Source organism: Cherax quadricarinatus, chromosome 7 (assembly GCF_038502225.1).
Source record: "Cherax quadricarinatus isolate ZL_2023a chromosome 7, ASM3850222v1, whole genome shotgun sequence".
NCBI lineage: Eukaryota > Metazoa > Arthropoda > Malacostraca > Decapoda > Parastacidae > Cherax > Cherax quadricarinatus.
In genome coordinates this window covers 38,551,065-38,623,153 of record NC_091298.1, presented here as the reverse complement: position 1 = coordinate 38,623,153, position 72,089 = coordinate 38,551,065, and positions in this window count along the sequence as shown.

Here is a 72,089-nt window from a genome sequence, read left to right as displayed (position 1 = left end):
TCTCCAGGAGCTTTGTCAAGCCGTTACAAACAGTACATGGACACAGAGGGTATATATAGGCTCAGAGTTAGGTGCAATACTAGTGGTAGTAGTAGTAGTAGTGATGTAAGTTGTAGTAGTAGCAGCAGTAGTAGTAGTAGTAGTAGTGATGTAAGTAGTAGTAGTAGTAGTAGTAGTAGTAGTAGTAGTAGTAGTAGTAGTAGTAGTAGCAGTAGTAGTAGTAGTAGTAGTAGTAGTAGTAGTAGTGATGTAAGTAGTAGTAGTAGTAATACAATATGTTAAAACAAATAACTCGCACATGAGTAAAAGGATATAAAAGCTATTACTTGGGTAACTTCTCCATTCGTAACAAGAAACTAAGCAGTTTGGACGTGACTTCCCTCTTCACAAAAGTGCCTACCACTAAAGCCATCGAAGTTCTACGACGTAAAGTCAATCATGACCTTAATCTTCCTCTACCTCCCGGAGATTTTGTTGACTTGATTGAACTCTGTGTTAATGTCAACTGTTTTTCTTTCAATAACAGACTCTTCAAACAAACCTACGGCATGGGAATGGGGTCCCCCATCAGTGCCGTCCTAGCCAACTTATACATGGAACACCTAGAGTCCGAACACTTTGCCAACATCATCCCTTCAAGCGTCACTTGGTTACGTTACGTGGACGAAGTCCTCGTAATAACTCCCAAACGTTTTGATGTACGGAATCTTCAGGCAAGGCTCAACGAAGTTAAACCGGCGATCCAGTTTACACTAGAAGAAGAGTTCAATGACAAGCTACCTTTCCTAGACGTCCTCATTCACAAAGTAGACAACAACCTAAGATTTCAAGTTTATCGGAAACCTGCAAATAAAAATGATCTCACACACTTCTATTCCAGTCAAGATACTAAGCCCAAAAGAGGCACCATCATCGGATTTTTCCTGAGAGTATATCGAATTTGTAGTCCTGAGTTTGAAGAATTGAGACACTTATGCAACATATGGGAACTTTTATTGAGGAAACGTTTCGCCACACAGTGGCTTCATCAGTCCGATACAAATGAGAAGGGTGTAAGGAGAGGAGTTCGAGGTAATCAGTCCCTCAGCCTGGAGTCGATGTATTCAGTCCATTAATCTTGTAGAAAGTACAGCATAGGGCCGTAGACGTGGCTTATATACTGTAGTGAGGTGAGGTGAAGCAGGAGGAGGCGGGGTTATAGTGGTACCATCCACTAGCCGAACTACGTCTTCGTCCAAAGGTTGGACAAGTTTTGAAGAATTCTTTGTATCAGGATTCCGTGATGATGCAGTGTCTGACAGATGTGATGAATGGTTTTGACAACCGCTACACAGTGCCTTCATCAGTCCAGTACAAATCAGAAGGGTGTAAGGACAGGAGGAGTTCGAGGTAATCAGTCCCTCAGCCTGGAGTCGATGAGGGACTGATTACATTTTCCTTCATTTTTCATCAAAGATTGCAAGAAAAGAGCTCTTCAGATCATTAATTCTCCACGCACCAACACCACTCCCAACAAAGTTATAATTCTTCCCAACAGCCAGGTTGCACTGAATGTTTGCTAAAGTACTTTCACAAGCTAACATCAATACAGGATCTAACAAGAACAAAATCCAAGCACCACTAACCAATCAACGCAGGGGTTTACACTATACCCTGTGGAGGCTGCGATAAGATTTATGTGGGTGAAACAGCAAGAAACCTCGACACCCGCCTCAATGAACACATTTACGCATGTAGGAACGATAACTTGAACAACGCCTGTGTACAACACCGAAATTCCGCCAATCATCTCATGAAATTTAGGGACGCCCAATTAGTGATCAAAGAAACCAATTTCCGCAGACGCAAGTGCCTTGAATCTTCACTAATAGCTGTTTCTAATACAATTAAACAAAACAAAGGCAGCTTCACCATCTCTGAAGTCTTAGCAAGAATCCTCCTGAAAACAGTAAACCCTGCCGTCACATAGTCTCTCCTGTTCATACCACACAAACCACATTACAGAGAATGAACATTGAAACAGGCCTTCTCTATCCAGCCTCCAATAGAAATATTTGTCTAACCTATTTTTATGTTACCCAAGTAATAGCTTTTATATCCTTTTACTCATGTGCGAGTTATTTGTTCTAGCATATTGTATTACTACTACTACTACTACTACTACTACTTATATCACTACTACTACTAGCACTAGTATTGCACCTCACTCTGAGCCTGGAGAGCGAAACGTTGCCACAATAAAAATGTCACATTAGTTGCACTTGTGTCCTTCTACTTTACATATTGTCGGTAATTCTACCAACATTATTGTTTCAAGTAGTGGCTTTCCAACAAGGCGTCCCCTGAACAAATAGCCATAGAAACAGTTTGAAAAACCGACAAGTTGAAGATTGAGACACTTATGCAATATATGGGAATCTTGATTCAGGAAAAGTTTCGCCACACAGTGACTTCATCAGTCCAATACAAAGCAGAAAGCTGTAAGGAGAGGAGGAGTTTGAGGTAATCAGTCCTTCAGCCTGGAGTCGATGTCTCGGTGCAAGAGATTGTCTGAGCTTCCTATAACATCTAAGGCGAGTGCACACTATCCTGAGTGCACGGAGTTGTGGGACTTGGTTTCCAGACAGAGAGACAGTGGTACCAGTGCCTGACCGCTTGGTTACTTTATTGGTGAAGGCACACGTCTGTAAAGACTTGACTTAATTAATCCGAACTTCCTACTCTGACGCAGTAAGACAGGTCTCGTATCCAAGCTGGTAGCCGCAGAATGATATGACCAAGTCGTCGAGTCAGACATGCCAATGGTATGGGTCAAGCACAATATAGAGGTCTGGCATCAATGCAAATCACCAGGGAAGTTGATTTGATCTACAGCGAGGAGAGAAGCTGAAAAACTCTCATCCTTGGATAAAGTGAGGGAGGTCTGGCCTTGGACAAGCAGACTAGAACCAGCCACTCACCAAGGGTGGTTACACGAGTTCCTTCTTCTGGAAGGACATGACGGAGTCGTTTATCTTTAAATATGCTAGATCTAATGATGGTAACTTGCACACCAGAGTCCAGGAACACATGAAAGGGCACATTGTACATAGAGGCTTCGACTAAAAGACCTATTGTTGCACTGGAATGGACATACAAACAAGGAGGTGATTCGTCATCGAAGACATTTTCAACTTCTTGCCCAAAAGCGCCTTCGTCAGAGACGTGTGATTCAACGTCATTGATGAGGGATTTTTCCTTTAGACTGCATAAAGCATCAAAGAAATTCTGGATAAGCATGGAGTAGTGAATATCAGCTACTGTAACAACTGGGCGTTTTGACTGTGGCGTACAGATTTCCCCGAGGGTTCTGGTTGTTCTGGGAACCATACCTACTACGACTGGGACGACCAAAAACTAAAAAATAAAAATCCACGGTTCATGCCTGCCTGACGAACAAAGCAGTGAGACATATGATGACTGTCTATCATACGGAAAGTACAGTACCATAAATTATTCTGAGTACTTCCTTGAGCTCGGCGCTTCTTATTCCTTACGCCTCAACATTCTCTGGCAATATTTCCCTTTTTTTTTACAATTGTAACAAGTCCTGGCACTGTAAATGCTATTTGTACTTTTTGTACGAACCCTAGTTGACGTACTTGATTGTACATAGGATTGATCTTGTGTGGTCACACAGATAAGTTGCACAGTAGGAGTAGCAGAACTACGGAGTATTGTATTCATTCATGGAAGGAATTGAACCTGGTGTACGAAGTGACCGCCAAGGGCAAAATATGATAACAATTGCTTAATGGCACCATAGGCAGCGAATTTTCCATTGTCAAGAGCAGGTTCTGTACAGCCAGAACACACAAAAGTTGAAGCTTCAAATAACACTTTTAACACATTCAACAGTTTAGATATACGGGTAAAAAACTGACCCAGTAATTCACTTACAGTATATGCTGCAAGTACTGATTCACACAGTAAGTGATTGAAATCACTGTTAGTGGTGAGACTGCTAGCTTCTCCAGGCGAAGGAGATCTGGTAAGACTGTCTTTGGCAACCCGAATCATAGCTTCTAGGAAAGGCAGTGAATCAAGCTTCAGGATTACTTGGAGGGCCGCAAAATGTAGGAACAGTGTTAAGTGGTTCAGCAGAATAAAGATACAGCCTGTAAACTGTCGGATGTCTGTCAGAAGGCATGGAACCACTAGGGTTCTGACACGGTTCATGAGTTGCGTTATTTACATTAGCGTTAGCATAGAGAAGCACAAAGAAAGGATAATTAACAACACAGGTAAGTACGTTTTGCTGTCACAAGCAGATAACTTGCAATACATGCAATACAGCAATAACTTGCAATAAAAGCTGATAAAAAAAATCAGTCAAAACACAGCATATATACGTACATATATACGTAATGTTTGGCACAAGTGAAAATTACACACAAAAAAATATGGAATATAACACACACAGAGATATAGGAAAAAACTATAAAAATATCTCGACTCACAAGGAAATTTAAACTCAAGAAAAACTGAGACACTCACCAAATGACACTATAAGATGGAAAGAATTGAATGCAAAGTAAATGCAAAGAGTGCAACAGAAAGGTAATCGAACAACAATTAATAACACTGTACTCAATGAAAGAAAAATTATGCTGCACTCATTGTAAGTAAATAAAAAAAATTACAGAATTTACTTCATTCTGATAGGAAAATATATTAGAAAAACACAATTTTAGGAGAACACTAAACAAACAACACAAATGTATAACACAGTAACAGTTCAGAGTTATACTGAAGAAATGTCAGGACACTGTAAGATAATAAATGTGAAAGTTACTTGGAGGTGATAGTTACTACACTAATGTTTATCACTGAGACGTCTAGGCACAAGATGTTTGCAGGAAGTTACTCTTCACACTGGAATATGTCTTAAGACAAGAAAATATGCAATGAAAGGCACACACACAGATATCATATAAACGAAAATAAACACTGAATCACTAATATTCGCTGAGCATTCAAAATGTTTTAATATAGGCTTAAAAATGTCTTGCTACACACAGCAGCTAATAACTGTCTATACGCGAACACAATGTTGACTGAAGAGCGACGACAGGAAGTATAGAAGGCTGAGGAGGCTGGTGTATATATACATTATCTCAGTCCACAGCTGAATTCGAATCTGCCACTTCTCCGACCACCGCATCTAATGTCCTCGTCAGAATGAATTCGACGGCCTATTTTGGTGTCATCGGCAAACTTGCTTATGTCGCTTTTTATTCCCTCATCTATGTCGCCTTGTAGTAAATAGGTTCCCGGGGTTTTAGTCTTTTTACATTTGTTGGCAGTTTTCCCTTAAATAAGTTAGATGTCTGACTGTTAATTTCTTAACACCTTTTATCAGTAAATAAGTTCCTAGGCGCTAGTTTCTTTACACCTGCTGCCCACATTCATCTTTCAGTAAATTGTTTCTTAGGTGTTAAACTCTTATCTAATGCCCACGTTCGCCTAGCAGTCAATACAGTATGTTCTTTGGTGTTGGTCTGTTGTTGTGGGTCGTATCCTAAGCAATTGTGCCTTGCCTAAATCAAAGCAAAACTTTGAAATTAACTGAGGTAGAATAACAGTTCTTAACCTGCAAATTAAAGGACATAGATAATAGCCTGTTACCTGCAAATTCAACTGTGTATAGATTTTTTTGTTTAATTTATAAAAAGTAGAACAAAATTAAAATTGGTATTAAATAATATAACCGGACAAACTGATCATAGATCTGCTTCCATCCACAGAAGCTAAAAAAAATCATTTTGAAATTCCGGTAACGTTATCAGCTGCAGGATTAACTCCAAGTATTCTACGCCTCGCCGAACTTCTGAGCTTCCCAAAAGGATCAGAAGAGAGTTACATGCTTCTCCTTGAATCAAGTTTAATCAATGTCTGGAAACTTATCAGCACAACTTCGGTTCACCTAAGAACCTGATAAAAACTTTTTTTGATGAATTGTCTTACGTGCGAGTGAAGGTATTTGGTTATTAATTCATATCCTATCTCAATTACTTTTGACTGGCAACCAAATGGTTCCGACAAGTACGGTAACGAGACACAAGATAAAAAGCAATTCTTTATTCTGACAACTTTTCGTTCACCATAGAATTCTATCAAGATAAAATGTCTGTCGCTCAGACGTATGTCTTGATAAACATAAACACTGAAACACTCTTCGTCAGAACTAAGATTGGTTCAATACACTGTGTCTTTTTTACAAAAATTTAGTTTACGTCAAAGTCCTGGCTAATTCAAGTTATACTGACACCCCATGCGATGCCACTCTTAAAAGGCGATAAATTCTCTTGTATATATGTGCAACAAAGGAAAGCAGAGGCAATAGCAATAAAGCAACATATCAACAAATCTCGTCAGCCAATAATTAGAAACGGATCAGTTAGGTTGTTAGGAATTCCGTGAATTAGGTATTAAAAGTATTTGATGGTCTGAAAATTAGCAAATGTGGTATGGTGTACTGCGTGCATTGTTTCATTAAAGGAAAAGGGATGTGATTATATATTAAAGAGGCACCTTTCTCAGATTATGTAGAGACCACAACAAATCAAGTTATTGTTATGTTCAAGTTGACTTTTTCAACTTGTTTGGGTTATGTACTGTTTGACAAATGCAAGATAATTCAGTTTGATCCAAGCAAAAATAGGGCATTTATCACCTCGAATCACATGTATCTCTGCATCCTTGGATCAAGAGCCAGTCAGCAAGAAACTTCCCCATGAAGAAGTCAGCACTGCCAGTCTGGCCTAAAAAGAACCAAAACGATGCGCTGGGTAAATCACGACACAGCGATACGTTGCTTGAAGAAAACACGCCATAGAAGAAAAAAATTTCCAGTACATAAATGATAGCTTGATAGTCCGTCTGAGACACACTGGAGAACAACGGCAGAGCTGGGAAAACAAGAAGACGCTGGGAGAGGCTAGACGAGAAGGTTAAAGATAGGAAGGGATTACAGCTATGGAAAGGATAGGAAATGTTGCTAAGGAACAGGAAGACCAATAGATATGAAGTTTCAGAAATATAGATTAAAATAATAGATTATTTTTTACATACCCAGGTCAATTTCCAGACAAACCTATGTAGAAAAACCTTCGTCTAATTTATTTATCTCAAATTCATTGACGACAGAGGAATATATGCCTGACATAGGCAATGATTGTGCCTGTCAAACTACACACACACACACACATACACACACGCACACACACACACACACACACACACACACACACACACACACCCACACACACACATATATATATATATATATATATATATATATATATATATATATATATATAGATATATATATATATATATATATATATATATATATATATCTATAAATATATATATATATATATATATATATATATATATATATATATATGCAAAGAATTCGCAAGAGCAGGCGAAATATACACAAACACAGCCAGAGATTAGTCTTGATATATATTTATATATATATATATACATATATATAAATATATATATATATATATATATATATATATATATATATATATATATATATATATATTTAAAAAGTATATATAGGGAAGTACCACCTCTATAGCTGGAATGGGGACCCTCATCCTCAGAGAAGACAATAAACGTACCTCAGAGAAAACTCAAGGTTCTCCCCGGAGCTGTTTGAATATTTTCTTCTCCTACCACCCCCTATATATGTTTTATTCTATGTGAACATTTATTAATAAACAAAATACATTTACAGAAAAAAACATAAACATGAATACAATGGCACAATGTATCAAAGATGATGAATTTCCTCCAGCTCCTCCGAGGCTGGACGTGAGCCAAGTATGCAGCAAACATTTCCCCTCTGGATGGCGACGCTGAGGCGCTGGAACATGAAAGTGGCTGCCCTTGGGTCCCTGGTGGTGTCGATGAGTCTGGAACCCAATTCTTTAAGGAAACGTGTGGCATTTTTTCCCCATGATCCCAAGGTCTCTGATCCCACTGGGACAAATTGATACTGTTGGCTAATGTCCCTGTACTTGCTGATCTTGTACTCCTCCTTGTGGTCAGCAGCTCCTCCCTGTCGCCCCACACTGTGATGGATATAGGTGTCAGCCAGTGTGGACACACAGGTATAGTCCCATGCTAAGAGCTTGCCATTCTTCCAAGGATAGATGGTGATCCCGTCGGGGCGGTTTGCTGGGTTGTGGGTATTGTTTGCTGCAAGTGATCGTGGCTCCCTCTCGGCAGGGCATCCAGCTGTAGCAAGGGTTCTCTTAATGATGTCGTTGACCTCATTGTGTCTTGCATGCCAGCCCTTGGTTTTGGAACAGTTAAGACCATGTAGACCGTATTGGTCTGCTTGCACTTCGCCGCAAATACACATATATTCTGTGTGAATTGGGGCAGCAAGGCGCAGAGCCACTGCAATACGGAGGGTCTTAGGGTCGAGTCGCGTTCCCATTGCCGATATGGGAACTGTTTGGAGGAAGTCCCCGGAGTGAGGTGCACTCACAGCCTGGAGACGGGCAATCTCCCTATCTGATGTTGCAGCCCTGAGCATGTTGGCAAGCACCTTTTCAGCAATTGGGCTATCCCAGCTTGACTGTTTGTGAGCCAGTGCTGCACTAGGGTTTGGTGCTGGAGCAGCAAGAGTCTCCCATTCGGTGATGGCACTGACATAGCTAGGGTCTTCTATTCCTGCTGAGTCACTGAGGGTGTCAGGAAGAATTTGTCTTATCAACTCGTTTGATGCAATGGAAGAGGATAGGAAAGCTGGTAGAGCAATCTGGGAGGATCTGCGTACTCCTAGCCCTCCAAGCCTGACCGGAAGTGAGGCTTGCAACCACTGTCCATCGTCAAGGGAAAGATTCAATACACTCTCTAGCATGGCCTTCAGGAGAGAGTCATATTCCTTGAGTTTTGGACTGCTGAAGGCTGGGGAGCATCTCAGAAAATAGGTAAGTTTTGGGGTTGACAGGCACCTGGTGAGTAGGTAGAAGGCATCGTGTGTGTCAATGTCTTTCATCCTGCTTTCCATCGTCCGGAGGTCTGAGACTTTTTTTCCTAGGACCAGATCGATGGCATTGGACCCAAGAGGAGCACCGAGGAGAGTGCTATTGGCTGGATCAATGGCTCGTGCTCCTGGTAAAACGGTACTAATATTCTGGATCAACTGTTGATTGGTAGAAACTATTTCACATTTGGTGGGGTTTAAAGAAAGGCCCAGGCTTTCTCCCATGTCTTTAATTTTACTGATGTCCTCCAGGAGAGATTCTGTTGTGCCAGCCAGGGTACCGTCGTCCAGGAACCAGATATTGAGCTCGCTGGAGAGTGCCTCCGTGACTTCCTTGATGACCAAACAAAATAGAAAGGGGGCGAGAGGGTCCCCCTGTTGCACGCCCTCACACGAGTCAATTTCATGGTCCCCAAACAATAGTTTGGAAGTCACACTATAACACGATTCTATGAAGGGATAAAGGGAAGGGAAGTTTCTATAAACTGCTTGGAGATCAGCATCCCTTCTGACTGAGTTGAAAGCATTGGCAAAGTCCAATTTGACCAAGGCTTTTTCATAGGACATGTTTTTGATATATACTCGTGTATATATATATATATATATATATATATATATATATATATATATATATATATATATATATATATATATATATATATATATATATATATATATATATATATATATATATATATATGTCGTGCCGAATATGTAAAACTGGTCAATTAGCAAGAACTCATTTAAAATTAAGTCCTTTCTAAAATTTTATCTTATACGTTTAAAGATATATTTTTGTAAAAATTTTTAATTTTGCTTCAAAAGAAACTTCGAAAATTTACCTAACTTTATTATAACAAGAACAATTTGTTTTAGCCTAACCCAACTAAATACATTTTAGATTTGTTGACAATAATTTAATGCTAAACAAACACACTGAAATATATTTTTTTCGTTAGGTTCATAATGATTTTCGCTAAATTATTGCATACACAAATTTTCACTTGTCCTATATGGCAAGATGAGAGTTGCTATTTAAGCCAAGATCGCAAGTTCTGCCTATTCGGCACGACATATGTATAAATATATATATATATATATATATATATATATATATATATATATATATATATATATATATATATATATATATATATATATATATATATATATGTGTATATATATATATATATATATATATATATATATATATATATATATATATATATATATATATATATATATATATATGTATATGTATATATATATATATATATATATATATATATATATATATATATATATATATATATATATATATATATATATATATATGCAATAAGATCACAGTAAACAGGTGATTTTAGAATATGCAAAACAACCACTCTGAAAGAATAGAGAAATTCCAAGCGCTTTCGTGACTAATCACATTATCAAGGAACTATGAAAGTAAAGCATCCAAGGAAGCTATATAAGGGGTCTGGCCAACACCTCACTATCAGATCCCACAACGGTTAAACACCTGACTCGCGCCGGCCTAACTGAACAGGTTCTTTGCACAACTCACCAACAAACTATTCTACCCAAGAAAATTTAAAAATTATTATTTGTCCAGTGTATTATTAAATTCTTCCCAAATTCTATAAATTATAAATGGATCTCATTTATATAAACCAAAGGAAATATTCATATTATTGTCAAAACTGCTTTTTATGAAACAAGATTCAATTATATTCCTGTCGACCATGGACTTGCTTGATACTACTTTCTCAACTTTTTGAAAATCAATTGGATGGTTAAAATCTCTTACATGAATAAATAGAGCATTGGAATCTTGTCCAGTTCTAATGCTATATTTATATTGTTTTAATCTTAGTTCGAGATTTTTACCAGTTTGACCGTAATAAACTTTATCGCAAATTTTACAAGGAATCTTATAGACACATCCATCAGCATTTTGGGGGGAATTCTTTATCAAAAGTTTTTTTTACTGCATCAAGATTTTTGAATACAACTTTAATATTAAAAGTCTTACGAAGAGAAGGCATATCAACCAAGTTTTCATGGTAAGGGAGAACCAACATATTTTTAGTTGAATAAGGCTGGTTGTCCCTTTTTGGATTGTAAAAAGTATTTCTAGCAACTTTAAAAGATTTATCAATTACATTTCTTGGGTATTTTAAATCATTACCTATTTCATAAATTTTGGATATTTCCTCATCTATGAACTCAGGACTACAAATTCGTAAAGCTCTCAAAAACATTGATGAGAAAACAGACAGTTTGACTCTATCTTGATGCGAGGAATAATAGTGGACATAGAAACAGTTATTTGTAGCTTTTCTGTAAATTTTAAATTTGAATTCATTATTACCCTTAATAATTAAAACATCTAGAAAAGGCAATGAGTTATTTTCTTCAAACTCAACAGTAAAGTTTATAGAATGGGCTAAGTTATTTAATTTGCCAAGGAAATGGTGTATATCTACATTTTTGGGCATAAGACACAAAATATCATCAACATATCTGAACCATTTAGCTCTATTAGGGAGGATTGTGTTAAGCAACCTTGTTTCAAAAAATTACATGTATAGGTTACTAAGAACAGGTGAAAGAGGATTTCCCATTGCCATACCAAACTTCTGAGTGTAAAACTTATCATTAAATACAAATTTTGCATCAACTATGCAATGTTTAATAAGTTTAATGATAGTAGGAACTGGCAATGGTAAATCATAGTTAACGAGTTCTTCAGATAAGAAACTTAATAAATCATCAACAGGAACTTTCGTAAACAAGGAAGTAACATCAAAACTAACCATGTTAAAATCATTTAAGTCAGTCAAGGAGCTTAATTTATCAACCAAGTCTATGTTGTTTTTAACATTAAAGTTAGAAATTTTGCCAACAATAGGGCTCAAAATATCAACAAGCCATTTGGATAATTTATATGAAACTGACCCTATGGAGCTAATAATTGGTCTGACTGGATTCCCTGGTTTGTGTGTTTTTATTAGTCCATACATGTAAGGTAAAGATGGATTAGTGGAAGTAAATTGTTTGACTAATTCATCTTTGCCTTTCAGTAGAAGTTTTATTGTTTTATTGAAATTGCTGTTAACGGTTTCTAGGGGATTTTTTCTAAGTTTAGAATAGGTTTCAGTATCATCTAAGAGATCATTCATTTTTTCTTGGTAATCATTTTCTTTCATAATTACTATTGCATTTATTTTGTCTGCTTTAGTAAGGCGAAAATTTTTATTGTTATTAAGTGTATCACAAGACTTAAAGAATCTTTGAGGGCAATTGGGAATGTTTGGTTTTAACATAGAGCTATATACCATTCCTTTACTAATATTAATTTCATCAGAGGATAAATCAGAAAATTTTTCAAAGTTACAAAAGGCTTTTGCAATTTCAACATTATTAAGGTTTTTTGAAGTTGCAAAACTTAGGCCAAAACCTAGAGCAGCAGTTGTATGTTTGTCTAAAATTTCATCTGGTAAGTTAAGTACAAAATTGTTATTAGCATGCTTTGTCCAATCACTATTTACAATTAAAATGTCTAATTTTCTTTGTAGTTTGCTCTTGAGTTCATTACAAACTCTTCTGAGTTTATTATAGCAATGATCCAACATACTGTGTTTCCATTCTGATGGAATGGCCTGATTAAAAGAGTATTTTTTGTTTCTCAATATTTTGAATGCTTCCTTCTCCTGTATTTTAGTTATTTCAATATGTTTCTGAAGAATAATTCTCATAAAATCATCAAAAGGACGATCTCTCATGTCAAGGAGTCTATTGGGTAAAAGAGACTTGGGCAGAACTTGTTCATTTAAACAATTTTTTAAAAAATTAAGTCGAATTTTTAACTTGTGGGACTTGATCAGTGCAGAAGAAAACTGTGGAACAAAAGATATATGATTAGGAAAGCTTATCGAGAACATTCTGAAGAGTCGTGTGGTATCCATTAATGCAATAAGATCACAGTAAACAGGTGATTTCAGAATATGCAAAACAACCACTGTGAAAGAATGGAAACACAGATAAAGTTTATTACGGTCAAACTGGTAAAAATCTCGAACTAAGATTAAAACATGGAAATAAATGGTATCAAATACCGACACAGTGGAAATATAAACACATATGCAGTATAATGTGATCCTTTATTGACAACGTTTCACCCACACAGTGGGCTTTTTCAAGTCACACACAGATCTACCTGGGGTGGAAGGTACGGGAATATTTATAGTCATGTTCAGAATGTTGAGGTCAGGTGGAGAATGCTGCCTCTGATGATCTACCGGGTGGAGTTATAGAGTCTTGGGTAGCTTGGCAGGGGTATTGGACAAGTTGTGAGTAGACCTTCTGCAGTGTTCTATGTTCTTATGTGGGATAGCGATGAAGAAGTTTCTTGGCGAGTGGTTCAGCTATGTTATAGAAGCCGTTGTTCTGGTTGAAATTGATAAATTAGACAGTCCATCAATTGATGGACTGACCACATCGACTCAAGGTTAAGGGACTGATTACCTCATTCTCCTCCTGTTCTTCAAGATTCTCCTTTGTATGGACTGATGAAGCCACTGTGTGGCGAAACGTTTCCTCAATAAAGATACCCAAGAGTTGCATATGTGTCTAATTTATCAACATGTCGGTTCTCTGAACCATTCATCTGGTTGAAATTGTTGGTTATAAAGATAAGCGATGATTCCAGGATTCTTCGGTATTGAGTGTTGTCTTCTGTGGCGATAAGTCTTGAGTTTCTGTAGTTAATTAAATGGTTGTGTGAATTGCGATGTTGTACACAGGCATTCCTTGCATCGTCAGTCCTGCTTGCATATTGGTGTTCTGAAATACGTGTTTGGAGGTCTCTTGATGTTTCGCACACATATAATTTGTTGCAGTCATTACAAGGGATTATGTATACCCCTGCAGAGGATGGAGGCTTGTCCTGTCTACTACTGGTGGTGTCCTTGATGGTCGTGGTTGTGGAGGTAGATACTTGGAATGATGTATTGGAAAAGATGTTTGAAACATGTTTGGCAATGGAGTTGGTGGGGAGGACTATGTATCTCTTCTCGGCAGTGTCTTCTCTGGGTGTGTTGAAGATGTTTAATGCCCGCCGTCAGCAGTCTCTGATGAAGTGACGAGGATAGTGGAGTTTAGAAAATACTTGTTCAATTATTGTGCATTCTTCCTCAAGGAACTCATTGCTGCAGATTCTGAGTGCACGCAGGAAGAAGCCTATAATTACACCACGTTTAGTTTTGGTGTCGTGGTGAGAGTAGAAGTGGAGAAGATCGTTTTGGTTGGTGGGTTTTCGATAGACTTTAAAACGAAGTTCATGGTCAGCTTTGCAGAGCAGAACATCAAGGAAAGGAAGAGTGTTGTCGACTTCTTCTTCAAGTGTGAACTGGATTGAAGGCTCGACCTGGTTGAGCTTGTCTTGGAGAGCTTGAACGTTAAAGCGTTTAGGAGTTATGAGGAGAATGTCGTCAACATAACGGAGCCAGGTGACAGACGAAGGAATAATGTTGGAGAAACGTTCGGCTTCTAGATGTTCCATGTATAGGTTCGCCAGGACCGCACTGAGTGGCGAACCCATGGGTAGTCCAAAAGTCTGCTGAAAGAGGTGATTTTCGAAAGAGAAACACGTAAAGCCAACACATAGTTCAACAACGTCGATGAAATCGCTGGCTGGAATGGGAAGATCAAGATTAAAACAACATAAATATAGCATTAGAACTGGACAAGATTCCAATGCTCTATTTATTCATGTAAGAGATTTTAACCATCCAATTGATTTTCAAAAAGTTGAGAAAGTAGTATCAAGCAATTCCATGGTCGACAGGAATATAATTGAATCTTGTTTCATAAAAAGCAGTTTTGACAATAATATGAATATTTCCTTTGGTTTATATAAATTAGATCCATTTATAATTAATAGAATTTGGAAAGAATTTAATAATACACTGGACAAATAATAATTTTTAAATTTTCTTGGGTAGAATAGTTTGTTGGTGAGTTGTGCAAAGGACCTGCTCAGTTGGGCCGGCGCGCGTCAGGTGTTTAACCGTTGTGGGATCTGATAGTGAGGTGTTGGCCAGACCCCTTAAATAGCTTCCTTGGATGCTTTACTTTCATAGTTCCTTGATAATGTGAGTAGTCACGAAAGCGCTTGGAATTTCTCTATTCTTTCAGAGTGGTTGTTTTGCATATATATATATATATATATATATATATATATATATATATATATATATATATATATATATATATATATATATATATATATATGTAGTGTAAAGCACCCTTCTGGCAAGACAGTGATGGAGTGAATGATGGTGAAAGTTTTCCTTTTTCGGGCCACCCTGCCTTGGTGGGAATCGGCCGGTGTGATAAAATATATATATATATATATATATATATATATATATATATATATATATATATATATATATATATATATATATATATATATATATATATATATATATATATATATATATATATATATATATATATATATATATATATATATATTTACTTATTTACTTATTTGTTTTTTAAGTCACTGGCAGTCTTATGTCACGCCAGGGATGACCTAATGGAGAAAACACATTAGCCATCACTCAATTGTTGTTTTTTTTCAAGAAGTGTACTGTCTTCACAGTTAGATGATACACCGAGTCTAACAGCCCGACACCTTCAAATTTCAGGCATGCCCCATGTTACTATAGGACTCAAGTCCGGCTCGTGCAGCTAGTGTCACCTTACCCTAACTCCGACAGACTTTGAAAAAGCCTTTGACAACATGCCCATGCACTCAGCCCCGGGCCCAGACTCTTGGAACTCTGTATTCATTAAGAACTGCAAGAAACCCCTCTCACGTGCCCTAAGTACACTATGGAGGAGGAGCGTGGACATGGGTGAAATTCCAGTCACTTAAAACAGCGGATATAGCCCCACTCCATAAAGGTGACAGCAAAGCTTTAGCTAAGAACTATAGACCAATTGCTCTAACGTCCCACATCATAAAAATCTTTGAAAGAGTGCTAAGAAGCAGGACTGCAAACCACCTGGATTCCCAAAAACTGCACAATCCAGTGCAACATGGGTTCAGGGCAGGTCGCTCCTGCCTCTCGCAACTACTGAATCACTACGATATGGCCTTGGAAGCACTGGAAGAAAATCGGAATGCAGATGTAATATACACAGACTTTGCAAAAGCGTTTGACAAGTGCGATCATGGCGTAATAGCGCACAAAATACGTGTTAAAGGAATAACCGGCAAAGTGGGGAGATGGATCTTCAACTTCCTAACCAATCGAACACAAAGAGTAGTGGTCAACAGAGTAAATCGTAGGCTGGCATAGTGAAGAGCTCTGTTCCACTAGGCACAGTACTCGCCCCCATCCTATTCATCCTCATAGCAAATGTAGACAGAAATGTAACCCACAGCACCGTATCATCCTTTGCAAACGATACTAGGATCTGCATGAGGCTGTCATCTATGGAGGACACGGTTAACCTCCAAGAAGATATAAACAAAGTTTTCCAGTGGGCAACGGTAAACAATATGATGTTCAATGAAGACAAATTCCAACTACTCCGTTATGGAAAACTGGAGGGGATAATAACTAGAAAAGAGTATGCTACAAATTCTGGCCATACAATAGAGCGGAAAAATAATGTAAGGGACCTGGGAGTAGTAATGTCTGAGGATCTCACTTTCAAGGATCACAACAGTGCCACGATCACAAGTGCAAAGAAAATGATAGGATGGATAATGAGAACGTTCAAAACGAGAGATGCCAAGCCAGTGATGATCCTTTTCAAACCACTTGTTCTCTCTAGGCTGGAATACTGTTGAACATTAATTAACATCTCCATTCAAAGCAGCAGGTGAAATCGCAGATCTAGAGAGTGTACAGAGAACCTTTACTGCACGTATAAGTTCTGTCAAGCACCTTAACTACTGTGGATCGCTTGAAAGCACTTAACTTGTACTCGTTGGAACGCAGGAGGGAGAGATATATCATAATCTACACTTTGAAAATCCTAGAAGGAATGATCCTGAATCTGAACACAGAAATCACTCCCTACGAAAGTAGAAGACTTGGCAGGCGATGCAAAATACTCCCAATTAAAAGTAGGGGCGCCATTGGTACACTAAGAGAAAACACCATAAGTGCCCGGGGCCCAAGACTGTTGAACAGCCTCCCACCAGGCATAAGGGGAATTACCAATAAACCCCTGGCTGCCTTCAAGAGAAAGCTGGACATTATTATTATTATAATCAAAAAGAAGCGCTAAGCCACAAGGGCTATGCAGCAGAGAGCTGGACAGATACCTAAAGTCAGTGCCGGATCAGCCGGGCTGTGGTTCGAACGTTGGACTGCGTGCTGCCAGCAGTAACAGCCTGGTTGATCAGGCCCTGATCCACAGGGAGGCCTGGTCGTGGACCTGTCCGCGGGGGTGTTGATCACCGGAATAACCTCCAGGTAGACTCCAGGTACACTAGGCTGAGCATGGAGTCACCTACACCAGGTTGAGCATGGGTTACCTACACTAGACAGAGCGTCGCGTCACCTTCCCGTTAGGTCGGTTGCGAGAAGCTCTTGCATTTAACACAGAAGTTTATACACTAATAACTTCAAAGTATTGGAGAGAATTTAGGCAGCAGAGGACGTTTATGAGGAAGATACAAGTGAGACCACAATGCTCATATATAAGTTTTATTTATGTTCGTTATATCCATAATAATAATGGCACAAAGGAGACGAGACATAACGTTATTATGAGGGTTCCAGGTGAGGCCACCCTCACAACACATTAAGTTAGATTGAGTACTGCCAAGTGAGGCCACCCTCACAACACATTAAGAGTACTGCCAGGTGAGGCCACTCTCACAACACATAAAATTACCTTGACTCCTGCCAGGTGAGGCAACCCTCACAACACATTAAGCTACCTTGAGTACTGCCGGATGAGACAACCCTCACAACACATTAAGGTACCTTGAGTATAGCCAGGTGAGGCCACCCTCAACACGCCACGCTACCTTGAGTAAAGCCAGGTGAGGCTACCCTCAACACGTAACGCTACCTTGAGTGTAGCCAGGTGAGGCCACCCTCAACACGCCACACTACCTTGAGTATAGCCAGGTGAGGCCACCCTCAACACGCCACGCTACCTTGAGTATAGCCAGGTGAGGCCACCCTCAACACGCCACGCTGCCTTGAGAATAGCCCGGAGAGGCTACCTTTAAAACACGCTAAGCTACCTTAAGTATAGCCAAGTGAGGCCACCCTCACAACACACTAAGGTACCTTGAGTATAGCCAGGTGAGGCCACCCTCACAACACACTAAGCTACTTTGAGTATAGCCAGGTGAGGCCACCCTCACAACACACTAAGCTACCTTGAGTATAGCCAGGTGAGGCCACCCTCACAACACACTAAGCTACCTTGAGTATAGCCAGGTGAGGCCACCCTCACAACACACTAAGCTACTTTGAGTATAGCCAGGTGAGGCCACCCTCACAACACACTAAGCTACTTTGAGTATAGCCAGGTGAGGGGCCATCCTCACAACACACTAAGCTACCTTGAGTATAGCCAGGTGAGGTCACCCTCACAACACACTAAGCTACCTTGAGTATAGCCAGGTGAGGGCCACCCTCACGACACACAAAGCTACCCTGAGTATAGCCAGGTGAGGGCCACCCTCACAACACACAAAGCTACCCTGAGTATAGCCAGGTGAGGCCACCCTCACAACACACTAAGCTACCTTGATTATAGCCCGGTCAGGAACTTGATCTTCAGATAGTTCCTGACTATGGAACTGAACTTCTCCAGGCTGAGGGACTGACAACTTCAAATTCTACGACTTCAAGGGTGATGGACTGATTACATCGTCTTCATATCTCTACTGTTCCTGCCTACTTTCTGTATTCGACTGAAGAAGCCTACTGTGTAGGCGAAACGTTTCGGAATAAAGTTGCCTAACTGTTGCCTATGTGTCTTACCTACCAACCTGTCGGTATTGTATACCATTTTGATGTTTACCTTGAGTATAGCCAGGTGAGGGGCCATCCTCACAACACACTAAGCTACCTTGAGTATAGCCAGGTGAGGCCACCCTCACAACACACTAAGCTACCTTGAGTATAGCCAGGTGAGGCCACCCTCACAACACACTAAGCTACTTTGAGTATAGCCAGGTGATGGGCCATCCTCACAACACACTAAGCTACCTTGAGTATAGCCAGGTGAGGGGCCATCCTCACAACACACTAAGCTACCTTGAGTATAGCCAGGTGAGGCCACCCTCACAACACACTAAGCTACCTTGAGTATAGCCAGGTGAGGTCACCCTCACAACACACTAAGCTACCTTGAGTATAGCCAGGTCAGGAACTTGATCTTCAGATAGTTCCTGACTATGGAACTGAACTTCTCCAGGCTGAGGGACTGACAACTTCAAATTCTACGACTTCAAGGGTGATGGACTGATTACATCGTCTTCATATCTCTACTGTTCCTGCCTACTTTCTGTATTCGACTGAAGAAGCCTACTGTGTAGGCGAAACGTTTCGGAATAAAGTTGCCTAACTGTTGCCTATGTGTCTTACCTACCAACCTGTCGGTATTGTATACCATTTTGATGTTTACCTTGAGTATAGCCAGGTGAGGCCACCCTCACAACAAACTAAGCTACCCTGAGTATAGCCAGGTGAGGGCCACCCTCACAACACACTAAGCTACCCTGAGTATAGCCAGGTGAGGGCCACCCTCACAACACACTAAGCTACCCTGAGTATAGCCAGGTGAGGGCCACCCTCACAACACACTAAGCTACCCTGAGTATAGCCAGGTGAGGGCCACCCTCACAACACACTAAGCTACCCTGAGTATAGCCAGGTGAGGTCACCCTCACAACACACTATGCTACCTTGAGTATAGCCAGGTGAAGCCATCTCTGTAATGCACAGGTAATCGTCACAACATACCGTCACAACAATCGTTTTGATAAGTATGACAACATGACGCCATTTTGGTAATGCAAAGGGAGACAAGAGCGTTAACATTAGTACGGCAACACGACGCCACCTTCGCATGACAGTGGCAACCCTTACAACACAGACTAAAACACTGACATTAGTATGGCAATTGTGACCACCTCTGTAAGAGAAGACTAAAACGCAGATTAGTATGGCAATTGTGACCACTTCTTTAACACAAGACTAAAAACACTGACATTATTATAGCAAATGCGACCACCTCTGTAACACAAAGGCCACCCTCACAACACACATATAAATTTTACTTCTAAAGACTCCACCTTTAATCAGGGTCCCTTAAGTGGGACGAGGTAGTGGAGGAGGAGGGGGAGGCAGAGGGGGAAGGGGAGTGGGATGGGAAGGGGGACGGTTGGGAGAGGAAGAGTAGAAGGGGAGGGGATGAAGGGGAGGAGTAAGAGTAGGAGGGGGAGGGACAGGAGAATGGGGAGGGGGAGGGAAGCCCGAGGGAATATGAATGGGGAGACAGAGAAGGAAGAAAGCAAGAGATAAAACAGGAGGGAATGAGAGGTGAGAGGAACAATTTAGTGGGATAATGGTAACTTTGATAAATGAATGGAGAAGAGAGAAGAGAACAGTGGAGAAGAGTACCAGATTGGTCTGATCGCAAGAGAAGGAAAGAAAGAGGAGGGGAAATAGAGAAAATGAATTAGTAATGAACGAGCAGAGCGAAGAGAGAGAAAAGAGGAAAAAGTGAGGAGAGAGGAAAGAGGAAAAAGTGAGGAGAGTGGTAAGAGGAAAAAGTGAGGAGAGACGATTGTGAGAGGGGGAATGTGGAAGAGAGATGAAAATGAAGAGAGAATAAAGAGACGAGAAGATATGGAGAGGAGAGGGCGGGAAAGGAAGAATTAGAGAGTAGAGAATAGGGAGAGGACATGGTAAGGAATGAAGAAGGTGGGGAGAAAGAAAGGTAGTGAGAGGAGAGAGAGGGAAGAGGAAAGAGGGAAGAGGGAAGAGGGAAGAGGGAAGAGGGAGGGTTGGAAGTAGAAGGACTGGTGAGACATAATGGTAAGGTAAGGAGGGACCAGAGAGAGAGGGGGTTTGGGAGAGAAGATGGGAAGGAGAAGATAAGGAGACAAAAGTGGATAGAGTGAAGAGAGAGCAGAATTAATGTTTCTTTGAAACACACAACAGTAATGTGACAGATAACACTGGTCAAGAATTTTTGAAAAGTTGTAATCTTCTTAAATGAAATTAGTTAATTCTTATATATTTTCATGTCCTGAATCCAAATATCACCTTAAAAATGCTTATTGGTTATGAGTGTAAAGATACGAGTCATGTAATATTTGATTATTTTATTATAACGTACAATATGTGTCAGTATGTTTTAAACTCTAATCCGTACCTAGTCTCTGCCTTTTTGCTTGACGCTTATAGTGGGCTGAAGAATCATCTCTTGCCAATGTCCAGCAATAGTCTGCAAGCATTCTTGTGCCCTATTTACCTTGGTACCATTTATTCATGGTTGAAATATCTTAGTGAAACCTTTCACCATGTTCGTCACTAGTAACTGTCCCACAGTTTGCTGGAAAAAACAAGTCTAAATGTGAGTCCAAAAAGTCGATTTTAAGTAACATGTTACATCCCAAGTTCTTGTAAGTCTTGATGAGGTTTTCCCCCATTTTTTTTCATAGTTGCCTTCCCTTCATTTTCCGAGAAATCCCTTCGCCACTAACTTGAAAGCTTCCCAAGCAGCTTTCTCCTCGCCATGAAGGTCTGATTCAAAGTCACCATCTTAAAGAAGCTCTCGAACCTGAGGACCATTGAAGGGGAATTTTGGTGCTAAATACTTGAATCCCTGACCGGATTTGTCCATAGATTTTACAAAGTTTTTCATGAGCCCCAGTTTTATGTGTAGTGGTGATAGCAAAATTTTGTTTGGTTAAATGGGAGGTGGATGTTCAACATTTTTCATCCCAGGCTCCAACGATTGACTAGGCGGCCAGTCTATCCTGATGTAGTGGGAACCTCTTGCACGGCTGTCCCATTCACATAGAAAGCAGCAGTACTTGGTGTATCCGCCCTGTTGGCTAAGAAAACCATCTACCTTTCACCTCAAAATGTAAATTTGCACAGTACAACCACCTTCTATGACTGCTGGTAAGAAACACTGCCGCAAGCCTGTTGGAGCCTGTTGTGACACGTAGGTATATACTGAAAAGTAGAGATAACAAACAATGTTAACCATGATATTCATTATCAGTGACCTAAAATTAATTGGAAATTGCTATTCTGCTCTCGGAAACATTTAGGTTGTTCACCAGTGTAATTGATTTAATAAGAGACATGACTACCCTTTACTTTTATAAGCACTGCTACATGCTTTGGCTTAGAATCGACCAATGTTGATCACATTTTGACAAGTTCTATGTTGTGGTACAATGTCCTAATAACAACAGTAACTGAACAGTTGAACAGTCCTGTTTTGCGATCCTGCCTTTGGTTATTGGCCATAGATTCTCAACTGGTCAGGAGAATTTCGAGGCTAATTTAAAAAGCTTAGCCCTCTCTCCTCGAAATCTGTTAGCATGTTTCTGGAAGTGTGGCTTGGAGCAAGGCCCTGCTGGAAAATACCTTCTCCATCAGGATAGTCTCTATACACAATGAAAAGCATATGAGTTCCAAGGATTTCCTTGTATTTGTCACTGTTCATCGATCTCTCAGCGACAATAAATCGTCCAGGTCATTTAGCAATAAAACTACAAGAAAATGTCGTAGGTAGGTGTTTTGGAGCTTGTTGAATGTGTCCATTCCAAAGAGGTTTTTTGCTCCGTCTCACTACCACTAATCTGTATCCAAATACTTCAAAATGTGCCACATCTGATCGAGTGCCCACCTCAGCCGTTTGTTCTTAATAGCAGCAGTGAATAATTGTTTCTTTTTCGGCTTTCTGGCAGTTCTGCCAACTTCAATGGGCTTTCGTTGGTCAGTTGAACCATCAACATTTATGTCAGCTGAAGCCAAATCTCTCCGTAGATCTTTGTTGGTTTTCTTGGGATCCTTCACATTATTTTTTTATAACTTTGTTATCTTGAGGTGTTGTCCGTTTTCTTTCACGTCTTCCTCGACGCAGCGCTCCACAATCACCGGTGTCGTCAGTTCTCTTCGGAATCCGATCAACTTTGCTAGATTCCAATTTTCGGCGATCTGGCTGATACTTAAATCGGTATGTTTTTCTGAGATACTTGCAGGCTTCCTAGGTGTAATATCCATCCGAATTTCAACAGCATTCATGAATTGAAGAGAGAATTTGGCAAAAACCACATTCACTCACGGAGCACACGTGCATGAATAGCCTTACAGAACAACAGCTGTTGTATCACTGATGAAAGTCACAGGATAACACCACGGCTGGATGGTTACCAGAAAGAAAAGAAAAGAACCTAAACTACATTAATTAAGTAGGAGACTAAGGCATATTATGAGATAATCACAAAATTTACTCTTGTTACAATTAATTTGCACGTTTCTGTTAATGGAGGTGTTAGAGTGAAGCAGCGTTTCAGTCCAGAGAGCAACAGCTCCTTTATGAAAACCATCATCAACTTGGATACTCTTATTTTGAAGGTTCTTAACTCTCTCATTTTAAGTTTATCTTGACAGTGTTATAAGATACTGACAAGTTGATGAGTAAAAAACATTTGACTGAAGGATCCTACCACGTAGGCGAAATGTTTCAACAGTAAAGATACTTAACTACTGCACATGTGTCTTACTCACCATATTAAATGTAGGTGAGATAGACACCACTGTTGTCATCCTAGAAGCTGAGATCTCTGTAACACGTCTCTTACTTTCCTTTTACACTCTATCCAGTGGTTTCAGTTTATTATATACTCTTATATTATTTAATTTATCCACAGAGGGGGTCATTGATCTAGGCCTCATTGAAATTTTGTTGTTGTCCACCGGACAATTTAATTTACGGGTACTTGTTGTTTAGCTGTGTCCAGGATGAATGCATAGCTTACTGTACAGTTTTGAGTATCGTAAAGAAGAGAATCCTTTTGTACAATAATTTGTTTCTATGAGAGATATGAGAACTGGAAAGATAACTGGAGCAAGTCCTGGATCTTGAGAATCAACACCTTCGCTGAGGAGAACTTTTATTTTAATGTTAAAACCCACTCTTCCAGGAAATATATTTTCGCTTCCGTTTTTTCCTGCTTGTATACCGTGATCACTCATATCAAAGTTTTTTGAAAATTCTGTTTAAATTACATTGGCATTAATTTTACCTTGCAGTGCATTCAAATTCATAATTGTGATAGGTAGGAGGTGTCTTCTCCCAGCCTAAGCTTCCCTGGGTTGTGCCTTCGTCAATATGCATGTTGAGTTATCTTCTAAATATATTTTCAAAGATCTTAAAAATGTGTGGCGGCAGTGACGACAGACAACTAATAACATCTTTTACAAACAAATCTGCTTGAATTTTGGGTTTAATTAATGAACCCAAGATTCATAGAGGCGTAGACTGCTTCTACATAGCTGAGTGAGGTTACTGTGTATCAGAAATGCTGGAAATATTGACACGGTTTGGAATCTTATAGAAGAAAAACCATTTGTCGTTCTAGATTCTTTACTGTCCATAGTGAAAAGTAGGGTTTACCCTTGAAATCTATCAAAGAGAGAACGCTTTTCGTTCGTTGTATAAAGTTTTTGTAAACATCCTCTATGTTTTATATTTCTAAAACCAGTGTTTCTCTTCGTTAATTGGATACTCTCGATCTTTAGAAAAATTCTTTAATTTCTTTTATGCACCTGTAAAGGGAGTGTTTTTGTCTCAGAAAGAAGAGGAGGGTGTCTTTGTTTGAGAAAGAAGAGGGAGAGTATTTGTCTAAGAAAGATGAAGCAATGTCTTTCTCTCGCACAACTAATTTTTCTCACTTTTCTTAACTGAAAAACTGAGAAAAAAATTGTATTGTCATTGTTTGGAGGACCATTATAGTGCCATTGTCTGGAGCACCATTACAGTGTCAATGTCTGGAGCTTCATTATTGCGTCATTGTCTGGAGCATCATTATTGTATTATTGTCTTGAGCCCATTATTGTGTCATTGTTTGGAGCACCATTATAGTGTCATTGTCTGGAGGACCATTATAGTACCATTTTCTTGAACACAATTATTGTGTCATTGCCTAGAGGACCATTATAGTACCATTGTCTTGAACACCATTATTGTGTCATTATCTGGATCACAATTATAGTGTCATTGTCTGGAGCACCATTATAGTGTCATTCAATGTATTGAGCACCATTATAGCGTCATTGTCTGGAGCACCATTATAGTATCATTGCCTGTAGCACCATTATTGTGTCATAGTCTTGAGCACCATTATTGCGTCATTGTCTGGAGCTCCATTATTGTGTCATTGTCTGGAGCACCATTATTGTGTCATTGCAGGGAGCGCCACTATTTTATTATTGTCTGGAGAACCATTATAGTATCATTGTCGGGAGCACCATTATAGTATCATTGTCTGGTGCACCATTATTGTGTCATTGACTGCAGCACCATTATTGTGTCATTGTCTGGAGCACCACTATTGTGTCATTGTCTGGAGCACAATTATAGTGTCATTGCCTGGAGCACCATTATTGTGTCATAGTCTTGAGCACCATTATTGCGTCATTGTCTGGAGCTCCATTATTGTGTCATTGTCTGGAGCACCATTATTGTGTCATTGCAGGGAGCGCCACTATTTTATTATTGTCTGGAGAACCATTATAGTATCATTGTCGGGAGCACCATTATAGTATCATTGTCTGGAGCACCATTATTGTGTCATTGACTGCAGCACCATTATTGTGTCATTGTCTGGAGCACCACTATTGTGTCATTGTCTGGAGCACAATTATAGTGTCATTGCCTGGAGCACCATTATTGTATTATCGTCTGGAGCACCATTATAGTATCATTGTCTGGAGCACCATTATAGTATCATTATCTGGAGCTCCATTATTGTGTCATTGTCTGGACCACCATTATTGTGTCATTGTCTGGAGCACCATTATTGTGTCATTGTCTGGAGCACCATTATAGTATCATTGTCTGGAGCACAATTATAGCGTCATTGTCTGGAGCACCATTGTAGTATCATTGTCTAGAGCACCATTATTGTGTCATTGTCTGGAGCACCATTATAGTGTCATTGTCTGGAGCACCATTATTGTGTCATTGTCTGGACCACCATTATTGTGTCATTGTCAGGAGCACAATTATAGTGTCATTGACTGAAGCACAATTATAGCGTCATTGTCTGGAGCACCATTGTAGTATCATTGTCTAGAGCACCATTATTGTGTCATTGTCTGGAGCACCATTATAGTGTCATTGTCTGGAGCACCATTATTGTGTCATTGTCTGGAGCACCATTATAGTATCATTGTCTGGAGCACAATTATAGCGTCATTGTCTGGAGCACCATTTTGTGTCATTGTCTGGAGCACCATTATAGTATTATTGTCTGGAGCACCATTATAGTATCATTGTCTGGAGCACCATTATTGTGTCATTGTCTGGAGCACCTTTATTGTGTCATTGTCTGGAGCATCATTAAAGTGTCATTGTCTGGAGCACCATTATTGTGTCATTGTCGAGAACACCATTATTGTATTATTGTCTGGAGAACCATTATAGCGTCCTTGTTTGGAGCACCATTATAGTATCATTGTCTGGAGCACCATTACTGTGTCATTGTCTAGAGCACCATTATTGTGTCATTGTCGGGAGCACCATTATTGTATTATTGTCTGGAGCACCATTATAGCGTCATTGTCTGGAGCACCATTACAGTATCATTGTCTGGAGCACCATTATTGTGTCATTGACTGGAGCTCCATTATAGTACCATTGTCTTGAACACCATTATTGTGTCATTATCTGGATCACAATTACAGTGTCATTGTCTGGAGCACCATTATAGTGTCATTCAATGTATTGAGCACCATTATAGCGTCATTGTCTGGAGCACCATTATAGTATCATTGCCTGTAGCACCATTATTGTGTCATAGTCTTGAGCACCATTATTGCGTCATTGTCTGGAGCTCCATTATTGTGTCATTGTCTGGAGCACCATTATTGTGTCATTGCAGGGAGCGCCACTATTTTATTATTGTCTGGAGAACCATTATAGTATCATTGTCGGGAGCACCATTATAGTATCATTGTCTGGTGCACCATTATTGTGTCATTGACTGCAGCACCATTATTGTGTCATTGTCTGGAGCACCACTATTGTGTCATTGTCTGGAGCACAATTATAGTGTCATTGCCTGGAGCACCATTATTGTGTCATAGTCTTGAGCACCATTATTGCGTCATTGTCTGGAGCTCCATTATTGTGTCATTGTCTGGAACACCATTATTGTGTCATTGCAGGGAGCGCCACTATTTTATTATTGTCTGGAGAACCATTATAGTATCATTGTCGGGAGCACCATTATAGTATCATTGTCTGGAGCACCATTATTGTGTCATTGACTGCAGCACCATTATTGTGTCATTGTCTGGAGCACCACTATTGTGTCATTGTCTGGAGCACAATTATAGTGTCATTGCCTGGAGCACCATTATTGTATTATCGTCTGGAGCACCATTATAGTATCATTATCTGGAGCTCCATTATTGTGTCATTGTCTGGACCAGCATTATTGTGTCATTGTCTGGAGCACCATTATTGTATCATTGTCTGGAGCACAATTATAGTGTCATTGCCTGAAGCACAATTATAGCGTCATTGTCTGGAGCACCATTGTAGTATCATTGTCTAGAGCACCATTATTGTGTCATTGTCTGGAGCACCATTATAGTGTCATTGTCTGGAGCACCATTATTGTGTCATTGTCTGGAGCAACATTATAGTATCATTGTCTGGAGCACAATTATAGCGTCATTGTCTGGAGCACCATTTTGTGTCATTGTCTGGAGCACCATTATAGTATTATTGTCTGGAGCACCATTATAGTATCATTGTCTGGAGCACCATTATTGTGTCATTGTCTGGAGCACCTTTATTGTGTCATTGTCTGGAGCATCATTAAAGTGTCATTGTCTGGAGCACCATTATTGTGTCATTGTCGGGAACACCATTATTGTATTATTGTCTGGAGGACCATTATAGCGTCCTTGTTTGGAGCACCATTATAGTATCATTGTCTGGAGCACCATTACTGTGTCATTGTCTAGAGCACCATTATTGTGTAATTGTCGGGAGCACCATTATTGTATTATTGTCTGGAGCACCATTATAGCGTCATTGTCTGGAGCACCATTACAGTATCATTGTCTGGAGCACCATTATTGTGTCATTGACTGGAGCTCCATTGTTGTGTCATTGTCTGGAGCACCATTATAATGACATTGCCTGGAGCACCATTATTGTGTCATTGTCTAGAGCACCATCAGAGTGTCATTGTCTGGACCACCATTATTGTGTCATTGTCTGGAGCACCATTACAGTATCATTGTCTGGAGCACCATTATAGTATCATTGTCTGGAGCACCATTATTGTGTCATTGTCGGGAGCACCATTATTGTATCATTGTCTGTAGCACCACTATTGTGTCATTGATAGAAGCACCATTATTATGTCATTGTCTGGAGCACCATTATTGCCTCATTGTCTGGAGCACCATTATTGTGTCATTGACAGGAGCACCATTATTTTATTATTGTCTGGAGAACCATTATAGTATCATTGTCTGGAGCACCATTATAGTATCATTGTCTTAAGCACCATTATTGTGTCATTGACTGCAGCACCATTATTGTGTCATTGTCTGGAGCACCATTATTGTGTCATTGTCTGGAGCACAATTATAATGTCATTGCCTGGAGCACCATTATAGTATCATTGTCTGGAGCACCATTATTGTGTCATTGTCTTGAGCACCATTATTGTGTCATTCTCTGGAGCACGATTATAGCATCAATGTCTGGAGCACCATTATAGTATCATTGTCTGGAGCACCATTATTGTCTCATTGTCTAGAGCACCATTATTGCGTCATTGTCTGGAGCACCATTATTGTGTCATTGTCTGGAGCACCATTATTGTGTCATTGTCTGGAGCACAATTATAATGTCATTGCCTGGAGCACCATTATAGTATCATTGTCTGGAGCACCATTATTGTGTCATTGTCTTGAGCACCATTATTGTGTCATTCTCTGGAGCACCATTATAGCATCAATGTCTGGAGCACCATTATAGTATCATTGTCTGGAGCACCATTATTGTCTCATTGTCTAGAGCACCATTATTGCGTCATTGTCTGGAGCACAATTATAGTGTCATTGCCTGGAGCACAATTAGAGTGTCATTGTCTTGAGCACCATTATTGTGTCATTGTCTGGAACACCATTATAGTGTCATTGTCTGGAGCACCATTATAGTGTCATTGTCTGGAGCACAATTAGAGTGTCATTGTCTTGAGCACCATTATTGTGTCATTGTCTGGAGCACCATTATAGTGTCATTGTCTGGAGCACAATTATAGCGTCATTGTCTGGAGCACCATTATTGTGTCATTGTCTGAAGCACCATTATAGTGTCATTGTCTGGAGCACCATTATTGCGTCATTGTCTGGAGCACCATTATAGTATCATTGTCTGGAGCACAATTATAGCGTCATTGTCTGGAGCACCATTATTGTGCCAATGTTTAGAGCACCATTATAGTTTTGTTGTCTGGAGCACCATTATAGTATCATTGTCTGGAGCACCATTATTGTGTCATTGTCTGGAGCATCATTAAAGTGTCATTGTCTGGAGCACCATTATTGTGTCATTGTCGGGAACACCATTATTGTATTATTGTCTGGAGGACCATTATAGCGTCCTTGTTTGGAGCACCATCATAGTATCATTGTCTGGAGCACCATTATTGTGTCATTGTCTAGAGCACCATTATTGTGTCATTGTCGGGAGCACCATTATTGTATTATTGTCTGGAGCACCATTATAGCGTCATTGTCTGGAGCACCATTATAGTATCATTGTCTGGAGCACCATTGTTGTGTCATTGGCTGGAGCTCCATTATTGTGTCATTATGTGGAGCACTACTATAATGCCATTGCCTGGAGCACCATTATTGTGTCATTGTCTAGAACACCATCATAGTGTCATTGTCTGGAGCACCATTATTGTGTCATTGTCTGGAGCACCATTACAGTATCATTGTCTGGAGCACCATTATTGTGTCATTGTCTGGAGCACCAATATAGTGTCATTGTCTGAAGCACAATTATTGTGTCATTGTCGGGAGCACCATTATTGTATTATTGTCAGTAGCACCACCATTGTGTCATTGATATGAGCACCATTATTATGTCAGTGTCTGGAGCACCATTATTGTGTCATTGTCTGGAGCACCATTATTGTGTCATTGCCGGGAGCACCATTATTTTATTATTGTCTGAAGAACCATTATAGTATCATTGTCTGGACCACCATTATAGTATTATTGTCTGGAGCACCATTATTGTGTCATTGACTGCAGCACCATTATTGTGTCATTTTCTGGAGCACCATTATTGTGTCATTCTCTGGAGCACAATTATAGTGTCATTGCCTGGAGCACCATTATTATATTATTGCCTCAAGCTCCATTATATTATCATTGTCTGGAGCACCATTACAGTATCATTGTCTGGAGCACCATTATTGTGTCATTGTGTGGAGCACCATTATTGTGTCATTGTCTGGAGCACAATTATAGTGCCATTGCCTGGAGCACCATTATTATATTATTGCCTCAAGCTCCATTATAGTATCATTGTCTGGAGCACCATTACAGTATCATTGTCTGGAGCACCATTATTGTGTCATTGTCTGGAGCACAATTATAGTGTCATTGTCTGGAGCACCATTATTGTGTTATTGTCTGGAGCACCATTATTGTGTCATTGTCTGGAGCACCATTATTGTGTCATTGTCTGGAGCACAATTATAGCGTCATTGTCTGGAGCACAATTGTAGTATCATTGTCTGGAACACCATTATTGTGTCATTGTCTGGAGCACCATTATAGTGTCATTGACTGGAGCACCATTATAGTGTCATTGTCTGGAGAATCATTATAGTGTCATTGTCTGGAGCACAATTATAGCGTCATTGTCTGGAGCACCATTATTGTGTCATTGTCTGGAGCACCATTATAGTATCATTGTCTGGAGCACAATTATAGTATCATTTTCTGGAGCACAATTATAGTGTCATTCTCTCGAGCACCATTATAGTGTCATTCATTGTCTGGAGCACCATTATAGCGTCATTGTCTGGAGCACCATTATAGTATCATTGCCTATAGCACCATTATTGTGTCATAGTCTTGAGCACCATTATTGCGTCATTGTCTGGAGCACCATTATTGTGTCATTGTCTGGAGCACCATTATTGTGTCATTGCCGGGAGCGCCATCATTTTATTATTGTCTGGAGAACCATTATAGTATCATTGTCAGGAGCACCATTATAGTATCATTGTCTGGAGCACCATTATTGTGTCATTGACTGCAGCACCATTATTGTGTCATTGCTTGGAGCACCATTATTGTGTCATTGTCTGGAGCACAATTATAGTGTCATTGCCTGGAGCACCATTATTGTATTATTGTCTGGAGCACCATTATAGTATCATTGTCTGGAGCACCATTATAGTATCATTGTCTGGAGCTCCATTATTGTGTCATTGTCTGGAGCACCATTATTGTGTCATTGTCTGGAGCACCGTTATTGTGTCTTTGTCTGGAGCACAATTATAGTGTCATTGCCTGGAGCACAATTATAGCGTCATTGTCTGGAGCACCATTGTAGTATCATTGTCTAGACCACCATTATTGTGTCAATGTCTGGAGCACCATTATAGTATCATTGTCTGGAGCACAATTATAGCGTCATTGTGTGGAGCACCATTATTGTGTCATTGTCTGGAGCACTATTATAGTATTATTGTCTGGAGCACCATTATAGTATCATTGTCTGGAGCACCATTATTGTGTCATTGTCTGGAGCGCCTTTATTGTGTCATTGTCGGGAGCACCATTATTGTATTATTATCTGGAGGACCATTAGAGCGTCCTTGTTTGGAGCATCATTATAGTATTGTCTGGAGCACCATTATTGTGTCATTGTCTAGAGCACCATTATTGTATTATAGTCTGGAGCACCATTATAGTATAATTGTCTGGAGCACCATTATAGTATCATTGTCTGGAGCACCATTATAGTATCATTGTCTGGAGCACAATTATTGTGTCTTTGTCTAGAGTGCCATTATTGTGTCATTGTCTGGTGCACCATTATTGTGTCACTGTCTGGAGCACAATTATAGCGTCATTGTCTTGAGCACCATTATTGTGTCATTGTCTGGAGCACCATTATAGTGTCATTGACTGGAGCACAATTGTAGTATCATTGTCTGGAGCACCATTATTGTGTCATTATCTGGAGCACCATTACAGTGTCATTGTCTTGAGCACCATTATTGTGTCAATGTCTGGAGCACCATTATAATGTCATTGTCTGGAGCACAATTGTAGTATCATTGTGTGGAGCACCATTATTGTGTCATTGTCTGGAGCACCATTACAGTGTCATTGTCTTGAGCACCATTATTGTGTCATTGTCTGGAGCACCATTATAGTGTCATTGTCTGGAGCACAATTGTAGTATCATTGTCTGGAGCACCATTATTGTGTCATTGTCTGGAGCACCATTACAGTGTCATTGTCTTGAGCAGAATTATTGTGTCATTGTCTGGAGCACCATTATAGTGTCATTGTCTGGAGTACCATTATTGTGTCATTGTCTGGAGCACCATTATAGTATCATTGTCCGGAGCACAATTAAAACGTCATTGTCTGGAGCACCATTATTGTGTCATTGTCTGGAGCACCATTACAGTATCATAGTCTGGAGCACCATTATAGTATCATTGTCTGGAGCACCATTATTGTGTCATTGTCGGGAGCACCATTATTGTATTATTGTCTGTAGCACCACTATTGTGTCATTGATAGGAGCACCATTATTATGTCATTGTCTGGAACACCATTATTGCGTCATTGTCTGGAGCACCATTATTGTGTCATTGCCGGGAGCACCATTATTTAATTATTGTCTGAAGAACCATTATAGTATCATTGTCTGGAGCACCATTATAGTATCATTGTCTTGAGCACCATTATTGTGTCATTGACTGCAGCACCATTATTGTGTCATTGTCTGGAGCACCATTATTGTGTCGTTGTCTGGAGCACAATTATAGTGTCATTGCCTGGAGCACCATTATTGTATTATTGTGTGGAGCACCATTATAGTATCATTGTCTGGAGCACCATTATAGTATCATTGTCTGGAGCACCATTATTGTGTCTTTGTCTAGAGCACCAATATTGTGTCATTGTCTGGAGCACCATTATTGTGTCATTGTCTGGAGCACAATTATAGTGTCATTGCCTGGAGCACAATTATTGCGTCATTGTCTGGAGCACCATTATTGTCATTGTCTGGAGCACCATTATAGTGTCATTGTCTGGAGCACCATTATTGTGTCATTGTCTGGGGCACCATTATAGTATCATTGTCTGGAGCACAATTATAGCGTCATTGTCTGGAGCACCATTATTGTGTCATTGTTTGGAGCACCATTAGAGTGTCATTGTCTTAAGCACCATTATTATGTCATTGTCTTGAGCACCATTATAGTGTCATTGTCTGGAGCACAATTATAGCGTCATTGTCTGGAGCACCATTATTGTGTCATTGTCTGGAGCACAATTGTAGTATCATTGTCTTGAGCACCATTATTGTGTCATTGTATGGAGCACCATTAGAGTGTCATTGTCTTGAGCACCATTATTGTGTCATTGTCTGGAGCACTATTATAGTGTCATTGTCTGGAGCACAATTATAGCGTCATTGTCTGGAGCACCATTATTGTGTCATTCTCTGGAGCACCATTATAGTGTCATTGTCTGGAGCACCATTATTGTGTCATTGTCTGGAGCACCATTATAGTATTATTGTCTGGAGCACAATTATAGCGTCATTGTCTGGAGCACCATTATTGTGTCATTCTCTGGAGCACCATTATAGTGTCATTGTCTGGAGCACCATTATTGTGTCATTGTCTAGAGCACCATTATAGTATCATTGTCTGGAGCACAATTATAGCGTCATTGTCTGGAGCACCATTATTGTGTCATTGTCTGGAGCACCATTATAGTATTATTGTCTGGAGCACCATTATAGCATCATTGTCTGGAGCACCATTACTGTGTCATTGTCTGGAGCACCAATATAGTGTCATTGTCTGAAGCACCATTATTGTGTCATTGTCGGGAGCACCATTATTGTATTATTGTCTGTAGCACCACCATTGTGTCATTGATATGAGCACCATTATTATGTCATTGTCTGGAGCACCATTATTGTGTCATTGTCTGGAGCACCATTATTGTGTCTTTACCGGGAGCACCATTATTTTATTATTGTCTGAAGAACCATTATAGTATCATTGTCTGGACCACCATTATAGTATTATTGTCTGGAGCACCATTATTGTGTCATTGACTGCAGCACCATTATTGTGTCATTTTCTGGAGCACCATTATTGTGTCATTCTCTGGAGCACAATTATAGTGTCATTGCCTGGAGCACCATTATTATATTATTGCCTCAAGCTCCATTATAGTATCATTGTCTGGAGCACCATTACAGTATCATTGTCTGGAGCACCATTATTGTGTCATTGTGTGGAGCACCATTATTGTGTCATTGTCTGGAGCACAATTATAGTGTCATTGCATGGAGCACCATTATTATATTATTGCCTCAAGCTCCATTATCGTATCATTGTCTGGAGCACCATTACAGTATCATTGTCTGGAGCACAATTATAGTGTCATTGCCTGGAGCACCATTATTGTGTCATTGTCTGGAGCACAATTATAGTGTCATTGTCTGGAGCACCATTATTGTGTTATTGTCTGGAGCACCATTATTGTGTCATTGTCTGGAGCACCATTATTGTGTCATTGTCTGGAGCACCATTATAGTGTCATTGTCTGGAGCACAATTATAGCGTCATTGTCTGGAGCACAATTGTAGTATCATTGTCTGGAGCACCATTATTGTGTCATTGTCTGGAGCACCATTATAGTGTCATTGACTGGAGCACCATTATAGTGTCATTGTCTGGAGGATCATTATAGTGTCATTGTCAGGAGCACAATTATAGCGTCATTGTCTGGAGCAAAATTATTGTGTCATTGTCTGGAGCACCATTATAGTATCATTGTCTGGAGCACAATTATAGTATCATTTTCTGGAGCACAATTATAGTGTCATTCTCTCGAGCACCATTATAGTGTCATTCATTGTCTAGAGCACCGTTATAGCGTCATTGTCTGGAGCACCATTATAGAATCATTGCCTATAGCACCATTATTGTGTCATAGTCTTGAGCACCATTATTGCGTCATTGTCTGGAGCACCATTATTGTGTCATTGTCTGGAGCACCATTATTGTGTCATTGCCGGGAGCGCCATTATTTTATTATTGTCTGGAGAACCATTATAGTATCACTGTCAGGAGCACCATTATAGTATCATTGTCTGGAGCACCATTATTGTGTCATTGACTGCAGCACCATTATTGTGTCATTGCTTGGAGCACCATTATTGTGTCATTGTCTGGAGCACAATTATAGTGTCATTGCCTGGAGCACCATTATTGTATTATTGTCTGGAGTACCATTATAGTATCATTGTCTGGAGCACCATTATAGTATCATTGTCTGGAGCTCCATTATTGTGTCATTGTCTGGAGCACCATTATTGTGTCATTGTCTGGAGCACCATTATTGTGTCATTGTCTGGAGCACAATTATAGTGTCATTGCCTGGAGCACCATTATTGTATTATTGTCTGGAGTACCATTATAGTATCATTGTCTGGAGCACCATTATAGTATCATTGTCTGGAGCTCCATTATTGTGTCATTGTCTGGAGCACCATTATTGTGTCATTGTCTGGAGCACCATTATTGTGTCATTGTCTGGAGCACCATTATTGTGTCATTGTCTGGAGCACCATTATAGTATCATTGTCTGGAGCACCATTATAGTATCATTGTCTGGAGCTCCATTATTGTGTCATTGTCTGGAGCTCCATTATTGTGTCATTGTCTGGAGCACCATTATTGTGTCATTGTCTGGAGCACAATTATAGTGTCATTGCCTGGAGCACAATTATAGCGTCATTGTCTGGAGCACCATTGTAGTATCATTGTCTAGACCACCATTATTGTGTCAATGTCTGGAGCACCATTATAGTATCATTGTCTGGAGCACAATTATAGCGTCATTGTGTGGAGCACCATTATTGTGTCATTGTCTGGAGCACTATTATAGTATTATTGTCTGGAGCACCATTATAGTATCATTGTCTGGAGCACCATTATTGTGTCATTGTCTGGAGCACCTTTATTGTGTCATTGTCGGGAGCACCATTATTGTATTATTATCTGGAGGACCATTAGAGCGTCCTTGTTTGGAGCATCATTATAGTATTGTCTGGAGCACCATTATTGTGTCATTGTCTAGAGCACCATTATTGTATTATAGTCTGGAGCACCATTATAGTATAATTGTCTGGAGCACCATTATAGTATCATTGTCTGGAGCACCATTATAGTATCATTGTCTGGAGCACAATTATTGTGTCTTTGTCTAGTGTACCATTATTGTGTCATTGTCTGGTGCACCATTATTGTGTCACTGTCTGGAGCACAATTATAGCGTCATTGTCTTGAGCACCATTATTGTGTCATTGTCTGGAGCACCATTATAGTGTCATTGACTGGAGCACAATTGTAGTATCATTGTCTGGAGCACCATTATTGTGTCATTATCTGGAGCACCATTACAGTGTCATTGTCTTGAGCACCATTATTGTGTCAATGTCTGGAGCACCATTATAATGTCATTGTCTGGAGCACAATTGTAGTATCATTGTGTGGAGCACCATTATTGTGTCATTGTCTGGAGCACCATTACAGTGTCATTGTCTTGAGCACCATTATTGTGTCATTGTCTGGAGCACCATTATAGTGTCATTGTCTGGAGCACAATTGTAGTATCATTGTCTGGAGCACCATTATTGTGTCATTGTCTGGAGCACTATTACAGTGTCATTGTCTTAAGCACCATTATTGTGTCATTGTCTGGAGCACCATTATAGTGTCATTGTCTGGAGCACAATTATAGCGTCATTGTCTGGAGCACCATTATTGTGTCATTGTCTGGAGCACCATTATAGTGTCATTGTCTGGAGCACCATTATTGTGTCATTGTCTGGAGCACCATTATAGTATCATTGTCTGGAGCACAATTAAAACGTCATTGTCTGGAGCACCATTATTGTGTCATTGTCTGGAGCACCATTACAGTATCATAGTCTGGAGCACCATTATAGTATCATTGTCTGGAGCACCATTATTGTGTCATTGTCGGGAGCACCATTATTGTATTATTGTCTGTAGCACCACTATTGTGTCATTGATAGGAGCACCATTATTATGTCATTGTCTGGAACACCATTATTGCGTCATTGTCTGGAGCACCATTATTGTGTCATTGCCGGGAGCACCATTATTTAATTATTGTCTGAAGAACCATTATAGTATCATTGTCTGGAGCACCATTATAGTATCATTGTCTGGAGCACCATTATTGTGTCATTGACTGCAGCACCATTATTGTGTCATTGTCTGGAGCACCATTATTGTGTCGTTGTCTGGAGCACAATTATAGTGTCATTGCCTGGAGCACCATTATTGTATTATTGTGTGGAGCACCATTATAGTATCATTGTCTGGAGCACCATTATAGTATCGTTGTCTGGAGGACCATTATTGTGTCTTTGTCTAGAGCACCAATATTGTGTCATTGTCTGGAGCACCATTATTGTGTCATTGTCTGGAGCACAATTATAGTGTCATTGCCTGGAGCACAATTATTGCGTCATTGTCTGGAGCACCATTATTGTCATTGTCTGGAGCACCATTATAGTGTCATTGTCTGGAGCACCATTATTGTGTCATTGTCTGGAGCACCATTATAGTATCATTGTCTGGAGCACAATTATAGCGTCATTGTCTGGAGCACCATTATTGTGTCATTGTCTGGAGCACCATTAGAGTGTCATTGTCTTAAGCACCATTATTATGTCATTGTCTTGAGCACCATTATAGTGTCATTGTCTGGAGCACAATTATAGCGTCATTGTCTGGAGCACCATTATTGTGTCATTGTCTGGAGCACAATTGTAGTATCATTGTCTTGAGCACCATTATTGTGTCATTGTATGGAGCACCATTAGAGTGTCATTGTCTTGAGCACCATTATTGTGTCATTGTCTGGAGCACTATTATAGTGTCATTGTCTGGAGCACAATTATAGCGTCATTGTCTGGAGCACCATTATTGTGTCATTCTCTGGAGCACCATTATAGTGTCATTGTCTGGAGCACCATTATTGTGTCAATGTCTAGAGCACCATTATAGTATCATTGTCTGGAGCACAATTATAGCGTCATTGTCTGGAGCACCATTATTGTGTCATTGTCTGGAGCACCATTATAGTATTATTGTCTGGAGCACCATTATAGCATCATTGTCTGGAGCACCACTACTGTGTCATTGTCTGGAGCACCATTATTGTGTCATTGTCTGGAGCATCATTAAAGTGTAATTGTCTGGAGCACCATTATTGTGTCATTGTCTAGAGCACCATTATTGTGTCATTGTCGGGAGCACCATTATTGTATTATTATCTGGAGCACCATTATAGCGTCATTGTCTGGAGCACCATTATAGCATCATTGTCTGGAGCACCATTATTGTGTCATTGACTGGAGCTCCATTATTGTGTCATTGTCTGGAGCACCATTATAATGCCATTGCTTGGAGCACCATTATTGTGTCATTGTGTAGAGCACCATCATAGTGTCATTGTCTGGAGCACCATTATTGTGTCATTGTCGGGAGCACCATTATTGTATTATTGTCTAGAGCACCATTATAGCGTCCTTGTTTGGAGCACCATTATAGTATCATTGTCTGGAGCACCATTGTAGTATCATTGTCTAGAGCACCATTATTGTGTCATTGTCGGGAGCACCATTATTGTATTATTGTCTGGAGCACCATTATAGCGTCATTGTCTGGAGCACCATTATAGTATCATTGTCAGGAACACCATTATAGTGTCATTGTCTGGAGCACCATTATTGTGTCATTGTCTGGAGCACAATTATAGCGTCATTGTCTGGAGCACCATTGCCTGTAGCACCATTATTGTGTCATTGTCTAGAGCACCATTATAGTGTCATTGTCTGTAGCACCATTATTGTGTCATTGTCATTGTCATTGGAGCACCATTGTCTGGAGTTATTGTGTCATTGTCTGGAGCACCATTATAGTGTGATTGTCAGCATTATTGTCTTGTCTGGAGCACCATTATAGTATCTCTTGATTATAACGTCTTGTCTGGAGCACCATTATTGTGTCATTGTCTGGAGTTACAGTCATTGTCTGGAGCACCATTATTGGGAGCACCATTATTGGGTCATTGTCGGGAGCACCATTATTGTATTATTGTCTGTAGCACCACTATTGTGTCATTGATAGGATCACCATTATTATGTCATTGTCTGGAGCACCATTATTGTGTCATTTCCGGGAGAACCATTATTTTATTATTGTCCGGAGAACCATTATAGTATCATTGTCTAGAGCACCATTATAGTATTATTGTCTGGAGCACCATTATTGTGTCATTGACTGCAGCACCATTATTGTGTCATTGTCTGGAGCACAATTATAGTGTCATTGCCTGGAGCACCATTATTGTATTATTGTCTGGAGCACCATTATAGTATCATTGTCTGGAGCACCATTATAGTATCATTGTCTGGAGCACCATTATTGTGTCTTTGTCTAGAGCACCATTATTGTGTCATTGTCTGGAGCACCATTATTGTGTCATTTTCTGGAGCACAATTATAGTGTCATTGCTTGGAGCACAATTATAGCGTCATTGTCTGGAGCACCATTATTGTGTCATTGTCTGGAGCACCAATATAGAGTCATTGTCTGGAGAAAAATTATTGTGTCATTGTCTGGAGCACCATTATAGTATCATTGTCTGGAGCACAATTATAGCGTCATTGTCTGGAGCACCATTATTGTGTCATTGCCTGGAGCACCATTAGAGTGTCATTGTCTTGAGCACCATTATTGTGTCATTGTCTGGAGCACCATTATAGTGTCATTGTCTGGAGCACAATTATAACGTCATTGTCTGGAGCACCATTATTGTGTCATTGTCTGGAGCACCATTAGAGTGTCATTGTCTTGAGCACCATTATTGTGTCATTGTCTGGAGCACCATTATAGTGTCATTGTCTGGAGCACAATTATAACGTCATTGTCTGGAGCACCATTATTGTGTCATTGTCTGGAGCACCATTATAGTATCATTATCTGGAGCTCCATTATTGTGTCATTGTCTGGACCACCATTATTGTGTCATTGTCTGGAGCACCATTATTGTGTCATTGTCTGGAGCACCATTATAGTGTCATTGTCTGGAGCACCATTATTGTGTCATTGTCTGGAGCACCATTATAGTATCATTGTCTGGAGCACCATTATTGTGTCATTGTCTGGAGCACCATTATTGTGTCATTGTCTGGAGCACCATTATTGTGTTATTGTCGGGAACACCATTATTGTATTATTGTCTGGAGGACCATTATAGCGTCCTTGTTTGAAGCACCATTATAGTATCATTGTCTGGAGCACCATTATTGTGTCATTGTCTAGAGCACCATTATTGTGTCATTGTCGGGAGCACCATTACTGTATTATTGTCTGGAGCACCATTATAGCGTCATTGTCTGGAGCATCACTATAGTTTCATTGTCTGGAGCACCATTATTGTGTCATTGACTGGAGCTCCATTATTGTGTCATTGTCTGGAGCACCATTATTGTGCCATTGTCTGGAGCACCATTATTGTGTCATTGCCGGGAGCACCATTATTTTATTATTGTCTAAAGAACCATTATAGTATCATTGTCTGGAGCACCATTATAGTATTATTGTCTGGCGCACCATTATTGTGTCATTGACTGCAGCACTATTATTGTGTCATTGTCTGGAGCACCATTATTGTGTCATTGTCTGGAGCACAATTATAGTGTCATTGCCTGGAGCGCCATTATTGTATTATTGTCTGGAGCACTATTATAGTATCATTGTCTTGAGCACCATTATAGTATCATTGTCTGGAGCACCATTATTGTGTCATTGTCTGGAGGACCTTTATTGTGTCATTGTCTGGAGCACCATTGTAGTATCATTGTCTAGAGCACCATTATTGTGTCATTGCCTGGAGCACAATTATAGCGTCATTGTCTGGAGCACCATTGTAGTATCATTTTCTAGAGCACCATTATTGTGTCATTGTCTGGAGCACCATTATAGTGTCATTGACTGGGGCACCATTGTTGTGTCATTGTCTGGAGCACCATTATAGTATCATTGTCTGGAGCACAATTATATCGTCATTGTCTGGAGCACCATTATTGTGTCATTGCCTGGAGCACCATTATAGTATTATTGTCTGGAGCACCATTATAGTATCATTGTCTGGAGCACCATTATTGTGTCATTGTCTGGAGCACCTTTATTGTGTCATTGTCTGGAGCATCATTAAAGTGTCATTGTCTGGAGCACCATTATTGTGTCATTGTCTGGAGCACCATTATAGTATCATTGTCTGGAGCACCATTATTGTGTCATTGTCTAGAGCACCATTATTGTATTATAGTCTGGAGCACCATTATAGTATCATTGTCTGGAGCACCATTATAGTATCATTGTCTGGAGCACCATTATTGTATTATAGTCTGGAGCACCATTATTGTGTCATTGTCTGGAGCACCATTATTGTGTCATTGTCTGGAGCACCATTATTGTGTCATTGTCTGGAGCACCATTATTGTGTCATTGTCTGGAGCACCATTATTGTGTCATTGTCTGGAGCACAATTATAGTGTCATTGCCTGGAGCACTATTATAGCGTCATTGTCTGGAGCACCATTAGAGTGTCATTGTCTTGAGCACCATTACTGTGTCATTGTCTGGAGCACCATTATAGTGTCATTGTCTGGAGCACAATTATAGCGTCATTGTCTGGAGCACCATTATTGTGTCATTGTCTGGAGCACCATTATAGTGTCATTGTCTGGAGCACCATTATTGTGTCATTTTCTGGAGCACCATTATAGTATCATTGTCTGGAGCACAATTATAGCGTCATTGTCTGGAGCACCATTATTGTGTCATTGTCTGGAGCACCATTATGGTATTATTGTCTGGAGCACCATTATAGTATCATTGTCTGGAGCACCATTATTGTGTTATTGTTTGGAGCACCATTATTGTGTCATTGTCTGGAGCATCATTAAAGTGTCATTGTCTGGAGCACCATTATTGTGTCATTCTCGGGAACACCATTATTGTATTATTGTCTGGAGGACCATTATAGCGTCCTTGTTTGGAGCACCATTATAGTATCACTGTCTGGAGCACCATTATTGTGTCATTGTCTGGAGCACTAATATAGTGTCATTGCCTGGAGCACCATTATAGTGTCATTGTCTGGAGCACCATTATATTGTCATTGTCTTGAGCACCATTATAGTGTCATTGTCTGGAGCACAATTATAGCGTCATTGTCTGGAGCACCATTATTGTGTCATTGTCTGGAGCACCATTATAGTATCATTGTCTGTTATAGTATCATTGTTATTTTGTCATTGTCGAGCACCATTATTGTATTATTGTCTGGAGGACCATTATAGCGTCCTTGTTTGAGCACCATTATAGTATCATTGTCTGGAGCACCATTATTGTGTCATTGACTAGAGCTCCATTATTGTGTCAGCAACACCATTATTGTATTATTGTCTGGAGGACCATTATAGCGTCATTGTCTGGAGCAACACCATTATTGTGTCATTGTCTGGAGCACCATTAATGAGTATCATTGTCTTGTCTGAGCACCATTATAGTATCATTGTCTGGAGCACCATTATTGTGTCATTGTCTAGAGCACCATTATTGTGTCATTGTCTGGAGCACCACTATTGTATTAATGTCTGGAGGACCATTATAGTAGCAACGCTATATTATCATTGTCTGGAGCACCATTATTGTGTCATTGTCTAGAGCACCATTATTAGTATCATTGTCTGGAGCACCATTATTGTGTCATTGTCTGGAGCACCATTATTGTGTCATTGTCTGGAGCACTATTATTGTGTATGTCTGAGAACCATTATAGTATCATTGTCTGGAGCACCAATATAGTATCATTGTCTGGAGCACCATTATTGTGTCATTGACTGCAGCACCATTATTGTGTCATTGTCTGGAGCACCATTATTGTGTCATTGTCTGGAGCACAATTATATGTCATTGTCTGGAGCACCATTATTGTATCATTGTCTGGAGCACCCTTATAGTATCATTGTCTGGCGCACCATTACTGTGTCAGTGTCTGTAGCACCAATATAGTGTCATTGTCTGGAGCACCATTATAGTGTCATTGTCTATATCGCCATTATTGTGTCATTGCCTGGAGCACCATTATAGTATTATTGTCACTAGCACCATTACTGTGTCATTGTCTGGAGCACCATTATAGTGTCATTGTCTGGAGCACCATTATAGTGTCATTGTCTGGAGCACCATTATAGTGTCATTGTCTGGAGCACCATTATAGTACCATTGTCTGGAGCACCATTATAGTGTCAATGTCTTGAATACCATTATAGTTTCATTGTCTGGAGCACCATTATAGTCTCATTGTCTGGAGCACCATTATAGTGTCATTGTCTGGAGCACCATTATTGTGTCATTGTCTGGAGCACCATTATAGTATTATTGTCTGGAGCACCATTATAGTATCATTGTCTGGAGCACCATTATTGTGTCATTGTCTGGAGCACCATTATTGTGTCATTGTCTGGAGCACCATTATTGTGTCATTGTCTGGAGCACCATTATTGTGTCATTGTCTGGAGCACAATTATAGTGTCATTGTCTGGAGCACCATTATTGTGTCATTGTCTGGAGCACCATTATAGTGTCATTGTCTTGAGCACCATTATTGTGTCATTGTCTGGAGCACCATTATAGTGTCATTGTCTGGAGCACAATTATAGCGTCATTGTCTGGAGCACCATTATTGTGTCATTGTCTGGAGCACCATTATAGTGTCATTGTCTGGAGCACCATTATTGTGTCATTGTCTGGAGCACCATTATAGTATCATTGTCTGGAGCACAATTATAGCGTCATTGTCTGGAGCACCATTATTGTGTCATTGTCTGGAGCACCATTATGGTATTATTGTCTGGAGGACCATTATAGTATCATTGTCTGGAGCACCATCATTGTGTTATTGTTTGGAGCACCATTATTGTGTCATTGTCTGGAGCATCATTAAAGTGTCATTGTCTGGAGGACCATTATTGTGTCATTGTCTGGAACACCATTATTGTATTATTGTCTGGAGGACCATTATAGCGTCCTTGTTTGGAGCACCATTATAGTATCATTGTCTGGAGCACCATTATTGTGTCATTGTCTGGAGCACTAATATATTGTCATTGCCTGGAGCACAATTGTAGTATCATTGTCTGGAGCACCATTATAGTGTCATTGTCTGGAGCACCATTATAGTGTCATTGTCTGGAGCACCATTGTAGTGTCATTGTCTGGAGCACCATTATAGTGTCATTGTCTGGAGCACAATTATAGCGGCATTGTCTGGAGAACCATTATTGTTTCATTGTCTGGAGCACCATTATAGTATCATTGTCTGGAGCACCATTATAGTATCATTTTCTGGAGCACCATTATTTTGTCATTGTCGAGAACACCATTATTGTATTATTGTCTGGAGGACCATTATAGCGTCCTTGTTTGAAGCACCATTATAGTATCATTGTCTGGAGCACCATTATTGTGTCATTGACAAGAGCTCCATTATTGTGTCATTGTCGGGAACACCATTATTGTATTATTGTCTGGAGGACCATTATAGCGTCCTTGATTGGAGCAACACTATATTATCATTGTCTGGAGCATCATTATTGTGTCATTGTCGGGAGCACCATTATTGAATTATTGTCTGAGGCACCATTATAGCGTCATTGTCTGGAGCACCATTATAGTATCATTGTCTGGAGCACCATTATTGTGTCATTGACTAGAGCTCCATTATTGTGTCATTGTCGGGAACACCATTATTGTATTATTGTCTGGAGCACCATTATAGCGTCCTTGATTGGAGCAACACTATTTATCATTGTGGAGCACCATTATTGTGTCATTGTCTAGAGCACCATCATAGTATCATTGTCTGGAGCACCATTATTGTGTCATTGTCTGGAGCACCATTAGTGTCATTGTAGCACTATTATTGTCTCTGTCTGGAGCACCATTATAGTATCAATGTCTTGAGCACCATTATTCTCATTGTCTGGAACACCAATATAGTGTCATTGTCTGGAGCACCATTATTGGGTCATTGTCGGGAGCACCATTATTGTATTATTGTCTGTAGCACCACTATTGTGTCATTGATAGGATCACCATTATTATGTCATTGTCTGGAGCACCATTATTGCGTCATTGTCTGGAACACCCTTAGAGTATCATTGTCTGGCGCACCATTACTGTGTCAGTGTCTGTAGCACCAATATAGTGTCATTGTCTGGAGCACCATTATAGTGTCATTGTCTGGATCGCCATTATTGTGTCATTGTCTGGAGCACCATTATAGTATTATTGTCACTAGCACCATTACTGTGTCATTGTCTGGAGCACCATTATAGTGTCATTGTCTGGAGCACCCTTATAGTGTCATTGTCTGGAGCACCATTATAGTGTCATTGTCTGGAGCACCATTATAGTACCATTGTCTGGAGAACCATTATAGTGTCAATGTCTGGAATACCATTATAGTTTCATTGTCTGGAGCACCATTTTAGTGTCATTGTTTGGAGCACCATTATAGTGTCATTGTCTGGAGCACCATTATAGTGTCATTGTCTGGAGCACCATTATTGTGTCTTTGTCTGGTGCACCATTATAGTATTATTGTCTGGAGCACCATTATAGTATCATTGTCTGGAGCACCATTATTGTGTCATTGTCTGGAGCACCATTATAGTATCATTGCCTGGAGCACCATTATTGTGTCATTGTCTGGAGCATCATTAAAGTGTCATTGTCTGGAGCACCATTATTGTGTCATTGTCTGGAGCACCATTGCAGTATCATTGTCTGGAGCACCATTATAGTATCAATGTCTTGAGCACCATTATTCTCATTGTCTGGAACACCAATATAGTGTCATTGTCTGGAGCACCATTATTGTGTCATTGTCGGGAGCACCATTACTGTATTATTGTCTGGAGCACCATTATAGCGTCATTGTCTGGAGCACCATTATAGTTTCATTGTCTGGAGCACCATTATTGTGTCATTGACTGGAGCTCCATTATTGTGTCGTTGTCTGGAGCACCATTATTGTGCCATTGTCTGGAGCACCATTATTGTGTCATTGCCGGGAGCACCATTATTTTATTATTGTCTGGAGAACCATTATAGTATCATTGTCTGGAGCACCATTATAGTATTTTTGTCTGGAGCACCATTATTGTGTCATTGACTGCAGCACCATTATTGTGTCATTGTCTGGAGCACAACTATAGTGTCATTGCGTGGAGCACAACTATAGTGTCATTGCGTGGAGCACAGTTATTGTATTATTGTCTGGAGCACCATTATAGTATCATTGTCTGGAACAAAATTATAGTATCATTTTCCGGAGCACCATTATTGTGTCATTGTCTGGAGCACCATTATTGTGTCAATGTTTGGAGCACCATTATTGTGTCATTGACTGGAGCACAATTATAGCGTCATTGTCTGGAGCACCATTGTAGTATCTTTGTCTAGAGCACCATTATTGTGTCATTGTCCGGAGCACCATTATAGTGTCATTGTCTGGAGCACCATTATTGTGTCATTGTCTGGAGCACCATTGTAGTATCTTTGTCTAGAGCACCATTATTGTGTCATTGTCCGGAGCACCATTATAGTATCATTGTCTGGAGCACAATTATAGCGTCATTGTCTGGAGAACCATTATTGTGTCATTGTCTGGAACAACATTATAGTATTATTGTCTGGAGCACCATTATAGTATCATTGCCTGGAGCACCTTTATTGTGTCATTGTCTGGAGCATCATTAAAGTGTCATTGTCTGTGGCACCATTATTGTGTCATTGTCGGGAACACCATTATTGTATTATTGTCTGGAGGACCATTATAGCGTCCTTGTTTGGAGCACAATTATAGTATCATTGTCTGGAGTACCATTATTGTGTCATTGTCTAGAGCACCATTATTGTATTATAGTCTGGAGCACCATTATAGTATCATTGTCTGTAGCACCATTATAGTATCATTGTCTGGAGCACCATTATTGTGTCATTGTCTAGAGCACCGTTATTGTGTCATTGTCTGGAGCACCATTATTGTGTCATTGTTCTGGAGCACCATTATTGTGTCATTGTCTGGAGCACAATTACTGTGTCATTGTCTGGAGCACCATTATAGTGTCATTGTCCGGAGCACAATTATAGCGTCATTGTCTGGAGCACCATTATTGTGTCATTGTCTGGAGCACCATTATAGTGTCATTGTATGGAGCACCATTATTGTGTCATTTTCTGGAGCACCATTATAGTATCATTGTCTGGAGCACAATTATAGCGTCATTGTCTGGAGCACCATTATTGTGTCATTGTCTGGAGCACCATTATGGTATTATTGTCTGGAGCACCATTATAGTATCATTGTCTGGAGCACCATTATTGTGTTATTGTTTGGAGCACCATTATTGTGTCATTGTCTGGAGCATCATTAAAGTGTCATTGTCTGGAGCACCATTATTGTGTCATTGTCGAGAACACCATTATTGTATTATTGTCTGGAGGACCATTATAGCGTCCTTGATTGGAGCAACATTATATTATCATTGTCTGGAGCATCATTATTGTGTCATTGTCGGGAGCACCATTATTGAATTATTGTCTGAAGCACCATTATAGCGTCATTGTTTGGAGCACCATTATAGTATCATTGTCTGGAGCACCATTATTGTGTCATTGACTAGAGCTCCATTATTGTGTCATTGTCGGGAACACCATTATTGTATTATTGTCTGGAGGACCATTATAGCGTCCTTGATTGGAGCAACACTATATTATCATTGTCTGGAGCACCATTATTGTGTCATTGTCTAGAGCACCATTTTAGTATCATTGTCTGGAGCACCATTATTGTGTCATTGTCTGGAGCACCAATATAGTGTCATTGTCTGGAGCACTATTATTGTGTCTCTGTCTGGAGCACCATTTTAGTATCATTGTCTGGAGCACCATTATTGTGTCATTGTCTGGAGCACCAATATAGTGTCATTGTCTGGAGCACCATTATTGTGTCATTGTCGGGAGCACCATTATCGTATTATTGTCTGTAGCACCATTATTGTGTCATTGATAGAAGCACCATTATTATGTCATTGTCTGGAGCACCATTATTGCGTCATTGTCTGGAACACCCTTATAGTATCATTGTCTGGCGCACCATTACTGTGTCAGTGTCTGTAGCACCAATATAGTGTCATTGTCTGGAGCACCATTATAGTGTCATTGTCTGGATCGCCGTTATTGTGTCATTGTCTGGAGCACCATTATAGTATCATTGTCACTAGCACCATTACTGTGTCATTGTCTGGAGCACCATTATAGTGTCATTGTCTGGAGCACCATTATAGTGTCATTGTCTGGAGCACCATTATAGTGTCATTGCCTGGAGCACCATTATAGTACCATTGTCTGTAGCACCATTATAGTGTCAATGTCTGGAATACCATTATAGTTTCATTGTCTGGAGCACCATTTTAGTGTCATTGTTTGGAGCACCATTATAGTGTCATTGTCTGGAGCACCATTATAGTGTCATTGTCTGGAGCACCATTATAGTGTCATTGTCTGGAGCACCATTATAGTACCATTGTCTGGAGCTCCATTATAGTGTCAATGTCTGGAGCACCATTATAGTTTCATTGTCTGGAGCACCATTTTAGTGTCATTGTCTGGAGCACCATTATAGCGTCATTGTCTGGAGCACCATTATAGTGTCATTGTCGGGCGCACCATTATCGTGTCATTGTCTGGAGCACCATTATAGTGTCATTGTCTGGAGCACCATTATAGTGTCATTGTCTGAAGCACCTTTATAGCGTCATTGTCTGGAGCACCATTATAGTGTCGTTGTCTGGAGCACCATTATAGTGTCATTGTCTAGAGCACCATTATAGTGTCATTGTCTGGAGCACCATTATTGTGTCATTGTCTGGAGCACCATTATAGTGTCGTTGTCTGGAGCACCATTATAGTGTCATTGTCTAGAGCACCATTATAGTGTCATTGTCTGGAGCACCATTATTGTGTCATTGTCTGGAGCACCATTATTGTGTCATTGTCTGGAGCACCATTATAGTGTCATTGTCTGGAGCACCATTATAGTGTCATTGTCTGGAGCACCATTATAGTGTCATTGTCTGGAGCACCATTATTGTGTCATTGTCTGGAGCACCATTATAGTGTCATTGTCTGGAGCACCATTATTGTGTCATTGTCTGGAGCACCATTATTGTGTCATTGTCTGGAGCACCATTATTGTGTCATTGTCTGGAGCACAGACAATGAAAATGGAGACTGACAGGTCTAATGAGGTGATTGTCCCAAGGCGAAGGTTAAAATAGAATTTCCCAGTACTGTATATGTATTTTACTCTTAATTTCTTTTAACTATTTTTCTTTTAACTATAAGGTTTTTCGAGTAAATTTGTGTTACTCACTCTCTCTTCCAGGTATATTTATCTTACTGAAATATTATCCGAGTTTACGTATGATACTCATACAGTTTTGACAGAATCCTTCCGTCAGGGCAAGTGTTCTTGATCCAATTCGATAATCATTTATTTCTAATTTGAATTTGATGCACTTACGTGAGGGTACAGTTATTAGAATTGTTTCCTTTTACTTTCTCTGTTGAAACTGTATTAGTTAAATTATTTCACTTTAGATAACTTATAAGCAGCAAGAAAGACGATAGATGTGGGACGGTATGGAAGGTTGAGGCTGATAGACAATAACTTGGTTGCTCCTCTGTCCTCTGTCCGTGTTATTGTAACTATCTCGTCTGCTGTGATAACATCTTCCCTTCACTTGTGAGGAGACCTTCCCTCCACTTGTGACGAGACCTTCCCTCCACTTGTGATGAGACCTTTTCTCCACTTGTGACGACACCTTCCCTCCACTTGTGACGAGACCTTCCTTCCACTTGTGACGAGACCTTCACTCCACTTATGATGAGACCTTCCCTCCACTTGTGATGAGACCTTTTCTCCACTTGTGACCAGACCTTCCCTCCACTTGTGACGAGACCTTCCCTCCACTTGTGATGAGACCTTTTCTCCACTTGTGACGACACCTTCCCTCCACTTGTGACGAGACCTTCCTTCCACTTGTGGCGAGACCTTCCCTCCACTTATGATGAGACCTTCCCTCCACTTGTGATGAGACCTTTTCTCCACCTGTGACCAGACCTTCCCTCCACTTGGGACGAGATCTTCCCTCCACTTGCGATAAGACCTTCCCTCCACTTGTGACGAGACTTTCCCTCCACTTATGACGAGACCTTGTCTCCACTTGTGACGAGACCTTTCCTCCACTTGCGATAAGACCTTCCCTCCACTTGTGATGAGATTTTCCCTCCACTTGTGATGAGACCTTCTCTCCACTTGTGACGAGACCTTGTCTCCACTTGTGACGAGATCTTCCCTCCACTTATGATGAGATCTTCCCTCCACTTGCGATAAGACCTTCCCTCCACTTGTGACGAGACCTTCCCTCCACTTGTGGCGAGACCTTTCCTCCACTTGTGACGAGACCTTCCCTCCACTTGTGATGAGACTTTTTCTCCACTTGTTACGAGACCTTCCCTCCACTTGTGACGAGAGCTTCCCTCCACTTGTGACGAGACCTTCCCTCCACTTGTGACGAGACCTTTCCATCCACTTGTGATGAGACCTTCCCTTCACATGTGATGAGACCTTCCCTTCACATGTGATGAGACCTTCCCTTCACATGTGATGAGACCTTCCCTTCACATGTGATGAGACCTTCCCTTCACTTGTGATGAGATTTTCCCTCCACTTGTGATGAGATCTTCCCTCCACTTGCGATAAGACCTTCCATCCACTTGTGACGAGACCTTCCCTTCTCTTGTGGCGAGACCTTCTCTTCATTTGTGATGAGACCTTCCCTTCATTTGTGATGAGACCTTCCCTTCACTTGTGATGATACCTTAAATCCACTTGTTAGAGACCTTCCTTCACTTGTGACGAGTCCTTCCCTTCACTTGTGATGAGACCTTCCCTTCACATGTGATGAGACCTTCCCTCCACTTGTTACGAAACTTTCCCTTCACTTGTGACGAGACCTTCCATCCACTTGTTACGAAACTTTCCCTTCACTTGTGACGAGACCTTCCATCCACTTGTTACGAAACTTTCCCTTCACTTGTGACGAGACCTTCCCTCCACTTGTGATGAGACCTTCCCTCTACTTGTGACGAGACCTTCCCTCCACTTGTGATGAGACCTTCCCTCCACTTGTGATGAGACCTTCTCTCCACTTGTGACGAGAACTTCCCGCCACTTCTGACGAGACCCTCCCTTCACTTGTGACGAGACCTTCCCCCACTTGTGAAAAGGGAAGACCTTCACATTTGACTGGACGTTCCCTTCGCTTGCTACAAATCTTTCTTTCTACTTGAGATCGGATCTTCCTTTCATGTTATCAGACCTTCCTTTCATGTGATCAGACCTTCCCTTCATGTTATCAGACCTTCCCTTCATGTTATCAGATCTTCCCTTCATGTGATCAGTCATTCCCTTCATGTTATCAGACCTTCCCTTGATGTAATCAGACCTTCCCTTTATGTTATCAGATCTTCTCCTCATGTGATTAAACCTTCCCTTCATGTTTATCAGACCTTCCCTTCATGTTATCAGATATTCCCTTCATATTATCAGACCTTCCCTTCATGTTATCAGATATTCCCTTCATGTTATCAGATCTTCCCTTCATGTGATCAGACCTTCCCTTCATGTTATCGGACCTTCCCTTCATGTTATCAGACCTTCCCTTGATGTGATCAGACCTTCCCTTCATGTTATCAGACCTTCCCTTGATGTGATCAGACCTTCCCTTCATGTTATCAGACCTTCCCTTGATGTGATCAGACCTTCCCTTCATGTCATCAGACCTTCCCTTCATGTCATCAGACCTTCCCTTCATGTCATCAGATCTTCCCTTCATGTCATCAGACCTTCCCTTCATGTCATCAGATCTTCCCTTCATGTCATCAGACCTTCCCTTCATGTCATCAGATCTTCCCTTCATGTCATCAGACCTTCCCTTCATGTCATCAGATCTTCCCTTCATCTCATCAGACCTTCCCTTCATGTCATCAGATCTTCCCTTTATGTCATCAGACCTTCCCTTCATGTCATCAGATCTTCCCTTCATGTCATCAGACCTTCCCTTCATGTCATCAGACCTTCCCTTCATGTCATCAGATCTTCCCTTCATGTCATCAGACCTTCCCTTCATGTCATCAGATCTTCCCTTCATGTCATCAGACCTTCCCTTCATGTCATCAGACCTTCCCTTCATGTCAACAGACCTTCCCTTCATGTCATCAGATCTTCCCTTCATGTCATCAGACCTTCCCTTCATGTCATCAGATCTTCCCTTCATGTCATCAGACCTTCCCTTCATGTCATCAGATCTTCCCTTCATGTCATCAGACCTTCCCTTCATGTCATCAGACCTTTCCTTCATGTCATCAGATCTTCCCTTCATGTCATCAGACCTTCCCTTCATGTCATCAGATCTTCCCTTCATGTCATCAGACCTTCCCTTCATGTCATCAGACCTGCCCTTCATGTCATCAGACCTTCCCTTCACTTGTGCCTGAAAATAATTGACTTAATTGATATTTCTGCCGTGAGTTTTTTAAATGGCGTTAACGAACCTCTTGTGATCTCACAGTTGCTTTAGTGTGGCCTCATTGTGACCTCACAGTTGCTTCAGTGTGGCCTCATTGTGACCTCACAGTTGCTTCAGGTGGCCTCATTGTGACCTCACAGTTGCTTCAGTGTGGCTCCAATGTGACCTCACAGTTGCTTCAGTGTGGCTCCATTGTGACCTCACAGTTGCTTCACTGTGGCCTCATTGTGACCTCACAGTTGCTTCAGTGTGGCCTCATTGTGACCTCGCAGTTGCTTCAGTGTGGCCTCATTGTGACCTCACAGTTGCTTCAGTGTGGCCTCATTGTGATCTCAGTTGCTTCAGTGTGGCCTCATTGTGAAATCACATTCTCTTCAGTGTGACCTCAGTGTGACCTCATAGGTGCTTCAGTGTGGCCTCATTGTGGCCTCATTGTGACCTCACATTCTCTTCAGTGTGGCCTCATTGTGACCTGACAGTTGTTTCAGTATGACCTATTGTGACCTCACATTCTCTTCAATGTGACCTCATTGTGACCTCAACTTTGCTTGAATGTGGCATCATTGTGACCTCACTTTAACTTCAAAGTGGCCTATCTGTCTCCATACCGTTGCTTCAGTTGGTCACATTGTGGACTACAGAAATTCTTTCTTTTCTCTTCGCAAAGTTGAGTATTAAATAGCCAGTTATAATGTTAATTTGTTTTAATGTTAGGCTAGTAACATTATAACTTATAAAGTTATAACTTCATTATAACTTCTGAATAACAAGTAATACATTTCCTTTAAATTATCTGCTGATGTTTTGCTAAATTTCTAATTCAAGCTTTTTTCATTGAAGATATTAAGTTAGGGAAGTTTAACTTAAGTTAGATTTGGTTAAGTAATAATTGGCTACGTTGGATTAAATTAAACAGAGTTAGTAAGTGTTAACTTTGGTAAGATTAAGTAAGATACAGTAAAAAAAAAACTTTTGATAAAGAATTCCATCCAAAATGCTGACTATTATGTGTCTATAAGATTTCTCATAAAATTTGAGATAAAGTTTATTACGGTCAAACTGGCAAAAGTCTCGAACTGAGAATAAAACAACATAAATATAGCATTAGAACTGAACAAAATTCTAATGTTCTATTTAATCATGTGAGAGATTTTAACCATCCAATTGATTTTTAAAATGCTGAGAAAGTTGTATTAAGAAAGTCCATGGTCGACAGGAATATAATTGAATCATATTTCATAAAAAGCAGTTTTGAAAAAAAATATGAATATTTCCTTTGGTTTATATAAATTGGATTCATTTATAATTAATAAAATTTGGGAAGAATTTAATGATACATTAGACAATTAATAAATTTTAATTCTTGGGTAGAGTATTAGGTGGGTTTCACAGAGTATGGTGTTGTCAAAAGTGTGTGAGGTGTTGCTTTGTTGTGGTGACGTGATGGTGAGGTGTAGTTTTGACCCTTTATATGCCTTCCTTTGACGTTTTGTTTTTTGTAGTTCCTTGATTATATATATATATATATATATATATATATATATATATATATATATATATATATATATATATATATATATATATATAGTATAGTAGGTAGTAGGTTGGTAGACAGCAACCACCCAGGGAAGTACTACCGTCCTGCCAGATGACTGTGAAACAAAAACCTGTAACTGTTTTGCATGATGGTAGGATTGCTGGTTTCTTTTTCTGTCTCATAAACACGCTAAGATAACAGGGATATCTTGCTACTCCTACTTACACTTTGGTCACACTTCACAGACACGCACATGCATATATATATATACATACATCTAGGTTTTTCTCCTTTTTCTAAATAAATCTTGTTCTTTTTTATTTCTTCTATTGTCCATGGGGAAGTGGAAAAGAATCTTTCCTCCGTAAGCCATGCGTGTCGTATGAGGCGACTAAAATGCCGGGAGCAATGGGCTAGTAACCCCTTCTCCTGTATACAATTACTAAAAAAGAGAAGAAGAAAAACTTTATAAAACTGGGTTGCTTAAATGTGCGTGGATGTAGTGCGGATGACAAGAAACAGATGATTGCTGATGTTATGAATGAAAAGAAGTTGGATGTCCTGGCCCTAAGCGAAACAAAGCTGAAGGGGGTAGGAGAGTTTCAGTGGGGGGAAATAAATGGGATTAAATCTGGAGTATCTGAGAGAGTTAGAGCAAAGGAAGGGGTAGCAGTAATGTTAAATGATCAGTTATGGAAGGAGAAAAGAGAATATGAATGTGTAAATTCAAGAATTATGTGGATTAAAGTAAAGGTTGGATGCGAGAAGTGGGTCATAATAAGCGTGTATGCACCTGGAGAAGAGAGGAATGCAGAGGAGAGAGAGAGATTTTGGGAGATGTTAAGTGAATGTATAGGAGCCTTTGAACCAAGTGAGAGAGTAATTGTGGTAGGGGACTTGAATGCTAAAGTAGGAGAAACTTTTAGAGAGGGTGTGGTAGGTAAGTTTGGGGTGCCAGGTGTAAATGATAATGGGAGCCCTTTGATTGAACTTTGTATAGAAAGGGGTTTAGTTATAGGTAATACATATTTTAAGAAAAAGAGGATAAATAAGTATACACGATATGATGTAGGGCGAAATGACAGTAGTTTGTTGGATTATGTATTGGTAGATAAAAGACTGTTGAGTAGACTTCAGGATGTACATGTTTATAGAGGGGCCACAGATATATCAGATCACTTTCTAGTTGTAGCTACACTGAGAGTAAAAGGTAGATGGGATACAAGGAGAATAGAAGCATCAGGGAAGAGAGAGGTGAAGGTTTATAAACTAAAAGAGGAGGCAGTTAGGGTAAGATATAAACAGCTATTGGAGGATAGATGGGCTAATGAGAGCATAGGCAATGGGGTCGAAGAGGTATGGGGTAGGTTTAAAAATGTAGTGTTAGAGTGTTCAGCAGAAGTTTGTGGTTACAGGAAAGTGGGTGCAGGAGGGAAGAGGAGCGATTGGTGGAATGATGATGTAAAGAGAGTAGTAAGGGAGAAAAAGTTAGCATATGAGAAGTTTTTACAAAGTAGAAGTGATGCAAGGAGGGAAGAGTATATGGAGAAAAAGAGAGAAGTTAAGAGAGTGGTGAAGCAATGTAAAAAGAGAGCAAATGAGAGAGTGGGTGAGATGTTATCAACAAATTTTGTTGAAAATAAGAAAAAGTTTTGGAGTGAGATTAACAAGTTAAGAAAGCCTAGAGAACAAATGGATTTGTCAGTTAAAAATAGGAGAGGAGAGTTATTAAATGGAGAGGTAGAGGTATTGGGAAGATGGAAGGAATATTTTGAGGAATTGTTAAATGTTGATGAAGATAGGGAAGCTGTGATTTCGTGTATAGGGCAAGGAGGAATAACATCTTGTAGGAGTGAGGAAGAGCCAGTTGTGAGTGTGGGGGAAGTTCGTGAGGCAGTAGGTAAAATGAAAGGGGGTAAGGCAGCCGGGATTGATGGGATAAAGATAGAAATGTTAAAAGCAGGTGGGGATATAGTTTTGGAGTGGTTGGTGCAATTATTTAATAAATGTATGGAAGAGGGTAAGGTACCTAGGGATTGGCAGAGAGCATGCATAGTTCCTTTGTATAAAGGCAAAGGGGATAAAAGAGAGTGCAAAAATTATAGGGGGATAAGTCTGTTGAGTGTACCTGGTAAAGTGTATGGTAGAGTTATAATTGAAAGAATTAAGAGTAAGACGGAGAATAGGATAGCAGATGAACAAGGAGGCTTTAGGAAAGGTAGGGGGTGTGTGGACCAGGTGTTTACAGTGAAACATATAAGTGAACAGTATTTAGATAAGGCTAAAGAGGTCTTTGTGGCATTTATGGATTTGGAAAAGGCGTATGACAGGGTGGATAGGGGGGCAATGTGGCAGATGTTGCAAGTGTATGGTGTAGGAGGTAGGTTACTGAAAGCAGTGAAGAGTTTTTACGAGGATAGTGAGGCTCAAGTTAGAGTATGTAGGAAAGAGGGAAATTTTGTCCCAGTAAAAGTAGGCCTTAGACAAGGATGTGTGATGTCACCGTGGTTGTTTAATATATTTATAGATGGGGTTGTAAGAGAAGTAAATGCGAGGGTCTTGGCAAGAGGCGTGGAGTTAAAAGATAAAGAATCACACACAAAGTGGGAGTTGTCACAGCTGCTCTTTGCCGATGACACTGTGCTCTTGGGAGATTCTGAAGAGAAGTTGCAGAGATTGGTGGATGAATTTGGTAGGGTGTGCAAAAGAAGAAAATTAAAGGTGAATACAGGAAAGAGTAAGGTTATGAGGATAACAAAAAGATTAGGTGATGAAAGATTGAATATCAGATTGGAGGGAGAGAGTATGGAGGAGGTGAACGTATTCAGATATTTGGGAGTGGACGTGTCAGCGGATGGGTCTATGAAAGATGAGGTGAATCATAGAATTGATGAGGGAAAAAGAGTGAGTGGTGCACTTAGGAGTCTGTGGAGACAAAGAACTTTGTCCTTGGAGGCAAAGAGGGGAATGTATGAGAGTATAGTTTTACCAACGCTCTTATATGGGTGTGAAGCGTGGGTGATGAATGTTGCAGCGAGGAGAAGGCTGGAGGCAGTGGAGATGTCATGTCTGAGGGCAATGTGTGGTGTGAATATAATGCAGAGAATTCGTAGTTTGGAAGTTAGGAGGAGGTGCGGGATTACCAAAACTGTTGTCCAGAGGGCTGAGGAAGGGTTGTTGAGGTGGTTCGGACATGTAGAGAGAATGGAGCGAAACAGAATGACTTCAAGAGTGTATCAGTCTGTAGTGGAAGGAAGGCGGGGTAGGGGTCGGCCTAGGAAGGGTTGGAGGGAGGGGGTAAAGGAGGTTTTGTGTGCGAGGGGCTTGGACTTCCAGCAGCCATGCGTGAGCGTGTTTGATAGGAGTGAATGGAGACAAATGGTTTTTAATACTTGACGTGCTGTTGGAGTGTGAGCAAAGTAACATTTATGAAGGGATTCAGGGAAACCGGCAGGCCGGACTTGAGTCCTGGAGATGGGAAGTACAGTGCCTGCACTCTGAAGGAGGGGTGTTAATGTTGCAGTTTAAAAACTGTAGTGTAAAGCACCCTTCTGGCAAGACAGTGATGGAGTGAATGATGGTGAAAGTTTTTCTTTTTCGGGCCACCCTGCCTTGGTGGGAATCGGCCGGTGTGATAATAATAAAAAAAAATATATATATATATATCTATAAATATATATATATATATATATATATATATATATATATATATATATATATATATATATATACATATGTGATGGGGTCCACCTCTGGTGTACATTGTGGGACCCATAGCCTCGGAGAAGTGCATAAAAAGGCTTCAAGGAAGAATATTTGGATTTCTTCCTGAAGCCGTTTGAATATTTCACTTCCCCTACCACCCCATCCTTTCATTCTTTTTTACCAATAGATGTATTTTATTACATGATATGGTACAAAAGATTAGAGATATATTGTTGATATAAAGATGGCGTATACAATACATGAAATGTGAGAGATACATGTCTAGAATATATTGTTAAGTGGGGCGTGTGCCCAAAATACAAAAGGCATTACCCCTTTGAACAGCCGCACTGAACTGCTGGAACAGAAAACTAGCTCCCCTGGGATCCCTAGTTACCTTGATGAATCTTTTGCCTAGCTCCTTAAGGAACTCTTTCCCCATGAGCCAAGGGTCTCTGAGCCTATGGGAACAAACATGCAATGACGGGCAAGTTCTCCATATTTTCTAGACTTTTGGGACTCCCTGAAGCTGGCAGCCGCCCCTCCTTCCTCCCTGGTGTATTGGAGATAGGTATCAGACAAGGTAGATGCACATGTATAGTCCCACACCACCTGCTTACCGTCTGTCCAGGCTTGAAGTGTGATACCATCTGGACGCTTCTGGCTGCCATCAATCTGCATAGTTGGGGTGGCTCCCTTACTGTTGGGCATCCGGCTGTTGTGAGACTCCTCTTGATAATGTTATTAACCTCCTCATGTCTTGCAATCTTTCCCTCGGATTTACGGCACACCAGACCATGGTACCCGAATCGGTGTGCTGTTTCACTGCCACAAATACACCTGTGTTCGGCAGGCCTGCTACAGTATTCCTCCTTTCTTATGAGTTGGGTGCCGTCGTGCATCAGGTGTTGCTTTGTTGTGGGACGTGATGGTGAGGTGTGGTCTAGACCCTTTATATGCCTTTCTTTTATGTATTACTTTTATAGTTCCTTGATAATGTGAGAAGTCACGAAAGCGCTTGGAATTTCTCTATTCTTTCACAGTGGTTGTTTTGCACACTTGCACACTCACACGCACACACACACACACACACACACACACACACACACACATACACACACACACACACACACACACACACACACACACACACACACACACGCACACACACACACACACACATATATATATATATATATATATATATATATATATATATATATATATATATATATATATATATATATATATATATATATATATATATATGAAACATGAGACAAAAGAAACATTGCAGCGGCCCACTGGACAATATCGGGCAGGTTCTTATCAAATCAAAACCCACTAACAAAACTATTTACCCAACCCATTTTCAGTGCTACGCAATCAATAAACTTTGATAACCCTTTAAATTCATGTGTGAGTCCAGCTTAAATCCAACCCCTCTCACTCATGTATTTATCCAACCTAAATTTGAAACTACCTAAGGTTTTAGTATCACTCACCCTGCTAGGCAGACTGTTCCACTCATCAACTACCCAATTCCCAAACCAATACTTTCCTATATCCTTTCTAAATTTAAACTTCTCTAATTTGAATCCATTATTGCAGGTTCTCTCTCTTGAAGGGATATCCTCAGGACATTATTAATATTTCTTCTGTTAATGCTCCAATTTTAACTTAAAAATTTCAATCATTATCTCTCCTTATTCTTCGTCTTACAAGAAAATGTAATTTATTGACCTCAATTTTTGTTCATACGGAAGATTTCTAATGCTATGTGTCAATTTTGTCATTCTGCGCTGAAAGTTGTCTTGCGAATTTATATCCATTCTGTAATATGGAGACCAGAACTGACCTGAGTGAGGCCTTACTAATGAAGTATAGAGCTGTAGTATAACCGATGGGCTTCTGTCGCTAATACTTCTTGTATTGCTAAGTTCTAAATTATTTAATTTATAAGGGCTAGGGTTATGGACATTCCCGAGCTTCAGAGTTTTGCATTTATCTACTTTAAACTGCATCTGCCACCACTATTCTGACCACGACATGAGTTTGTCTAAGTCCTCCTGAAGCTCAATGACATTTTCCCCTGAATCAATTATCCTACCTATCTTCGAGTCATTAATGAATTTGCTCATATCACTAGTAATTCACTCGTCAAGGTCATTTATACATTTTATAAACAACAATGGGCCTAAAACTGATCCCTATGGAACGGCACTTGTTACATATCCCCATTCCGATTTTACCCCATTTATGCACACTCTGCTTCCTGTTGGTGAGCCATGACTCGATCCATGACAGCATTTTTCCCCCAATGCCAGGAGCTGCCACTTTATCAGTCTCTGGTTTGGTACTCTGTCAAAAGCCTTACTAAAATCCAAATAAACAATATCAAATTCTGTATCGTGATGAACGGCCTCAAAAGCTTGACCGACGAATGTTAGTAAATTAGTTAGGCAACAACGGCCCCTCGTGAATCCATGCTGAGTATCAATCAAATTATGCTTATCAAGATAGCTTCTTATAAAATTAGCTATAATTTACTCTAGTAAGTTGACTAACATTGAGGTCAGGCTTATTGGGAGGTATTTGACGGTAATGACTTGTCCCCTGCTTTTAAAATAAAAATTACATTAGCCATCTTCTACATATCAGACTCTACCTCTGTTTGAAGACATATATTAAAAATGCAAGCTAATGGTTTACAAAGTTCCATTTTGCACTCCTTTACATAATTTATATTCTTCAAACCCACTATAAAAATTAATGACTGTGACATTGTTAGTGTCTGAGGAAATAATTATCAGAGAATGATTGTCGGAGAAAATAATTATTAAAAATCGATCACATTTCATTCTCCTTGTCAGTAAGATGTCCACAGCTATTTTTAAGGGGACCTACCTTTTCTCTAACTTTTGTTCTTTATACCTGGAAAAAAGCCTTTCCGGTTAGTTTCCGAATCCCTAGCAACTTGAATTTCATAGTCCAGTACAGCTTTTCTTGTCCCCTTTTTAACCTCGTTCTTAATGTGAATATATTGATTCATAAGATGACCCTCACCTCTTTTGATGCATCTGTAAATTCCATTCTTCTGTCCTACAAGATGTTTGAGCCTATTATTAGTCCATTTCGGGTCATTATAATTCGATCTTATTTCTTATGATGTTTCCGATATACAAAGGTTGTGTGCAGAGTCTGCAGGTAAGGAAGCAAACAAGATTTCTTTTAAAGGCACTGAATTTATACAGAAATAATACTACTCATATTCTTACCTACTAAAGAGATGTCTTTGTATCGATTTCGATGTTGTTAGTGGCAAGTGGAAGACACGTCTCCAAAGTTATATTTCCCTTTTGATTTTTGGTTTTAGATTTTACTGGCTTCATGGTAGAAAACGTACATTCACATATATATGTACTACCGAACATTTAGTGCAGCTTTAGAGCAGTCTTTCACATAGTTCTAGCTGAATTTCTGGTAAGTATATCTCCACATTGACTTCCATGGGGTTCTTAAATGAAATATAATTCTTTCCTAAACACACACTGTGAAAAGCTTCGATGTGTGCAACTAGTGGGAAATAATTTGTTGTTTGCGTGGTAAACTCAGAGTCAGCACATTCAAGTGCGCTGTTTTTGAATGCCAGGATGCAAAGAAAGTCTTTACCTTGCAGCTGAGTTTGGTACACCTGTTTATTTTCAAAAATGAAAGCATATATTTCCGAAGAGCAAAGAATTCCTGGATCATTTTTCCAGCACTCAGCCGCCTGATGCTTCAGTGCAGTAGCATGTCATTTTTCCAGCACTCAGCCACCTGATGCTTCAGTGCAGTAGCATGTCATTTTTCCAGCACTCAGCCACCTGATACTTCAGTGCAGTAGCATGTCATTTTTCCAGCACTCAGCCACCTGATGCTTCAGTGCAGTAGCATGTCATTTTTCCAGCACTCAGCCACCTGATGCTTCAGTGCAGTAGCATGTCATTTTTCCAGCACTCAGCCACCTGATGCTTCAGTGCAGTAGCATGTCATTTTTCCAGCACTCAGCCACCTGATACTTCAGTGCAGTAGCATGTCATTTTTCCAGCACTCAGCCACCTGATGCTTCAGTGCAGTAGCATGTCATTTTTCCAGCACTCAGCCACCTGATACTTCAGTGCAGTAGCATGTCATTTTTCCAGCACTCAGCCACCTGATGCTTCAGTGCAGTAGCATGTCATTTTTCCAGCACTCAGCCACCTGATGCTTCAGTGCAGTAGCATGTCATTTTTCCAGCACTCAGCCGCCTGATGCTTCAGTGCAGTAGCATGTCATTTTTCCAGCACTCAGCCGCCTGATGCTTCAGTGCAGTAGCATGTCATTCTCTTCTTCAATGAAAAATATGATTTTTTTTGTTTCTACAAAACACATAAAATTTTGTGTCTCTGATAAAATAGATCAATCTCATCTGTTCGGCTTATATGGCACCACACACACACACACACACACACACACACACACACACACACACACACACACACACACACACACACACACACACACACACACACACACACACACACACACGCACACATAAGAGAAACTAGAGAAAGTGCAAAGGTTTGAAACAAGACTAGTCCCAAAGGTAAGAGGTATGTCCAACGTGGAGAGGTTAAGAGAAATCAACCTGACGACACTGGAGGACAGGAGAGATAGGGGGACATGATAACGACATATAAAATACTGAGAGGAATTGGCAAGGTGGACAAAGACAGGATGTTCCAGAGATGGGACACAGCAACAAGGGGACACAGTTGGAAGTTGAAGACACAGATGAATCACAGGGATGTTAGGAAGTATTTCTTCAGCCACAGATTAGTCAGGAAGTGGAATAGTTTGGGAAGCGATGTAGTGGAGGCAGGATCCATACATAGCTTTAAGCATAGGTATGATAAAGCTCACGGTTCAGGGAGAGTGACCTAGTAGCGACCAGTGAAGAGGCGGGGGCAGGAACTATGAGTCGACCCCTGCAACCACAACTAGGTGAGGTGAGTACACACAGACACACACAGACACACACACACACACACACACACACACACACACACACACACACACACACACACACACACACACACACACACACACACACACACATACACACACACACACACACACACAAACACACACACACACACACCTAACAACAATATTCAATACATCTATCGAAACAGGGAGATTGCCTGAGGCATGGAAGACAGCAAATGTAGTCCCAATCTTTAAGGAGACAGACATGAAGAATTAAACTACAGACCAGTGTCACTGACATGTATAGTATGCAAAATCATGGAGAAGATTATCAGGAGAAGAGTGGTGGAACAAATAGAAAGGAACGATCTCATCAACAGCAGCCAACATGGTTTCAGGGACGGGAAATCCTGTGTCACAAACCTACTGGAGTTCTATGACATGGTGACAGCAGTAAGAAAAGAGAGAGAGGGGTGGGTGGATTGCATTTTCTTGGACTGCAAAAAGGCGTTTGACACAGTTCCACTCAAGAGATTGGTGCAAAAACTGGAGGACCAAGCAGGGATAACAGGGAAGGCACTACAATGGATCAGGGAATACTTGTCAGGAAGACAGCAGCGAGTCATGGTACGTGGTGAGGTGTCAGAGTGGGCACCTGTGACCAGCGGGGTCCCACAGGGGTCAATCCTAGGACCAGTGCTGTTTCTGGTATTTGTGAACGACATGACGGAAGGAATAGACTCTGAGGTGTCCCTGTTTGCAGATGACGTGAAGTTGATGAAAAGAATTCACTCGTTCGAAGACCAGGCAGAACTACAAAGGGATCTGGACAGGCTGCAGACCTGGTCCAGCAATTGGCTCCTGGAGTTCAATCCCACCAAGTGCAAAGTCATGAAGATTGGGGAAGGGCAAAGAAAACCGCAGACGGAGTACAGTCTAGGGGGCCAGAGACTACAAACCTCACTCAAGGAAAAAGGTCTTGGGGTGAGTATAACACCAGGCACATCTCCTGAAGCGCACATCAACCAAATAACTGCTGCAGCATATGGGCGCCTAGCAAACCTCAGAACAGCATTCCGACATCTTAATAAGGAATCATTCAGGACCCTGTACACCGTGTACGTTAGGCCCATATTGGAGTATGCGGCATCAGTTTGGAACCCACACCTAGCCAAGCACGTAAAGAAACTAGAGAAAGTGCAAAGGTTTGCAACAAGACTAGTCCCAGAGCTAAGAGGTATGTCCTACGAGGAGAGGTTAAGGGAAATCAACCTGACGACACTGGAGGACAGGAAAGATAGGGGGGACATGATAACGACATACAAAATACTGAGAGGAATTGACAAGGTGGACAAATACAGGATGTTCCAGAGATTGGACACAGTAACAAGGGGACACAGTTGGAAGCTGAAGACACAGATGAATCACAGGGATGTTAGGAAGTATTTCTTCAGCCACAGAGTAGTCAGTAAGTGGAATAGTTTGGGAAGCGATGTAGTGCAGGCAGGAGCCATACATAGCTTTAAGCAGAGGTATGATAAAGCTCACGGCTCAGGGAGAGTGACCTAGTAGCGATCAGTGAAGAGGGGGGGCCAGGAGCTCGGACTCGACCCCCGCAACCTCAACTAGGTGAGTACAACTAGGTGAGTACACACACACACACACACACACACACACACACACACACACACACACACACACTCACACACACACACATACACACACACACATACACACACACACACACACACACATACACATACACACACACAGACACACACACACACACACACACACACACACACGACCAGTGCTGTTTCTGGTATTTGTGAACGACATGACGGAAGGAATAGACTCTGAGGTGTCCCTGTTTGCAGATGACGTGAAGTTGATGAGAAGAATACACTCGATCGAAGACCAGGCAGAACTACAAAGGGATCTGGACAGGCTGCAGACCTGGTCCAGCAATTGGCTCCTGGAGTTCAATCCCACCAAGTGCAAAGTCATGAAGATTGGGGAAGGGCAAAGAAGGCCGCAGACGGAGTACAGTCTAGGGGGTCAGAGACTACAAACCTCACTCAAGGAAAAAGATCTTGGGGTGAGTATAACACCAGGCACATCTCCTGAAGCGCACATCAACCAAATAACTGCTGCAGCATATGGGCGCCTAGCAAACCTCAGAACAGCATTCCGACATCTTAATAAGGAATCGTTCAGGACCCTGTACACCGTATACGTTAGGCCCATATTGGAGTATGCGGCACCAGTTTGGAACCCACACCTAGCCAAGCACGTAAAGAAACTAGAGAAAGTGCAAAGGTTTGCAACAAGACTAGTCCCAGAGCTAAGAGGTATGTCCTACGAGGAGAGGTTAAGGGAAATCAACCTGACGACACTGGAGGACAGGAGAGATAGGGGGGACATGATAACGACATACAAAATACTGAGAGGAATTGACAAGGTGGACAAAGACAGGATGTTCCAGAGATTGGACACAGTAACAAGGGGACACAGTTGGAAGCTGAAGACACAGATGAATCACAGGGATGTTAGGAAGTATTTCTTCAGCCACAGAGTAGTCAGTAAGTGGAATAGTTTGGGAAGCGATGTAGTGGAGGCAGGATCCATACATAGCTTTAAGCAGAGGTATGATAAAGCTCACGGCTCAGGGAGAGTGACCTAGTAGCGATCAGTGAAGAGGCGTGGCCAGGAGCTCGGACTCGACCCCCGCAACCTCAACTAGGTGAGTACAACTAGGTGAGTACACACACACACACACACACACACATACACACACACACACACACACACACACACACACACACACACACACACACACACACACACACACACACACAACAGGGTGATGGTGGACACACTGGCTGAGGTGGCAAGAAGAGCTCACTCGAGCAGAGCAAAGTTACTGGTAATGGGCGATTTCAACCACAGGGAGATCGACTGGGAAAACCTGGAGCCACATGGGGGTCCCGAAACATGGAGAGCCAAGATGATGGATGTGGTACTTGAAAACCTCATGCATCAACATGTCAGGGACACAACCAGAGAGAGAGGGGAGGATGAGCCAGCAAGACTGGATCTTGTGTTCACCCTGAGCAGTTCAGACATTGAGGACTTCACTTACGAGAGGCCCCTTGGAGCTAGCGATCATGTGGTGCTGAGTTTTGATTATATAGTAGAGTTACAAGTGGAGAAGGTAACAGGAACTGAAGGGGTCAGGCAAAACTATGAAAGGGGGGACTACACAGGTATGAGAAACTTCCTGCAGGAGGTTCAGTGGGACAGAGAAATGGTAGGAAAATCAGTAAACGAGATGATGGAATATGTGGCAACAAAGTGCAAGGAGGCAGAGGAAAGTTTTGTTCCCAAGGGAAACAGAAATAATAGGAAGACCAAAACGAGTCCTTGGTTTATCCGAAGGTGTAGGGAGGCAAAAACTAAGTGCAACAGAGAATGGAAAAGGTACAGGAAGCATAGGACCCAGGAAAACAAGGAGATTAGTAGAAGAGCCAGAAACGAGTATGCACAGATAAGGAGGGAGGCCCAGCGACAGTATGAAAACGACATAGCATCGAAAGTCAAATCTGACCCGAAACTGCTGTATAGCCACATTAGGAGGAAGACAATAGTCAAGGACCAGGTGATAAGGCTGAGGAAAGAAGGTGGAGAACTCACAAGAAACGATCAAGAGGTATGTGAGGAGCTCAACACGAGATTTAAGGAAGTATTTACAGTAGAGTCAGGAAGGACTCTGGGGGGACAGACCAGATGGGGACACCAGCAAGGAATACACCAACACGAGTTGGACGACATACATACAGATGAGGAGGAGGTGAAGAAACTGCTAAGGGACATCGATACCTCAAAGGCAATGGGACCGGACAACATCTCCCCGTGGGTCCTTAGAGAGGGAGCAGATATGTTGTGCATGCCACTTACCACAATCTTCAACACGTCCCTGGAAACTGGGCAACTACCTGAGGTATGGAAGACGGCAAATGTAGTTCCCATTTTTAAAAAAGGAGACAGAAAAGAGGCACTAAACTATAGACCTGTGTCATTGACATGTATAGTATGCAAAATTATGGAGAAGATTATCAGGAGGAGAGTGGTGGAGCACCTGGAACGGAACAAGAGTATAAATGCCAACCAGCACGGATTCATGGAAGGCAAATCCTGTGTCACAAACCTTCTGGAGTTTTATGATAAAATAACAGAAGTAAGACACGAGAGAGAGGGGTGGGTTGATTGCATCTTCTTGGACTGCAAGAAGGCCTTTGACACAGTTCCTCACAAGAGATTAGTGCAGAAGCTAGAGCATCAGGCGCATATAACAGGAAGGGCACTGCAATGGATCAGAGAATACCTGACAGGGAGACAACAACGAGTCATGGTACGTAATGATGTATCACAGTTGGCACCTGTGACTAGCGGGGTCCCACAGGGGTCGGTCCTAGGACCAGTGCTATTTTTGGTATATGTGAACGACATGATGGAAGGGTTAGACTCAGAAGTGTCCCTGTTTGCAGATGATGTGAAGTTAATGAGGAGAATTAAATCTGATGAGGACCAGGCAGGACTTCAAAGAGACCTGGACAGACTGGACACCTGGTCCAGCAAATGGCTTCTCGAATTTAATCCTGCCAAATGCAAAGTCTTCATATGAAGATAGGGGAAGGGCACAGAAGACCACAGACCGAGTATAGGCTAGGTGGCCAAAGACTGCAAACCTCACTCAAGGAGAAAGATCTTGGGGTGAGTATAACTCCGAGCATGTCTCCGGAAGCACACATCAACCAGATAACTGCTGCAGCATATGGGCGCCTGGCAAACCTGAGAACAGCATTCCGATACCTTAGTAAGGAATCGTTCAAGACACTGTACACCGTGTATGTCAGGCCCATACTGGAGTATGCAGCACCTGTTTGGAACCCGCACTTGATAAAGCACGTCAAGAAACTAGAGAAAGTACAAAGGTTTGCTACAAGGTTAGTTCCAGAGCTAAGGGGAATGTCCTATGAAGAAAGATTAAGGGAAATCGGCCTGACGACACTGGAGGACAGGAGGGTCAGGGGAGACATGATAACGACATATAAAATACTGCGTGGAATAGACAAGGTGGACAAAGACAGGATGTTCCAGGGAGGGGACACAGAAACAAGAGGCCACAATTGGAAGTTGAAGACACAAATGAGTCAGAGAGATATTAGGAAGTATTTCTTCAGTCATAGAGTTGTAAGGCAGTGGAATAGCCTAGAAAATGACGTAGTGGAGGCAGGAACCATACACAGTTTTAAGACGAGGTTTGATAAAGCTCATGGAGCGGGGATAGAGAGGGCCCAGTAGCAACCGGTGAAGAGGCGGGGCCAGGAGCTAAGACTCGACCCCTGCAACCACAAATAGGTGAGTACAAATAGGTGAGTACACACACACACATCACATCACATCACATACGAGAGGCCCCTCGGAACTAGTGATCACGTGGTTCTGTGCTTTGAATACATAGTAGAGTTACAAGTGGAGAGGGTGACAGGAGTTGAATGGGAAAAGCCAAACTAGAAAAGGGGGACTGCACAGGTATGAGGAACTTCCTGCAGGAGATTCAGTGGGACAGAGAATTGGTAGGAAAGTCTGTAAACGAATTGATGGAATACATAACAACAAAATGCAAGGAGGCAGAGGAAAGGTTTGTTGCCAAGGGCAACAGAAATAATGGGAAGACCTGAACGAGCCCATAGTTTACCCGAAGGTGTAGGGAGGCAAAAACTAAGTGCACTAGAACCCAGGAAAATAATGAGATTAGTCGAAGACCAAGAAACGAGTATACACAGATTAGTAGGGAGGCCCAGCGACAGTACGAAAGCAACATGGCATCGAGAGTCAAGTCTGATCCGAAACTGCTGTATAGCCACATTAGGAGAAAGACAACAGTCAAAGACCAGGTGATCAGGAAGAGGAAAGAAGGTGGGGAACTCACAAGAAACGATCAAGAGGTATGTGAGGAACGCAACACGAGATTGAAAGAAGTATTTGCAGTAGAAATAGGAAGGGCTCTGGGAAGACAGCACAGAGGGGAATACCAACAAGGAATTTACTAACAAGTGTTGGATGACATACTAAGTGACTTTGTTACCTCAAAGACGATGGGACCGAACAACATCTCCCCGTGGGTCCTTAAAAAAGGAGCAGAGATGCTGTGTTTGCCACTAACCACAATCTTCAACACATCCCTTGAAACTGCGCCACTACCTGAGGTATGGAAGAAGGCAAATGTAGTCCCCATTTTTAAGAAAGGAGACAGAAACGAGGCAATAGTACGCAGAGTCATTGAGAAGATTATCAGGAAGAGAGTGGTGGAGCACCTGGAACGGAACAAGATTATAAGAACATAAGAACATAAGAAAGGAGGAACACTGCAGGAGGCCTGTTGGCCCATACTAGGCAGGTCCTTTACAATTCATCCCACTAACAAAACATTTGCCCAACCCAATTTTCAATGCCACCCAAGAAATAAGCTCTGATGTGAAAGTCCCACTCAAATCCAACCCCTCCCACTAATGTACTTATCCAACCTAAATTTGAAACTACCCAAAGTCCCAGCCTCAATAACCCAACTAGGTAGACTGTTCCACTCATCAACTACCCTATTTCCAAACCAATACTTTCCTGTGTCCTTTCTAAATCTAAACTTATCTAATTTAAATCCATTACTGCGGGTTCTCTCTTGGAGAGACATCCTCAAGACCTTATTAATATCCCCTTTATTAATACCTATCTTCCACTCATATACTTCGATCAGGTCTCCCCTCATTCTTCGTCTAACAAGTGAATGTAACTTAAGAGTCCTCAATCTTTCTTCATAAGGAAGATTTCTAATGCTATGTATTAATTTAGTCATCCTACGCTGAATGTTTTCTAACGAATTTATGTCCATTCTGTAATATGGAGACCAGAACTGAGCTGCATAATCTAGGTGAGGCCTTACTAATGATGTATAAAGCTGCAGTATGACCTCTGGACTTCTGTTGCTTACACTTCTTGATATAAATCCCAGTAATCCATTTGCCTTATTACGTACGCTTAGGCATTGCTGTCTTGATTTAAGGTTGCTGCTCACCATAACCCCCAAGTCCTTTTCGCAATCTGTATGGCTAAGTTCTACATCATTTAACTTATAAGTACAAGGGTTATGGGCACTCCCGAGCTTCAGAACCTTGCATTTATCTACATTGAACTGCATCTGCCACTTTTCTGACCAAGAATAGAGTTTGTTTAAATCCTCCTGAAGTTCCATAACATCTACGTTTGAATCAATTATCCTACCTATCTTTGTGTCATCGGCGAATTTGCTCATATCACTAGTAATTCCCTCATCAAGATCATTGATATATATTATAAACAACAACGGGCCCAAGACTGATCCCTGTGGAACGCCACTTGTTACAGATCCCCACTCGGATTTAACCCCATTTATGGACACTCTCTGCTTCCTGTCAGTGAGCCATGACTCGATCCACGAGAGCACTTTTCCCCCAATGCCATGAGCTGCCACTTTCTTTAACAGTCTATGGTGCGGAACTCCATCAAAAGCCTTACTAAAATCTAAGTAAATAATGTCAAATTCTTTATCGTGGTCAAAAGCCTCAAAAGCTTTACTGAAGAAAGTTAATAAATTAGTTAGACAAGACCGGCCTCTTGTGAATCCATGCTGAGTTTCATTAATCAAGCTATGGTTATCGAGATGGCTTCTTATAATCTGAGCTATAATTGACTCTAGTAATTTGCCTACAATTGAGGTCAGGCTTATTGGGCGGTAATTTGACGGTAACGACTTGTCCCCTGTTTTAAAAATAGGAATTACATTAGCCATCTTCCACATATCAGACACTACACCTGTTTGAAGAGATAAATTAAAAATATTAGTTAATGGTTCACAGAGTTCCATTTTGCATTCCTTAAGAACCCTTGAAAAAACCTCATCAGGACCCGGCGACTTATTTTGCTTCAGTCTGTCTATCTGCTTCACAACCATTTCACTAGTGTCTGTGATGTTACATAATTTATCCTTTTCTAGCCCACTATAAAAATTAATTACTGGAATATTGTAAAGTAAAAGGACACAAGTGCAACTAATGTAACATTTATTGTGGCAACGTTTCGCTCTCCAGGAGCTTTATCAAGCCATTACAAACAATACATGGACACAGAGGGTATATAAAGGCTCAGAGTGAGGTGAATACTAGTGAGGTACCATTTCGATGTTCACTAGTGGTAGTAGTAGTAGTAGTAGTGGTAGTGACAAAAGTAATACAATATGGTAGAGCAATTAATTCGTAATACCATATTGTATTACTTTTGTCACTACCA